We start from the raw sequence: 72,089 nt of genomic DNA on the forward strand, positions 1-72,089 counted from the left end.
TCCCAAGGACATCAAAGGTATAATAAGTTCCATTGGTCACGCTGGTTTTTATAGGAGGTTCATTAAGGACTTCTCAAAAATTTCTCGGCCTCTGACTAATTTATTAAAAAAAGATATACCATTTGTCTTTGATTATGATTGTGTAGAAGCATTTGAAATACTTAAGAAAGCATTGATCTCTGCACCTATTGTTCAGCCACCTGAATGGAATTTACCCTTTGAAATTATGTGTGATGCTAGTGATTATGCTGGAGGTGATGTTCTAGGGCAAAGAGTTGATAAGAAATTAAATGTTATTCAATATGCTAGTAAAACTCTAGACAATGCTCAAAGAAATTATTCTACTACTGAAAAAGAATTCTTAGCAGTTGTATTTGCTTGTGATAAGTTCAGACCTTATATTGTTGATTCTAAAGTAACTATTCACACTGATCATGCTACTATTAAATATCTTATGGAAAAGAAAGATGCTAAACCTAGACTTATTAGATGGGTTCTCTTGCTACAAGAATTTGATTTGCATATTGTTGATAGAATGGGAGCTGAGAACCTGAGAGTGCTAGTGATCGACTAGAGGGGGGTGAATAGGCGATTTTTATGAAAGTCTTCAAACCATGGAAGTTTCGAAGACAAACGATAGGAATAAACCTATTATCACGCAGCGGAAGGTAGACTACACTAAGCAAGCCATAGTCAAGTATTCAATGAAGTGAAGCACAATGACTAATAGCAGCTAAGCAGTATAGATCAGGTAGGAAGATAGTGTGAAGCCAATCAGAACAAGCAGTCACTCAGTGAAGACAAAAGATAATGCAATCATACAATGACTTCACCAGGACCAACTGTAAGAAAAGGGATGGGAAGGATGAAACCAGTGACTCGTTGAAGACAATGATTTGTTGGACCAGTTCCAGTTGCTGTGACAACTGTACGTCTGGTTAGGGAGGCTGAGATTCAACTCAGAAGACCACGTCTTCACCTTATTCCCCTTGAGATAAGGACACCCAGTCCTCGCCCAATCACTCTGGTAAGTCTTCAAGGTAGACTTCCAAACCTTCACAGACTTCGTTCACCGGCGATCCACAATGACTCTTGGATGCTCAGAACGCGACGCCTAACCGGCTAGAGGATTCACAGTCCTCAAGTGTAATAAGTCTTCAGATCACACAGACAGGAAGACTTAAGTGATGCCTAACACTCTTTGGCTCTGGGTGTTTAGGGCTTTATCCTCGCAAGGAATTCTCTCTCAAAGGCTTCGAGGTGGGTTGCTCTCAAACGACAAAAGCCGTGCACTAACTCTGAGCAACCAACCGTTTATGGTTGTAGGGGGTGGGCTATTTATAGCCACTAGGCAACCCAACCTAATTTGTCCGAAATGACCCTGGGTCACTAAGGAACTGACACGTGTTCCAATGGTCAGATTTCAAACACACACGGCAACTTTACTTGGGCTACAAGCAAAGCTGACTTACCCAGCTCTGGATAAGATTTGCTCTCATTGTCTTCGCTCGAAGACATAGGATTTTGGTTAAGCATCACTTCAGTCATTCTGACTGGTTCTCTTGGACCCCACTTAACAGTACGGTGGTTCCTATGACTCAACAAAGAAGAAAAAGAACGACGAAACAACTAAGTCTTCGCGCTCCATAGTCTTCACACGTTGTCTTCTCTTGTCATAGTCTTCAATGTGAATGTCTTCACATCCCACCTTTGACTTCGATGTCTTCATACATTTTTAGGGGTCATATCCGGTAGGAAAACTGAATCAATGAGGGACTTCTACCTGTGTTATCCTACAATTCTCACAAACACATTAGTCCCTCAACCAGGTTTGTCGTCAATACTCCAAAACCAACTAGGGGTGGCACTAGATGCACTTACAAACTCCCCCTTTTTGGTGATTGATGACAAACTGGTTGAAGTCTTTAGCGGGGAATAAAATATGTGAAATTGTAAAGGATAGGGTATTGTCTTCATAAGTTGCAAGGGCTCCCCCTGAAGATGTGCATATAAGTAATTTGCTTTTGGAATGCAAATGCACATGGCAGGTTTGTACTTGTGGAGATCCTCGTCAACCTATGATGACAATTCATCATGCAAGATATGATGTAACAAAGATAATGACATGCATAATGAAAAATGGATGTCTGCAAAATGATCTAAGTGCGGAATTTATCGTCACACATGCGGAATTTATCATCACATCACAGAATAGCAAATAAGTAGCAGACGACCATCGAGTTTAAGTGTTACAACTCAAAGAACCAAATGTATCGAAAACGAGAGTTGTAAGCACTTGGCAAAAGTAGCAAAAAGTAAAGCAACCACCCATATTGACCCGCCTGAAGACTATCAACTCATATGCTTCTCCCCCTTTTGTTAGTGAGGACCAAAAAGGTTTGAAGACATGGAGTGCCTACTCGTTCCCATGCGGTGCAGGCGAGGCAGCAGGGTCGTCGTTGAGATCCGGTGGTGCAGAAGAACTTGGTGCAGTGTCGACACGCGCTGAAGTTGGAGGAGGTAAAGTTGCATCATCTTGGTCATCGATGACTCTGGAATTTACGGTCGCAGCTGAGGATGAGTAGTCAGAGTCTTCAAGTGAGGGAGTCCAACGCAAGTGAGCATTTCTGGGAGGAGTTGAGTCAAACTTGAACCGTTCGGTGAAGCCATCGTCTTGCAGATCAGCTTCAGCACTGAGTAGGGTCAAACTCTTCCACGACCTCCAACAGGTTTCATGAGTGACAAAGGCATTCTTGGTGGCAAGATTGCGAATGCGGTTGACATCCACCAAGAGGCTTTGCATCTGACGCTTAAGCCAGTCGTGATGTTTGTCCTGTTTCTGATGCAGCGCGACGAGAAGCTCTCGGTCATTTAGGACACGAGATCGTCTTTGAGGCCTTTGCGCAATGGTGCTGCCAGTGGCGTCAGTTTGAGCGCGAGGGGCACGTGTGTTTCTAGCAAGGGGATAAACACGAGAAACTGCTGGAACTCCTTCAATGGGCTGGGTGAAACTTTGGTGATCAAAATTGTGAAGATAAATGGGATCCTTAGCAAGCTCTGGGTAAATAGCTTCAACTGACAGATCAACCTCGGGCAAGAATATAAGATGATTGCACGCAGACGGCTGATAGTTGAAGGCTGAGTGACACTTAATCAGACGCATGACCCATGGAGCATAGAATTTCAGCCCAAAGATGTCGGAGCCGGATGCAGCCAACTGCCTGATGAAGAAGTCTTGAGCATTGAAGCTGATGCCATTGAAAATATAGAAAACCAAAGTCTTCATTGCTCCTTCAAGCTTCGCTGCAGATGAGTGTCCTTTGACAGGCCATAGAGTCTTCCTGATGATATGGTAAATGGTGCGAGGCAGGTACTCTAGGTCTTCAACAAAGAACTCAGACGGGTATTCAGCGTCGTGAGGCAGAGGCTTCATCATGCTCGGCATTTGACTCATGTTGGGTTCTGGCTTCTGAAATATGCTTTCCAAGGCATTTTGGTGTTGTTGACAACCTGGTTCATAGTATTCACTAGGAGTGGGCAGACCTGTGAGCTCAATGATATCAAGAGCTTTAGCTTCATGATGGACATTGCATGTCATCCACTCAAGGACCCAAGTCTTTGGATCCCTGGTGTAGCCTCGAATGTGGAGAGTTGCATAGAACTGGAGCAGAAGCTCTTCATTCCAGTGCTCCTTGTCAGTGACAAACTGCAACAGTCCAGCATCTCTGAAGCAATCTAACGCTTCTTCAAGGCAGGGCAGGTCAGCTATAGCTTCAGAGTCTAGGCGCATATGTGGAAATATGCGCCCTTGATTGTATAGAATGCAGGAATAGTAGCTGCGCTGCTAATAGCTCCAGAACCGATCTGAGGAAATGCGAGGTCTGGTATAAGGATTCTTGGAGCTGTTGAAGAAGGTATTATGTCCCACGAAGCCATTGACATTGAAGACCCCAGGTGAAGTGGCAGTGCCTGGGAATCATGGAAGTCTTGGCTTTGGTTTTTGGACTTGAGGTCTGTGCTCGACGTGATACTGAAATTGTGGACCAGCAGCAGGCGGAGGAGTCAGAATGGGCCATCGGACCATAATAGGCTGACCACGATCAAATGCCAGCTCCATTGTGTGAGGTCTTGGAGGGGGAACTGGAGCATTGGCATTGTCTTCATGGGCTTCAGGGGCCACATTTGCTTCAGGTGCATGGACTTCTGGCACCGCAGTAGCTTCAGGCACCACATTAGCTTCAGCCATGACCACGTCATTGGCTTCAGTGTTGATATTGGTGGTCGCCTCAGGATTGTTCACCTCCACTTCAGGAGCTGGAGGGTCGGTCACGTTCTCCTGAGAAAAACATCTTGGTGGGATGGGGGTGTGGCAACTCTTTCTGCTTCAACTCTTGGTTCTTCTTCATCGGCTGATGCAGCCGGAATATCTTCAGCCATTTTGGCTTCAGATTTAGACACATGCACAGTGGGAGTGAATTGGGGCCTTGGTCCTTTGCGAAGCCTGCGTAATGCTGGCGACGCTTGTGGAGATGGAGTGTGGGCCACAAAGTCATCGTCATCTTGCACTGGTGAGGTAGCTTGCGGTTGGGGAGAGCTTGGGTGTCTTGTTGTTGTGGGTGATCAGCCCACGATGCATCCTAAGCAGTTGGCGTCAGAGGACGGCCAATGCTGATGAGTTCGCTGTGCGTGAGCACATGCGATGATACCAACTGGTTCTCGATCTGAGGAAGGACTTCATCATCTTCAACATTGTCGTGAGGACCAATGTCTTCAGCTGCGGTGGGGTCAACAGCTGGATTGTCTTCAGCTTCAGGAGCCTCTGTGGAAGCAGGCTCATGAACTATAAACTGGCGCTCTCGATGTTCAGACTCAGGAAGAGCCACTGAGATTGGCTCGATATTAAGGGGCTCCGTGGGAGCAGCCCGATCTCCCTTCTTGGTTTTGCGTTTCTTGGTTGGAGGAGCATCATCCGTAGTGCCCTTGGTTTTGCGTTTTCTGGCTTCAGCTTCAGCAGCCCTTGTTTTCTTCAGTTCAGAATCCACTGTGGGGACCTTAGGCTTCGAGCCTGTCATACTAGCTGGGAAGACAATTGGATGTACTTCCTACCTTGGTGCTTCAGGTTCTGCCACAGCTGGCTTCTTCTTCTTGGCCGCCATTCGGGGTCGATCCCTGGTCGCCCCAAGGCCTTGCGCTTTTCAGCCTCATTGTATCCTTGGACACATTTAGCTGCAAGATATTTCATGCGCTCACGAGAACCCTTGGCTTCTTCGCGTTTGGTTCGGAAAGCTTCCTTAAGCTCATGCATCATGGTCTGGAAGTTCTGAATGTCTTCAACATTGAGCTTGGCCATGTGCATCTTGAACTAAGCCTTTTCATAATCGATCTTATGCTTCAGTTCAACAATCTTCTGAGCTAGAGCCAGCTCAGCAGCAATGGCTCCGTGGAAGGCGACGCTCAGGCCAATCGGAAGCTGAAGATCATCAAAGCTGACATTTGGGCTGTCAAACCACTCATCAATGAATGTGTTGATGATTTCAACATCAAAGAGAGGAAGGTCATTGAAGATTTCTGCCTCTTGCTTGCTCTTGATCAACTGCTCAAGAGCATCATCGCCAAGATCGTCGTCGTTGGACAAATCAATGGCGTCATTGCGCAGAATAGCAGCAGCGGTCAGTGCTTGGCTAGTGGGTTGCAAGGGCAACTTCACTTTGGAGGGCTTGGAGATGCGTGACAAATCTTCAGACTGCACACTGTGTTCAGGAGGTGCAGTGGCCAGAGGCTTCGCTCGTAAGACTTTTGGTGCTGGGGCAGGCTTTGAAGCTTTAGGCTTCTTCAGCTTCTTTGGCTTCGGTGGTGCAGGTGCTTCGTCAGATTCAGCATCGTCTGCAGGTTGATCCACGACTGCCCCTTGAACCATAATATGAGTGATGAGACCTTCTAGGTTGTAGAAGGGCCCAACCAGATTGGGTTTAGCTTCTCGTGTGCCGTCAGCACGTGGCACAGAGGGGCTAGGGTTGAAGTCTAATCCCAATGACTTCTTGTTTTCCTTGGCGGAGTTCTGTGCAAACTGATAGTTGCGCTTGAAGAGATTGTCTTCGCGACACCATAACAGAGAGGATGGGTCGGCATTAGCAGGTTGAGGTTCACGAAGCATGCAGGGGTAAAAGCGTTGAGCAATAGCTTCGTACTTTGATTTGGGCTAAACACCTTTGTATATGATATCTCCCCAGGGGCCCTTAATGGCACTCTTCTCAGCATATTCGTCGGTGATGAATCTGTACTTGAACCATTCCTCTGCCCAATGTCTTCGAATCCATTGGATTCGGTTCTTGCGTTCTCCATAGGTCTCTTCTGGATCTGACTTGTATAGCTCATAGAGATCTGGTGGCAGGTCCTTAGCAGTGTTCCCACGACGCTGTCTGCCCCCCTTTCTTGTAGATTTTTCTGATGCCATGAAGTTTAAACTGAAAGGCTTCAAAACTGTCAAAGTCTTCTATCTACTGGTCAGACAAGAACTGGCTTCAGGAGAATTTATATGATGCTGTAAGAATTCTGCAAATGAATGCAGACTATGAGAACCAAGGGATTCTCCCACGGACATGTACCTGTGACAGCATTAAGGTGCGAGGGAAGGGGAAGAGGTCATATGCATTCTCAAAAGATTTTGAAGATAAATCAGTTTAGAAGACATTGACCTCATAGTGCGAAGACATTCACTCATAGATAGAGAGTTGGTTCCAGATTTGTACGAATCCTTGAATAAGTACAAGTGAGGAATCTAACTACTTTGTGAAGCATAAATGAACATACTAGGCATATTATGAGATGCAGTATGAAATAGATCCAACTTGTGTGAACAGAAACTGCTTGTGGTAGAAAGTGATGAATCTATAGGATCAAAGGGGCTGTAAAAAGGAGGTTTTATTTACCACACGAAGAACTGCTAGACGGAGTGGAAGGGGAGGCCGAGCAGTTCAATCGTCCGTGCCCTAACTTGGCGACGGAGGACACCTACGGCGACGGCGGAGAAGACGATGTCCGCGGCCGGCGTGAAGACGGCGTTGGTGAGGTTGCGGCAGCTAAGCGCTTCGTCGCCGGCATCGTCGAGGGCTAGCGGTGGCGCTAGGGTTTGTGCGAGAGTGGAAGAAAGGATAATGACTGTGGTGAGGCGTGTATTTATAGGGATAGGGACAGCACAGTGTTATTACACAGGTACCCCTGGCGATTCACATCTGAAGGACATGTGGCTATCATGCAACACATCGGAGGTTGTTCCATGTTCCCACGCACGCCTGGATTGTCGGGTGGGCGTTCCCACTTCTGTGGGTTTCAGGTGAAAGGATTTAGCATTGAAAATGGATTAATGTTTGTCTCTGTGTCTTCTGCTGACAAGGATGCAGAGAAGACATTTTGACAGTGTCAATAGAATGCATATGATTTGGATAGATAGACTTAGGAAAGAAGCATAGATGGGTCAGGGTCCGATCACATTCACTTAGTTCGAAAGATTCAGCAAGAAGCCATAGCTATAAGTGAATGTTGTCGAGGACAGAAACCAAATCAGTAAGTTGAAGATAAACAGGAGAACTTTTAATCAGTGAAGACAAACAAAATGCGAAGACTTTGCAAATGTAATGCCATGAGATAGACACTTCAAAGGGAAAAATGTTGGTGGTGGCGTTACCCACCGTATAGGAAATATTAGACCCAGACACGGCGCACAATTATCGTGGCGCTCCGAAGTCAACTTCCACATTAATATATTCACACTCAGAATGTAAGTCTTCATTGTTTGAAGATATACTTTACTTCGTGTGTTGCACATCTAAGTCATCAACATGCTTAAGTGTTAGGATGTGTGCCTGGTCACATGACATTTGAGGATTCCAAGATATTTAGCACACACCGTAACTTGCAAAACCTCTTCTCATCCAAGGGCTTGGTGAAGATATCTGCCAATTGCTCTTCAGTGTTGACGTGTATGATATCAATATCTTCCTTCATAACATGATCTCTGAGAAAGTGATGACGAATTTCAATGTGCTTTGTCTTCGAGTGCTGAACTGGGTTGTTGGAAATCTTGATGGCGCTTTCGTTTTCACAGTAGAGTGGCACTTTCTTTAGATGAATGCCATAGTCTTTGAGTGTTTGCTTCATCCATAGAAGCTGAGCGCAGCAAGATCCAGCAGCAATGTATTCAGATTCAGCAGTGGAGAGAGATACACAGTTCTACTTCTTTGAAGACCAACATACAAGTGATCGTCCCAGAAAATGACATGTGCCTGATGTATACTTGCGATCCACCTTGTCACCAGCATAATCAGCATCCGAGAATCCAACTAGATCAAACTCTGAGCCCTTTGGATACCATAATCCTAGTGTTGGGGTGTGAGCCAAATATCTGAGAATTCGCTTCACAGCTAAGTGATGTGATTCCTTTGGTGCCGCTTGGAACCGGGCACACATGCAAACACTAAGCATAATATCTGGCCTAGATGCACATAAATAAAGCAAGGAACCAATCATGGAGCGGTATACCTTTTGATCGAACTCTTTACCATTGTCGTCGGGACCCAGATGGTGTTTGGCTGGCATTGGCGTCGTATAGCCTTTGCAGTCTTGCATTCCAAATTTCTTCAGGTAATCTTTGAGGTATTTCTCTTGAGATATAAAAATGTCGTTGCGTTGCTGATGTATTTGAAGACCAAGGAAGAACTTCAGCTCACCCATCATGGACATCTGATATTGCTCTTGCATCATATATCCAAACTCTTCACTGTATTTCTGATTAGTGCAGCCAAAGATAATGTCATCCACATATATTTGGCACACAAACAGTTCACCGTCATATGTCTTCATGAAGAGAGTGGGATCGAGAGAACCAGGTTTGAAGCCTTTGCTCTTCAGGAAGTCTTTGAGTGTGTCATACCAATCCCGAGGGGCTTTTTTGAGGCCATACAGTGCCTTGTTGAGCTTGTACACCATGTCAGGATGTTTTGGATCTTCAAAGCTAGGCGGTTGTGCAACATACACTTCTTCTTCAATCTTGCCATTGAGAAAAGCGCTCTTCACATCCATTTGATATAGAATAATGTTATGATGATTTTCATAGGCCAGCAGTATGCGTATGGCTTCAAGCCTAGCCACCGGAGCAAATGTTTCATCGAAGTCAATCCCTTCAACTTGAGTGTATCCTTGAGCAACGAGACGAGCTTTGTTTCTGACAACTTGACCATGCTCATCTTGCTTGTTGCGATATATCCATTTAGTGCCTATTATATTGTGCTTACGAGGATCAGGACACTTACCAGTTCCCAAACATTATTAGCTCAAACTGTTGGAGCTCTTCTTGCATGGCTTGAATCCATTCAGGTTCCATGAAGGCTTCATCAACTTTCTTGGGTTCAGATATTGAGATGAATGCGAAGTGCCGCCAGAAGTTAGCTAGCTGTGTTGCCCTTGAACGAGTGAGTGGACCTGGTGCATTGATGCTATCAATTATCCTTTCAATCTGTACTTCATTTGCAACACGAGGATGGACAGGACGAAGATTTTGCTCTTGCTGATCATTGTCATCGTTAGAAGGATTGTCTTCAGGCTGAGCATTGTCTTCAGGTTGATCAGGTGCAGAGATGATAAGTTCCTCCTCAGCCTGAGCTTCAGATGGTATGATTTCTCCAGTTCCCATAAGTTTGATTGATTCACTGGATGGAACTTCATCTAGCACATTTGGCAGGTGCTCTCTTTGCGAGCCGTTAGTCTCATCGAACCGCACATCCACAGTTTCAACCACTTTATAGTGAAAGAGGTTGAAGACTCTGTAGGAGTGCGAATCCTTTCCATATCCAAGCATAAAACCTTCATGTGATTTCGGTGCAAATTTTGAAGTGTGATGTGGATCCTTCATCCAGCACCTGGCACCAAATACTCTCAAGTAACTGACATTTGGCTTCTTGCCAGTAAGGAGTTCATAGGATGTCTTGTTCAGAAGCTTGTGAAGATAAACACGATTGATGATATGGCATGCAGTATCAATGGCTTCAGGCCAGAACTTTCTTGGAGTCTTGTATTCATCAAGCATCGTCCGGTCCATCTCAATAAGTGTTCTGTTCTTGCGTTCCACAACGCCATTTTGCTGCGGCGTGTACGGAGCTGAGAATTCATGTGTGATGCCCAAAGTATCAGGATAAGTGTCTAGGCCAGTGTTCTTGAATTCAGTGCCATTGTCACTTCTGATGTGCTTGATCTTGACGCCATAGTTGTTCATGGCTCGATTGGCGAAGCGTCTGAAGACATCCTGCACTTCAGTCTTGTAGAGGATTATATGCACCCAAGTATATCTTGAACAATCATCAACAATGACAAACCCATAGAGACAAGCGGTAGTAGTAAGAGTTGAGTAATGAGTGGGACCGAAAAGATCCATGTGGAGCAGTTCGAAGGGTTGAGTCATTGTCATGATTGTCTTCGAGGGATGCTTGGCCCTCGTCATCTTTCCTGCTTCACAGGCACCGCATAAGTGATCTTTCTTGAACTTGACGCCTTCGATGCCTATGATATGCTTCTTCTTTGCAAGGGTGTGCAGGTTCCTCATGCCAGCATGCCCTAGCCTCCGATGCCAGAGCCAGCATTCAGAAGCTTTTGCTAGAAGACATACGGCAAGTTGTGGTCCTGCTGAGAAATCTACCACGTACAAATCATATTTCCGATACCCTTCAAAGACTAGAGACTTGTCAGATTCCATTAGAACAAGGCAACGATATTTTCCAAACATCACAATCATGTTCAAATCGCAAAGCATTGAGACAGACATTAAGTTGAAACCAAGGGATTCAACAAGCATGACTTTATCCATGTGTTGATCCCTTGAGATTGCAACTCTACCTAGACCCAATACCTTGCTTTTACCAGTGTCAGCAAATGTGATGTGACTTTTGTCAGATGGACGTAAGGTTGAGTCCATGAGAAGACTTCACTTGCCAGTCATGTGATTAGTACACCCACTATCAATAATCCACTTTGAATCAGCTGGTGTCGTACCCTACAGTGCAGTTAGGGGGTAGGCTTCACGAAGAGAATTGTGAAGCATAAACATTTGACGAGCAAGTGGATTATGAAAGCTTAGATCGAGGTTAGGACTGATAGGGAAAGTAGCAAGCAACTCAGGAAGAAAATACATAATAAGACCATTTGGGCATTTGATCTTGCGCCCTACAAGATGTTTAAGGTCCCCAGCAATAGCTTCAAACGAATTTGATTGTCGGCAGGAGACCTTTCCCTGCAAAAGAGAGTTATGCTTTCTTAGCCACCCACATCTTCAAGGGTGGCTTCGAAGCAATGAGTCTAAGTGCAGCATCTGAGAATTTTGGCTTTGGAGCCCTAGCAAAAAGTCTTGCACGTGGACAATAGTACTCATAAGAATAAGCAGAGTAGTTCTTGGTCTTATGAACATGGCGGTTTGATGAAACGCTCTCATATTTATAGGCCTGGGTATGGCTTCCCTGCAAAACATTTGCATTAGTGCGACTCAGGTGAGTCCTTTGTCTATATGAAGCCTTTGGACCATATGAAGCCTGTGGTCTGGGTTTGTCTTCTTCACTTGTGGTGTCATGATGACATTCACAGGAAGATTCTCCAGCAACCTTTTCGGCACCCAGACTTTCTTCACAGGTGGCCCATTCCTGCAGTTAGTACCAATATACCTGGCAAACACTTCACTGATTCTTAAACAGTTTATAGTTTGCATCAAAGGATTCATCAATAACAATGGGATTAGCACAATTGAAGCCTGACATGGTGGATGGATCCACTGAGGGTTCCTTTGCAGCAACCCATGTGGTTTTGGGGTACTGCTTAGGTTTCCAGTAAGAGCCATCAACATTCATTTTCCTCTCGAACCCAAGACCCTCTTTTCTAGGGTTTCGGTTCAGGATCTGCCTTTTGAGGACATCACATAGTGTCTGATGCCCTTTGAGACTTTTGTACATCCCTGTTTCAAGCAATGTCTTCAACTGTAACACCCTCGATGCGACTATAGCTCCCACGTGTCGAGGCACGACTTAGAGATATAATCGCATTGAAGGCATATGTCGCAAGTTAGGCAATCTTCACAACATCCCATGTAATATGATAATAAAAAGGGAGATAACATAGTTGGCTTACACTCGCCACGTCAATCAAGTGCATAAATAACATTACATCATCCAAACACTCATGGCCCGACTACGGCGCCAAAATAAAAGAGAACCCAACATGCGACACGGTCCCAATCACCCCCAACTGGGCACCACTACTGATCATCGGGAAAGGAAACATAGTAACGTTGAGAGTCTTCGTCGAACTCCCACTTGAGCTCACACGCGTCTGCTGGAGCGGAATCATCAGGCCCTGCATCTGGTGTCATAGTAATCTGTGAGCCACAGGGACTCAGCAATCTCGCACCCTCGCGATCAAGACTATTTAAGCTTATAGGTATGGCAAGGTAAATATAAGTGGAGCTGCAGCAAGCGACTAGCATATATGGTGGCTAACTTATTCGCAAAGGAGAGCGAGAAGAGGAGGCAAAGCGCGAGCGAGAAACTAGAGAGCAACCTGCGCAAACATTACTCCAACACCGTGTCCACTTCCCGGACTCCGCCGAGAAGAGGCCATCACGGTAACACACTCAGTTGATTCATTTTAATTGAATTAAGGTTCAAGTTATCTACAACCAGACATTAACAAATTCCCATCTGCCCATAACCGCGGGCACGGCTTTCGAAAGTTCAATCCCTGCAGGGGAGTCCCAACTTAGCCCATGACAAGCTCTCACGGTCAACGAAGGAATAGACCTCCTCCCAAGACGTTCCGATCAGACTCGGTATCTCGGTAATTCAAGACACTTCGACAAGTTAAAACAAGACCAGCAACACCGCCCGAATGTGCCGACAAATCCCGATAGGAGCTGCACATATCTCGTTCTCAGGGCACACTCAGATAGGTCAAGCTACGAGTAAAACCAACCCTCAAGTTTCCCCGAGGTGGCCCCGCAGGCTGCCCGGTTCGGACCAACACTCAGAGGGAGCACTGGCCTGGGGAGGGGGTTAAAATAAGATGACCCTTGGGCTCCGGAAACCCAAGGGAAAAAGAGGCTAGGTGGCGAATGGTAAAACCAAGGTTGGGCATTGCTGGAAAAGCTTTAATCAAGGCGAACTATCAAGGGGTTCCCATTATAACCCAACCGCGTAAGGAACGCAAAAACCGGGAACATAACACCGATATGACGGAAACTAGGGCGGCAAGAGTGGAACAAAACACTAGGCGAGAGGCTGAGCCTTCCACTCTTTACCAAGTATATAGATGCATTAAGGTAACATAGCAATATAATGATATCCCAACAAGTAAATAAATGTTCCAACAAGGAACGGCCTCCAATCTTCACCTGCAACTAGCAACGCTGTAAGAGGGGCTGAGCAAAGCGGTAACATAGTCAATCAACGGTTTGCTAGGACAATGGTGGGTTAGAGGTTTGACATGGCAATTTGGGAGGCTTGCAATCAAGTGGTAGGCATCATAGCAATGGCATAGCAAAAGAGCGAGCAAACTAGCATAGCAAAGATAGTAGTGATTTCGAGGGTATGATCATCTTGCCTGCACAGTTGTCAGAATTGACTGGATCCTCAAAAGCAAACTCAACGGGCTCCTCGCTAGTGAACTCGTCTCCCGGCTCTACCCAAACAAGACAAACAAGCAACAAGGATACAATCAACCATGTGCAAACTTAAACAACACAATGCAAAGATGATATGCTATGCGGGATGCGATGCGGGATGCAAAATGCAAGATATGACAGGAAATTCATGAACCTGGCCTCAACATGGAAAACCAAGTGTGCCACTGGAAAGATGAGATGAAATCGCTTGAAAACGATATAAAGAACGCCGGAATCGGAGTTACGGTTTGGAAATGGCAAGCGATTCAAAAACTACACCGGTCTGCGATTTACAGCAAGTACGCATCTAAATGCAATGAGATGAACATGCTACAGAACCCAAACATAACATCAAAATACATGGCAGGGAATCATTCAAGATGCTTAACAAAAGTCTAGCACTGAGCTACGGCCAAATCATCCATTAACAGGTTCAAACAAGCATGGCAAAAACGCAAATGGTAAAACAGATCTCAGACTTAGTGAAATTAACACTTGTCTGGAATTTCAGATCATATAGCCCTCTTCGGAGCAACAAAACAACATGCTACAGGACCTGAACATGACAAAGAAAGACATGGCATGGAGCTACGCAACAAGCTTAACAAAAATCCCTTAGTGACCTTGAGCCAAAAGGGATCACAAAATATACTAACAAGCACACGAACATAGCAAAAACATAATCAGTTTCAGACTTAGTGAAAAACTGGGACATGCTGAAACATAACTCACGAAGGCATGTTTACGAGCTCGATGCACTCACTACGGTGCAAGTCATGGCAAGACAAGCATACATCCCTTAATAAGGCACAAAATTCAAGCTATACATGGCAAGAACAATGGCATAGCATGCACGGATCAACTACAATAACATCGGCAAAATCGCAAACAAGTTGACGATCTGCCCAGATTCGCAACGAAGCAAAAGTAGAGCTCGATTGACTCAAGCTAGGGTGCTCCATAACTGCAAACAAAGCCATGGATGGATAGAGTACTACAATATTAACAAAACTCCTTTACTGATCATCCTCAAGAGAGGCACGGATCACTAGGAAACAACGTGAACATATGGCATCATGAGATAAACAACCCCAGGACTTAGTGAAATCACTAAGTCCCTGAAAATAGAATTAGCAAGTGCACCACTTTGCAAGCTTGCACAATTCACCACACACATCCTAAAAATACATGGGTTGCACCTCTGGAAAGATGACAAAACCCTCAACAAAACACATGTAGAACTCACGGGCATAGCATGCACACATTAATCATGGCAAAAATGACAAAAATGCTAAATGGAGTAGCAGATCTGACAATTAACTCAAGTAGCCCTCTTCTAACAGCATTTCGGGCACCAATATGAGCTCAAATGAAAATTATGCAATGGAATGAAATGATGTACCCTCTGAGATGAACATTTTGATCTGCTATATGCATGAATCGGAGCTACGGAGGCAAAGTTACGGGGCCTCGAACAGGAGCATATGGACTGAAAATCCTGGGACTTGGAGAAAAAAATGACCTAGGTTTCCAGATCTGGATCTCGCGCATGGGAACCGAGGCAAAATCCGGCGGCACTGTTCACGATGGCGGCGGCGGGCGCGGAAGTCGAGGACAGCGGGGACGAGGACGGCGGCCGGCGGAGGCGAGGTCGTCGGGGGCCGGGGCAGCGGAGCAGGGCCCCGCGGCGGCCGGAGCTAGGACCAGCCGGAGCTAGGGGCGACTCCGGCGGGCTCCTACGGCGGCTCGGGCGGTGCCGGACCAGGGCGGCGCGGCGGGCTGCGGCCAGTCGGTGGCGAGCGGCGCGCGGCGGGCTGCGGCCAGCCGGCGGCGAGCGGCGCGCGGCGGCTCCGGTCGCCTCGGGCGGCCGGGCGCGAAGAGGAGGGCGGCGCGGCTTCGGTAGGCGGCGGCGGGGCGATTCGGGCCGGGAGGGCCGGATGCGGGCCGCTCCGGGCCGGCGGCGGAGGGAGTGGCGCAGGCCACGTGGCAGCGTGCTAGTGGCTGGCGGCGGCGGCGCACAGGTCGGACAAGTCCGACCCGGCGCGGACGTTGTCCGGCGGCGCGAGGAGGAGCAGATCTAGGGTTTCGGGGAGGGGGTTCCGGAATTTGGAATGGGGGGTGTATATATAGGCATAGAGGGAGCTAGGAGAGTCCAAATGAGGTGCGGTTTTCGGCCACACGATCGTGATCGAACGCTCTAGGACATGGAGCAGAGTTAGGTGGGTTTTGGGCCAAATTGGAGGGGTGTTGGGCTGCAACACACACGAGGCCTTTTCGGTCCCTCGGTTAACCGTTGGAGTATCAAACGAAGTCCAAATGGTACGAAACTTGACAGGCGGTCTACCGGTAGTAAACCAAGGCCGCTTGGCAAGTCTCGGTCCAATCCGGAAATGTTTAATCCCCACACACGAAAGAAAGCTAGAAATGACCACCGGAGGAGAATGAAGCGCCGGAATGCAAGACGGACAACGGGGAAAAAGCTCGAATGCATGAGATGAACACGTATGCAAATGCAATGCACAAGATGACATGATATGAGATGCATGGCAACGACAACAACACACGGAGGCAAAAATCCGAACCCGAGGAAATAAATATAACTTAACGCTGGAAACGGCAAGAGTTGGAGTACAAAAAGGGAAAGTTACATCCGGGGTGTTACAACACTCCACCACTACGAAAGGATCTCGTCCCGAGATCTAGGACTGAAAGAACGCCGGGTACTCAGAACGGAGGTGATCCTCGTGTTCCCAGGTAGCTTCACGGTCGGAATGGTGTGACCACTTGACTTTGAGAAATTTTATTGACTTGTTGCGAGTCTTGCGTTTAGTCTCTTCAAGAATAGCAACTGGGTGCTCACGGTAAGAGAGATCTTCTTGGAGCTCAATGTCCTCGAAGTTGACGGTGCGGTCAGGAGTCTTGAAGCACTTTCGAAGCTGACAGACATGGAACACTTCATGAACATTTTCAAAGTTTGAAGGAAGCTCGAGTTGATAGGCGAGATCGCCTCTCTTGCTGACAATCTTGAAAGGTCCCACGTATCTAGGGGCAAGCTTCCCTTTGATACCGAAGCGACGAGTACCTTTCATAGGAGAGACGCGGAGGTAAACATGATCTCCGATCTCGAAAGCCAAATCACGGTGCTTACTATCATAGTAGCTCTTCTCGCGGGATTGGGCTGCTTTGAGGTTATCATGAATAAATTTGCACATTTCTTCTGCTTCTGTGATTAAGTCATTACCCAAAAGCTGACGTTCACCGGTTTCAGACCAGTTGAGAGGGGTACGGCACTTCCTGCCATACAGAATTTCAAAAGGGGCCTTGCCCGAATTTTCTTGAAAACTGTTGTTGTAGGAGAATTCAGCATAAGGAAGACAATCCTCCCACTTCATGCCGAAGGAGATTACACAAGCCCTGAGCATATCTTCAAGAATCTGGTTGACACGCTCGACTTGACCACTTGTTTGAGGATGGAAAGCTGTGCTGAAGCGGATGTTAGTGCCCATGGCCTTCTGAAAAGAATCCCAAAACTTCAAGGTAAAGATGCTGCCACGGTCTGAAGAGATCACTTGAGAAATACCGTGCAGAGAGACAATACAAGAGGTATAGAGTTCCGCCAATTGAGCTGCAGTGATCGACTCTTTGATAGGCAGAAAGTGAGCCACTTTGGTGAGTTTGTCGATGACAACAAATATAGCATCATTGCCACGCTTGGACTTTGGAAACCCAGTCACGAAGTCCATTTCAATGTGGTCAAACTTCCATTCTGGAATGGCAAGAGGTTGGAGGAGACCTGCTGGCCTTTGGTGTTCTGCCTTCACTCTTCTGCAGACATCACATTCATTCACGAATTGAGCGATCTCGCGCTTCATTCGAGTCCACCAATAAGCTTGCTTGAGGTCCTGATACATCTTCGTGCTCCCAGGGTGGATGGAGAGGAGAGAATTGTGGGCCTCGTTCATGATCACTTTACGGAGGTCACCTTTGGGTACAACAATATGATCCTCGAAGAAGAGAGTGTCCTTGTCATCAAGGCGGTAGCACCTGTACTTGGACTGGCTCTTGGCAATCCCAATCTTCACCTTTTTCACCATAGCATCAAGAAGCTGGGCTAGGCGAATCTGGTCTTCTAAGGTAGGAGAGACTTGAAGGTTGGCGAGGAACAACTTGCAGATTAAGCTTGCGGAAAGCTTCACAAAGCTCGGGTTGATAAGGCTTGAGAATCAGACTGTTGCAGTAAGCTTTCCTGCTCAAAGCGTCAGCAATCACATTAGCCTTGCCTGGAGTATACTCGATACTCGGATTATACTCTTGAATCATTTCGACCCATCGAGTTTGCCTGAGGTTGAGATTAGGCTAAGTGAAGATGTACTTGAGACTCTTGTGATCAGTGAAAATGTCCACTTTTCTTCCCAATAGAAGATGTCTCCAAGTCAAAAGAGCATGCACAACTGCCGCCAACTCGAGATCATGAGTGGGGTAGTTCTTCTCATTAGGCTTCAACTGGCGAGATGTATAAGCAACAACTTTCTTCTCTTGCATCAACACTGCGCCAAGACCTTGGAGAGAGGCATCACAAAAGACCTCGTACGGCTTGGATTCATCAGGCGGAGTCAGAACTGGAGCAGTGATCAACTTCTCTTTCAAAGTGTTGAAAGCAATATCACACTCCAGAGACCAAACGTACTTGACGTGCTTCTGAAGAAGATTATAGAGAGGCTTCGCGATCTTAGAAAAGTTTTCAACAAATCTTCGACAATAGCTTGCGAGACCGAGAAAACTGCGGAGTTGCTTCACGTTCTGAGGAGGTTCCCAATTCACAATTGCAGACACCTTCTCAGGATTCACGGCAATGCCCTTGGCAGAGATGATATGACCAAGATAAAGAACCTCATCGAGCCAAAATTCACACTTGGAGAACTTGGCGTAGAACTTGGCGCGAGGAGGAGCAGATCTAGGGTTTCGGGGAGGGGGTTCCGGAATTTGGAATGGGGGTGTATATATAGGCATAGAGGGAGCTAGGAGAGTCCAAATGAGGTGCGGTTTTAGGCCACGCGATCGTGATCGAACTCTCTAGGACATGGAGAAGAGTTAGGTGGGTTTTGGGCCAAATTGGAGGGGTGTTGGGCTGCAACACACACGAGGCCTTCTCGGTCCCTCGGTTAACCGTTGGAGTATCAAACGAAGTCCAAATGGTACGAAACTTGACAAGCGGTCTACCGGTAGTAAACCAAGGCCGCTTGGCAAGTATCGGTCCAATCCGGAAATGTTTAATCCCCACACACGAAAGAAAGCTAGAAATGACCACCGGAGGAGAACGAAGCGCCGGAATGCAAGACGGACAACGGGGAAAAAGCTCGAATGCATGAGATGAACACGTATGCAAATGCAATGCACAAGATGACATGATATGAGATGCATGGCAACGACAACAACACATGGAGGCAAAAATCCGAACCCGAGGAAATAAATATAACTTAACGCTGGAAACGGCAAGAGTTGGAGTACAAAAAGGGAAAGTTACATCCGGGGTGTTACATCAACCTAGCATTTTCATCAGCAATTGCAGTGGTATCCTTAGCAGAGGGGTTAGTTACCACATCAACAGTTGAAGATATTGCAATTGTAGCAGCAGTAGAACATCCGGCAACAGAAGTAGCGTTGTCACGCTCAATGCATTTAAGACATGGTGGTTAAAATCCTTCTTGAGCGGGACTGATCTCTTTGGCGCAAAGTGACTCGTTTTCCTTTTGAAGATCTTCATGAACCGCTCTCAATTTCTCAAGATCTTGCTTCCTTTGAAGATAATCATAGGAAAGCTTTTCATGAGTTGTTGAGAGCGTTTCATGACGACTTTCAAGTTCCTCTTACTTAACATGAAGATTTTTTATGTCTTCAATTAAGGACTGAGATCGAGTCATTTCAGCGTCTAACAGGTCATCGCTTTTGTCTAATAGTTTTTGAATATGTTCCATAGCTTTCTGTTGTTCAGTTTCAATTTTAGCAAGTGTTTTGTAGCTGGGTTTGGAACCACAATCAGAGTCATCTTCACTGGATGTTTGATAGTGAGTAGTGCGTGTGTTTACCTTGGCACCGTGTGCCATGAAGCAGTAGGTGGGAGTGGAGTAGTCCTTGTCATTTGCATCGGTGTCGGTGATGAAGTCATTGTCTTCAGAGTTGAAGATGGACTTGGCAACGTATGTTGTAGCCAGACTCGCAATGCCAGAATCGGACTCCTCCTCAGACTCCACCTCCGCCTCCTCAGAAGCGGACTCCTCCTATGAATCCATTTCCTTGCCAACAAACGCATGAGCCTTGCCAGATGAGCTCTTCTTGTGTGATGAAGACTTTGAGGAAGACTTGGAAGAAGACTTTGAGTATTTCTTCTTCTTCTTGTCGTCAGAATCATACTCCTTGCTCTTCTTTTTATTCTTGTTCTCATTGTCCCACTGCGGACACTCAGAGATGTAGTGGCCAGGTTTCTTGCACTTGTGGCATGTTCTCTTCTTGTAGTCATGAGCAGAAGCTTCATCATTCCTTGAGCTTGATCGTGAAGACTTTCTGAAGCCTTTCTTCTTGGTGAATTTTTGGAACTTCTTCACAAGCATAGCAAGCTCCTTTCCAATGTCTTCGGGATCATCAGAACTGCTGTCAGATTCTTCTTCAGATGAGGAGACAGCTTTTGCCTTCAAGGCCCAAGTTCGCCCATAGTTGGGACCATAGATGTCTCTTTTCTCAGAAAGCTGAAACTCATGTGTGTAGAGCCTCTCAAGTATGTCAGACGGATCGAGTGTCTTGAAGTCAGGACGTTCTTGAATCATCAGGGCTAGGGTGTCAAACGAGCTGTCAAGTGATCTCAGGAGTGTCTTGACGACTTCATGCTTGGTGATCTCAGTAGCGTCGAGGGCTTGAAGCTCATTTGTGATGTCAGTGAGTCGATCAAACGTGAGCTGGACATTCTCATTGTCATTTCTCTTGAAGCGGTTGAAGAGGTTGCGAAGGACACTGATTCTCTGATCTCTCTGGGTTGAGACGCCTTCGTTGACCTTGGAGAGCCAGTCCCAGACTAGCTTAGATGTTTCCAAAGCACTCACACGGCCATACTGTCCTTTGGTCAGATGACCACAGATGATGTTCTTGGCAGTGGAGTCTAGTTGAATGAACTTCTTGACATCAGCAGCGGTGACACCTTCACCAGACTTGGGAACGCCATTCTTGACGACATACCATAGGTCGACATCAATGGCTTCAAGATGCATGTGCATCTTATTCTTCCAGTAGGGATATTCAGTTCCATCGAAGACTGGGCACGCAGCGGAGACATCGATTATCCCTGCAGTCGACATAGCTAAAACTCCAGGTGGTTAAACCGAATCACACAGAACAAGGGAGTACCTTGCTCTGATACCAATTGAAAGTGCTAGTGATTGACTAGAGGGGGGTGAATAGGCGATTTTTATGGAAGTCTTCAAAACATGGAAGTTTCGAAGACAAACGATAGGAATAAACCTATTATCATGCAGCGGAAGGTAGACTACACTAAGCAAGCCATAGTCAAGTATTCAATGAAGTAAAAGCACAATGACTAATAGCAACTAGGCAGTATAGATCAGGTAGGAAGATAGTGTGAAGCCAATCAGAACAAGCAGTCACTCAGTGAAGACAAAAGATAATGCAATCATACAATGACTTCACCAGGACCAACAGTAAGTAAAGGGATGGGAAGGATGAAACCAGTGACTTGTTGAAGAAAATGATTTGTTGGACCAGTTCTAGTTGCTATGACAACTGTACGTCTGGTTAGGGAGGCTGAGATTCAACTTAGAAGACCACGTCTTCACCTTATTCCCCTTGAGCTAAGGACACCCAGTCCTCGCCCAATCACTCTGGTAAGTCTTCAAGGTAGACTTCCAAACCTTCACAGACTTCGTTCACCGGCAATCCACAATGACTCTTGGATGCTCAGAACGCGACGCCTAACCGGCTGGAGGATTCACAGTCCTCAAGTGTAATAAGTCTTTAGATCACACAGATAGGATGACTTAAGTGATGCCTAACACTCTTTGGCTCTGGGTGTTTAGGGCTTTATCGTCACAAGGAATTCTCTCTCAAAGGCTTCGAGGTGGGTTGCTCTCAAACGAAAAAAGCCGTGCACTAACTCTGAGCAGCCAACCGTTTATGGTTGTAGGGGGTGGGCTATTTATAGCCACTAGGCAACCCGACCTGATTTGTCCGAAATGACCCTGGGTCACTAAGGAACTGACACGTGTTCCAACGGTCAGATTTCAAACACACACGGCAACTTTACTTGGGCTACAAGCAAAGCTGACTTACCCAGCTCTGGATAAGATTTGCTCTCATTGTCTTCGCTCGAAGACATAGGATTTTGGTTAAGCATCACTTCAGTCATTCTGACTGGTTCTCTTGGACCCCACTTAACTGTACGGTGGTTCCTATGACTCAACAAAGAAGAAAAAGAATGATGAAACAACTAAGTCTTCGCGCTCCATAGTCTTCACACGTTGTCTTCTCTTGTCATAGTCTTCAATGTGAATGTCTTCACATCCCACCTTTGACTTCAATGTCTTCATACATTTTTAGAGGTCATATCCGGTAGGAAAACCGAATCAATGAGGGACTTCTACCTGTGTTATCCTGCAATTCTCACAAACACATTAGTCCCTCAACCAGGTTTGTCGTCAATACTCCAAAACCAACTAGGGGTGGCACTAGATGCACTTACAGAACCCCGTTGCAGACAACTTGTCTAGGTTAGAAAATGTTCTTGATGACCCACTACCTATTGATGACAGCTTTCCTGATGAGCAATTAAATGTCATAAATGCTTCTCGTGCTGCTCCATGGTATGCTGATTATGCTAATTACATTGTTGCTAAATTCATACCACCTAGTTTCACATACCAACAAAAGAAAATGTTCTTCTATGATTTGAGGCATTAATTTTGGGATGACCCACATCTTTATAAAGGAGTAGATGGTGTTACTAGACATTGTGTACCCGAGCATGAATAGGAATAGATCCTACGCAAGTGTCACTCTGAAGCTTATGGAGGACACCACGCTGGAGATAGAACTGCACATAAGGTATTGCAATCTGGTTTTTATTGGCCTACTCTCTTCAAGGATGCCCGTAAGTTTGTCTTATCTTGTGATGAATGTCAAAGAATTGGTAATATTAGTAGACGTCAAGAAATGCCTATGAACTATTCACTCGTTATTGAACCATTTGATGTTTGGGGCTTTGATTATATGGGACCTTTTCCCGCCTCTAATGGTTATACACATATTTTAGTTGATGTTGATTACGTTACTAAGTGGGTAGAAGCTATTCCAACTAGTAGTGCTGATCATAACACCTCTATTAAGATGCTTAAAGAAGTTATTTTTCCGAGGTTTGGAGTCCCTAGATATTTAATGACTGATGGTGGTTCACATTTTATTCATGGTGTTTTCCGTAAAATGCTTGCTAAGTATGATGTTAATCATAGAATTGCATCTCCTTATCACCCTCACTCTAGTGGTCAAGTAGAATTGAGTAATAGAGAGCTCAAATTAATTTTGCAAAAGACTGTCAATAGGTTCTGTTGGGGATATAGCTATTAGTTATGACTCGCTCAGGAGGGGCCGGGTCAGCCCCAATGGCGGGTTACACAAGAAGCCCAGTAAACATTCAAGATGATAGTTTATTAAATCTTATAGAAGGCCCAAGGGCCTAGAGGCGGCTTAAAGCCCGATATTGTGAACCGCCGTATGTAAGGAAAGACTTGTAAAGAAAGGCATGTAAAGGAAGTCACCGAGCCGGACATGATTATGAGCCGGCCGGGACTTTGTAGGCCACCAGGCGTCAACCTGTGTATATAAGAGGATGACCAAGTGGCGGCTTAGGGTAAGAAACAAGAGATCGATAACCAAGACGGCGAGTTAAGCCTCTTGGTGATCGAAACCCCAACAATACCAACACACTAGACGTAGGCTTTTACCTTCATCGTAAGGGGCCGAACTAGTATAAAAACTCTCGTGTCCTTTGTCCCGATTAACCCCTTTAAGATTCCTAGTTGCGATGGCCCTACGACTAAGTCCTTTCACTAGGACATCTGTCGTGACAATTCCATGACAGTTGGTGCCCACCGTGGGGCCAGCGCACGGAGGATTTGAGTTCTTGAAGGGCAACTTCGAAGGGCTCAAGGGATACGATGTGGACCGGATGACCAAGAGTTGTCGCGGTAAGCTCTACATCGACGATGAAGGCTGGGGCCCCGAGGCCGGCTCAATTGAGTACGGGTACCGGGTCCCCTTCGGCGGAATTCACGTCTTCATCAGCCGGATCGGCGAGTCAGGCCCTGAGCCGGACGTCCACACCAACCTCGTTGAAATGGCTCGGCGTGCGAGGACCACCCGTGTTCAATATGTCGTGAAGCATGCCTTCGTAGGCTGCGTCCACGGTGGTGAATACTCAGAAGGATCAGTGGAGGGCGGTGAGACGGCCATCTGTTCCGACACTGCATCATCAACGGGTGAGATGGGCTCTTTGTACCAGCTGCAGGATGGCATGCTCGGGGGCTGTTCCGATGGCAGCAGTATTCCGGACCCCCTTGAGCCGCCGAGTTGGGTCGGAGTCTTCATGGTAGGGACACAGCCCAGGCAGAACTCGACAGCAGTAGTGGCAACAGCTACTGGGTCGGCGGCAGCCGGGTCAAGAGACCCCGCGCGACCCCCCGCTCAGATTCTAATGGACCTCATGGATAAACTAACAACTCTGTTGACTATCGTGGTAGAGCCGGCGGATAAAGCCCAGCATGACGCAGAGGTGGCACACGTATGTGAAGAGATGGTGCAAGCTAAAGAAAATCTAGCCGCAGAGGAAGTCAGGATGGCAGCGGAGCGGGCGGCTTTGGACGTTCGTGCTCAACAACTTCAAGCGGAGACTTTCCGGCTCTCGGTGGATCTGAACGTGTCAAATGAGGTCATGAGGAGAAGGCATCAGAAAACTCAGTCACGTCTGCCTCTGACGCTCGATCCTAGGAACCTTTTTCATATGCCCGGAGCTGGGGGAAGCAACCCGCCGGAGGCAAACCGGATCACAACACCCGGCGCGCCGGTCCAACCACGTGTCGTGGAACCACCTCGTGTAATTGCCGCTCTGTCTCATTATGTACCAACACCGTCGGGTCACTTCTCCAACCCCTTGGAAATCCTCATCGCAGCGTCGGCTTGTTTGGCGGCTCTCTCGATTGAAGGTGACTCACCGGCGGCAGTGGAAACACGGAGGGTAAGAGAACTTCTTCAAACAGCTCCGGCACAGCAGGATGCGTACTCCTACAGTCGAGACAGGATCCATTCAACTCCTCTCCCAAGCCGGAGCCCGAGCTACAGTAGGCATATGGAATCCGCAGATATGTCAAGCAATGCTCAACGCCGCAACCAACCACACAGGTATGAGCCAGTGCAGGCTGGAGCCCTTAATTCGGCGGATCAGGAGAGGACCCGACAAGAGGCAGAACAAGCAGTTCAACTGGCATCAGATCAGGTGGCTCATCAAACTTTTCCGGCTTATCCAGCAACCTCGGTCGAGGCAAGAGTGTCCACAAGAATCGGAGGCATCCCTTTCTTGGTGCCGGCCATACGTAATGAGCGTTTGCCAAAGGACTTTAAGGGGCCTCATAAGGTGCCTAATTACACGGCTGACTTATAGCCTGGGCTTGGATTGAGAGTTATGAGATGGCTATGGAGTTGTTGGAGGTCAGTGACGCAGCAATGGCCAAGCATTTCACTATGATGTTGGATGGAACAGCTCGTACTTGGTTGAAGGGGTTGCCACCCAATTCTATCGGCTCATGGGCGGAGTTGAAGGCCCGGTTCATCCAGAACTTCAAAGACACGTGTAAGCAGCCTATGTCAATTGTGGACCTGACCAATTGTAAGCAAGATGATGGTGAGTCTACAACCCATTGGGTGTGCCTGGTCAAGGAGATAATACACTCGTCTGATAAGATGGATGCGGGCTCAGCAGTCTTGATGTTGGAGAAAATTTTCCGTTTTGAACCTCTGAAGCAGAAGTTGGGGCAGCTCAAGCATGACTGCAATGACATGGGCCAGTTGATGGCGACTCTCATCAAGTATGTTGATTCCGATAGTACCAAAGACCCGGTGTCTGATGAAGAAAAGACAGCGAAGGGAAGGAAGAATGGCAACAGTAAGGGTCACCAGCATAACTCGGCAAATCAAGGAGGTAATAAACATAAGGCTGGTGAATTTGTCGCTAACACTAATGTGCAGGGTGGAAATCAATGGCGAAGGGGCAGGCAACCCCCTCGGTCGGGCGGGTCAGGTCCCACCCTTGAGCAACTATTGAACGAACCTTGTCCAAAGCACGACACCCGGGAGAAGCCAGCCACCCACCTGTGGAAAGATTGTACAATCATGAAGGCATTTAAAAATTTGAACGCGTTTGATGGAGGTCACAACCCAGGTGGCGGTTCAGGTGGAGGCGGTTTCCATGGCCCGGGCACCGGTTCAGGTGGAGGAGGATTTCACGGTCAGGGCCATCCTGGTAACCAAGGAGGATATAATCCACAACCCGGCCAAGGTAATCAGCAGCAATAGTCCGGATATCAGAGCAACCCAAAACAGCTGAATAGTGGGCAATACCATGTGTTCACCACTAGTTTATGTAAGAGGGACCAGAAGCTTCACAAGAGGGTCATCAATGCCGTTGAGCCGGCAATTCCACGTTACTTATGTTGGTCGGAGCAGCCTATTGTGTGGAGCAGAGAGGATCACCCACCCCGGGTTGATAATCCGGGTCACTTGGCCTTGGTAGTGGCGCCTCAGGTTGGTGGATACAAATTCACTAAGGTACTCATGGATGGAGGCAGCAGCATCAACATCCTCTACTATGAGACATTCCGCCGGATGGGGTTGACTGATAAGAGTCTTAAACAATCCAACACTGTTTTTCACGGTGTGGTACCTGGCAAATCAGCATACCCAGTTGGTAAGATTGAACTGGAAGTAGCCTTTGGAGATGAGTATGACTCCAGAGCGGAAAAATTAACCTTTAAGGTGGTTAAGATCAAAAGCCCATATCATGCTCTGTTTGGACGGCCGGCTTATGCCAAGTTCATGGCTCGGCCATGTTATGTATATTTGCAGCTCAAGATGCCGGGTTATAAGGGCACCATTACAGTACATGGGAGCTGGAAAATAGCCTTGGAGTGTGAAGAAGGTGATGTTGCCTATGCTGAGTCTGTCTGTGCAACAGAGGAGTTAAAGTTTTACAAGGATCACGTTGACCCGGCAGACATGACGTCGTTAAAGAAACCAACAACAGAGTATGAGCCAGTGTTGAAGTTCAAATCAGCTGATGACACCAAGATGGTTGACTTTGTGCCTGGCGACTCATCCAAGCAGTTCATCATCAGTGCAAACTTGGATCCAAAATAGGAAAGCGCGCTCATCGAGTTCATCCGTGAGAACCGGGACATCTTTGCATGGAAACCTTCTGACATGCCAGGTGTCCCGAGGGAACTCGCTAAGCACACTCTCAATATTGATCCAAGGTTCAAACATGTTAGACAGTTTCTCCGACGGTTCAATGAAGAAAGGCGCAAGGCCATCGGAGAAGAGGTGGCCCGGCTCTTGGCGGCCGAGTTCATTGTAGAAGTCTTTCACCCAGAGTGGTTAGCCAACCCGGTGCTTGTACTCAAAAAGAACGGCACCTGGCGTATGTGTGTGGATTACACCGATTTAAACAAGGCTTGTCCGGCTGACCCTTTTGCCCTCCCCCATATTGATTAGATCATCGATGCTACGGCGGGTTGCGCGCGTTTGAGTTTCTTGGATGCTTATTCAGGTTATCATCAAATCAAGATGGCAGTCAAAGATCAGGAGAAGACGGCTTTTATCACTCCTTTTGGAGCTTTCTGCTATGTGTCTATGCCTTTTGGGCTTAAGAGTGCCCAGGCGACTTACCAACGGTGTGTGCAGAATTGTCTTCATGATCAGATTGGGCATTATGTTCATGCTTATGTGGATGATATAGTGGTAAAGTCCAGGAAAGAGGAAACCTTGGTCACAGATCTGAAAGAGACCTTCGATAACCTCCGGGTCTACAAAATGATGCTTAACCCGGCTAAGTGTGTTTTGGAGTTCCAGCCGGCAAGCTCTTGGGGTTTTTGGTGTCCAACCAAGGTATTGAAGCTAACCCGAAGAAGATTAAGGCGATCACATCCCTGGCCAAACCAACATGCATCAATGACGTTCAGCGGCTGGCGGGTCGTGTTGCTGCTTTGAGCCGGTTCATAAGCCGGTTAGGGGAGAAGGCGATGCCTTTGTATCAGCTGATGAAGAAAACGGATGATTTTGTTTGGAGCGATGCTGCAAACTCTGCTTTTGAGGATCTGAAGAAACAGCTTGCTGAGCCACCGGTCCTTGCTGCTCCAATTGAGAAAGAGACATTGTTGTTATACGTAGCTGCCAACTCACGAGTTGTTAGTGTGGCAATTGTGGTGGAGCGCAAGGAGGTTGGCAAGGAACATCCGGTTCAACGGCCGGTTTATTACGTCAGTGAGGTGTTGATTGAATCTAAACAAAGATATCCCACATTGGCAGAAGCTCGTATATGGGGTGTTCATGGCAAGTCGGAAGCTAAAACATTATTTTCAAGGTCACCCAATCACTGTGGTTAGCTCTGCTCCTTTGGGAGACATTATTCAAAATAGAGAGGCCACGGGACGAGTCGCCAAATGGGCCATTGAGCTTGGGTCTCATGGGTTGAAGTATGTACCACGTACTGCGATCAAATATCAAGCACTGGTTGACTTTATTAATGACTGTACAGAGATGCAGATGCCAGAAGAGAAACCAGACAACACATTTTGGACTATTCATTTTGATGGGTCCAGACAGTTGGAAGGCTCGGGGGCTGGCGTTGTTTTAACCTCCCCTCGAGGTGACAAATTTTGTTATGTGTTACAGCTGATGTTTCCTTACACTAACAACGCGGCAGAGTATGAAGCCTTGCTCCATGGTCTTCGAGTGGCCAAAGATATGAGTCTGAGCCGGGTCAGATGTCTTGGAGACTCAGACTTAGTGGCTCAATAGGTATCAGGCAAGTGGGATTCCAAAGACCCTCTCATGGATGCTTATCACCGTGAAGTTGATGCTGTTGCAGGACATTTTAAAGGATATCAGGTGGAGCACATTGACCGTAGGAAGAACGAAGCGGCTGATGCTCTAAGCCGGTTGGGATCTCAGCGTAAGCCGGTGCCACCTAACACCTTTTTGGATGTTTTGCATAACCCATCTGTCAAGTTACCCACGGAAGAATATCTAGCCATTCCTGACCCGGAGGCACAGTTGGTGGCGGCTCTTCATGTCATCCCAGATTGGACAGTGCCGTTCTTGGCTTATATGACCCAGGGAGAGTTGCCAGCGGATGAGACCCTGGCTCGACAGATAACCCGGCGGTCTAAGTCAATGACGATTTCTGATGGAGAACTATACCATCGCAGCATCTTTGGAGCATTTTAGTGGTGTGTTTCCCCTGAAGAAGGCCAAGAAATACTTCGTGAGATCCATGAAGGCGATTGTGGTCATCATGCCGGGTCAAAATCTCTAGTGGCCAAGGCTTTTCGTCATGGTTTTTACTGGCTGACGGCTCACGCTGATGCAGAGGATCTGGTCAGCAGATGTGATGGATGTCAAAAGTTCGCATGACGGGCACATGTGCCGTCTCAAGAACTCTGGATGATTCCAATCACTTGGCCATTTGCGGTCTGGGGGCTTGACATGGTGGAACCTTTCAAAAGGTCTAAGGATAAAAAGACACATCTTCTAGTGGCATTTGATAAATTCACAAAGTGGGTTGAGGCAGAGCCGGTGAGTAAGTGTGATGCGGCCACGGCGGTTTAGTTCATGAAAAAGGTGATCTTCCGTTTTGGTTTTCCACACAACATTATCACTGACAATGGCAGTAATCTGTCCCAAGGAGCTATGGAGGAGTTTTGTCAATGTGAGCATATTCGGCTTGATGTTTCTTCTGTAGCTCATTCTCAATCTAATGGTCAAGCTGAGAGAGCAAATCAGGAAATTTTAAAAGGTCTCAAACCCCGGCTTATGGTTCCTTTACAGCGAACGCCAGGTTGTTGGGTAGATGAATTACCCTCGGTGCTGTGGAGTATCAACACCACACCTAACAGGTCTACAGGTTACACACCTTTCTTCATCATGTATGGAGCAGAAGCAGTGTTGCCTAGTGACATCCATCATGACTCGCCCCGTGTGGTGGCTTATGTTGAAGCTAATAATGAACAAGCCAGACAGGATGCACTCGACTTGTTAGATGAAGAAACAGACTTGGCAGCGGCTCGATCAGCAATCTATCAATAGGACCTGCGCCGTTATCACAGCCACCGGGTTAAGTCCAGGACTTGTTAGGAAGGCGACCTGGTGCTCCGGCTCATCCAGGACCTGTCAGATGCACACAAGTTATCCCCACCTTGGGAAGGACCCTTTGTGGTCAGCAAGAACTTAAACAACGGGTCATATTACCTCATTGATGTTCGAGAGCACAAAGACTCACGTAAGTCGGAGGAGGAGACCCGTCGGCCGTGGAACATTTGCTCAACTTCGGCCATACTACACCTGAGCCACCGGCTCTCATCATGTACATACTTTAACATTGTATATACCATGATAGGTAATAAAGCAGGACAATCGGTCTCTTTTCTTTTCAAAGATTACGCATCTTTGTTATTTCTTATGTTCAAATGACTATTAAGGAGTTGATCATATTTGAATCAAGTCTAACCTTTTTTGGTCAGGCTTATGATCGTATTCGAATCTAGCTGTAACTATCATGGTCACTTGGGGGCTTCTTTTTCAAACATAGGTCGTATTCGAACCAAAGAGAACATAGCTGTCGTAACCCTCTTGATCGGCTCAAGGCCAAACTCACTAGGGGGCTTCTTGATTGTATCCGAATCATAGCTTAACCCCTTTTGGGTCCGACTTGGATCGTATTCGAATCAGGGTCGTTAAAAACCTCTCAAGGTCATTTGGGGGCTTCCTGTTCAAACATAGGTCGTATTCGAACCAAAGAGAACATAGCTGTCGGTACCCTCTTGATCGGCCCAACGCCAAATCCACTGGGGGCTATATGGTCTTATTCGAACCTTAGCTTAACCCCTTTGGTCCGGTTTACTGATCATATTCGAATCAGAAGCCACCAACCTTTAAACATAAGGTTACAATCGTACTTGTTACCTGTTATTTTCCTTTTAGTTTTTTGTTGTCTCAATTTCACAAATAATTAGCATGGTCTTCTTCGCCGGCACGACTATTTGACAACAAGGCCACCAAAGTATGATGATTAAATACTCAGAAGCATTGACTTCTCAAAAAGATGGAGTTATCGACTTCATTACCCGGGTTATTTAAGCCGGTGGTCTAAGGATCAAAGGTACAAGTATGGCTATTATTTATATGCAATTGCCTACTGCATTAACCAAAGGGTTAGCTTCAACCTTGTTCTCTATTTATATCTGTTTCTGTTTTCTACTATGGTAAACATATTGGCTATAAGCCGGGTGTTCTAACCCGTTCGGTACTAAGCCTCCAAGCCAGTTTTTTCCTTTTGTGTCTACAGGAACAGAGCTGAAGTATTGCAGAAACAATCGTAAAATATGATGCATATATTGCCATCAGGAAATACAGAATCACACATATTGTTTTATGCACGATGGCATAGGCAAGGCATTCGGTGTTTTCACATATAAACTATTACAAGGCTTTTATAAGCCCATGAAGATGGTTATTGCTCCTCCCTCGCCGGTTCACTGCCCTCTATTGGCTGGAAGTTGGGTTTTGACTAGCCAAAACCATTCACGGCGACAAATTCTGCTTCTTCGTCGATCAGGCCGGCCGGGTCAACTTCCGGGGCAAATGTATTTTCTCTTACAGGCGGGATTAAATCTGTCACCTTGTACGAGGGAGTTTCCATCTTCTTATTTTCAACATCAAAACCCGGCTGGTACTTGTCGATGTTGGTTTCATCTCCAAGAATAGTTGCGTGAGGCCGGACTCCGCGCACGCAAGCCATGAAGTCATCCTGCTCAAAGGGAGATCTGTATTCCTTCATGGTGGGATAGCCTCTGGCCACGTCCGCCAGGTCTAGATCTGGCACCCAAGCCTTGGAGCGGCTCAGGGCAGTCAAAGCTCCGGCTCTCGCACAGGAGCGCTTCACTTCTTGAAACCTGGCAGGTAGGATTGACAGTTTCTTCAAAATGTCGCTGAGCCGGTTGGGTCCTTGATTACCAGGAGATATGGCGGCAAGTGCCCGTTGTGCGCCAATATACAGTTGTTCCACTAAGGTATACACTGCCTTCAGTTTAATCACATGATCTTGGCTCAGGTTCTTGCTTTGTGGGCCTGCACATATTTTATAAACAAAGTCAGCTGGCGGCTTATATTCCGGATCAACAAAAAAGTACACAAGATTAAAAACAAGATTAAAAACAGATGGATTACCAAAGATGGCGGCCACCATTTGAGACACCCGGCCCTTTAAGCCGTTCAACTCTGTTGAAACCTCTTCAAGGGCTGCTTCAGCCTTTTCGGCGCGCTGTGTTAGAAGTGTTTTTCCTCTGCCTAGGTTTTCTTCTTGGCGATGAAGCTGGTCTTTAATTTCTCAGTCTCAGCGAGACTTACTTGCAATTTGGAGTTAGCAAACTTGATTTATGCCTCCTGACCCGCCAGCCAGGTCTTCGCATCAGTTAATTGCGAGTTCAGTTCAGATAATGCATTCTGCAAAAAACATACCCAGATGAGTCAAGACTTCACTTAAGGTTCAAAAGTCAAGATTCAAGTCTCAAGTACTTTACAAAGTAACAGCACTTGACACTTGGGGGCTAATGTATGCCAAAACAATTTCTTATGACTCTAAAAGACATACTTTAAGTCCCAAGTACTTTACAAAGTAACAGCACTTGGCACTTGGGGGCTAATGTACGGTATTCAGCAAGTTTCTCAAGGTTCAGCCAGATTACGAAGTTCTTTGGATACGATACAAGACTATGAGGGGGAAGACAGCGCCCTGCCGGCGCTGAATTGAGATGCCTCCAAGCTCTAAGCTAAGGTCGTTGGTGCACTCATTCTGCTGATTCAGATAAAAATATTCTCTAAATAGCTCCACGGTCGGCTCTTGTTGAAGATACACCTCACAGAGCACTTGGAAGTTACAGATCTTGGATATGGAGTTGGGCCCGAGATCTTGAGGGTGGAGTTTGAAAAAGTGGAGGACATCCCTGAAGAACTTTGAGCCGGGCGGTGAAAAGCCACGGTTCATATGGTCAGTAAAAACAATTACTTTGTCGTCTCTTGGATTGGGTCATTCTTCTTCCGGGTCAGGGGCACGGTAAGACATGACGGTTTTCCCTGGCAAAAACCCTATGGTAAAGAACTCCTTCAAACGTTCCTCGGTTACGGTTGAGGGAACCCAGTTGCAGATGGTTGGCGCTTTGGACGGCATGATGTTAAAAACAAACTGAAAGAAAGGTAACATGCCGGTTCAATTCAATGGTGAAATTAACAGTTAAATGATGATAATACAGGGGAGTAATGGCGGCTTAGTTAAGGGCTAATGTCATATAAGGAAAAGTAAGCCGGTTCAGTAAGCCACCATGACTACAGATATTTGAGAAAAGCAAACTCAGCTAAGTGTTGAGACAAACAAGTTTCCTAATTGCTTGGTATTATTCCAGATCAATTGGCTATTCAAAATGGGAAAAATTCTAGACCTAAAAAGTTTAGCACAGATGAATCTGTAAGTTCTCAAGAGGTCTTTGAACCAGAGAAAGGGATCTATGGATATTAAGAGTAGGCACAAAACCACTACCGCACAAGCATATATATCTTTTGGATCAAGAAGAGGCCTGTGGTGAAAGAACTACGACGAACTGTGATGAACTATGAAGAACACGCAGAAGCCTGGAAACCCTAATGCGGATCTGAGAAGCAAAAAGGAGAACACTTACAGTCGCGGATCTTCTGTGGAGGTCACCGTCGTTCTCTGGACCGATTCGGGTTGATGCAGCGACTAAGGTCGACGGAGACGGAGGAGGAGCGCGACGATGGTGAGGCTTGAGCAGCAGGAGGGTTGCGAGAGGAAGAAGACGGAGATAGAGAGAGAGAGAGAGAGAAGAATGAGGAAGGCCGAGGTGTGCCTATTTATAAGGGAAAATATGAACGGACGGGCACGAAAATCGAGGGAGAGCCGAATATTGCTTATCCAACTACACAGACGCCTCGATTCTCGGGAGACATTAAAGATGAAGATCCGTTGGGAGATGACATCATGAAAGTTTTTTGTGTTTTCAAGAGATGACGTCACGTCGGGTTACAGAAACTTCTGCGAGGATAAGAAGATGGATTTTGTCTAAATGTTGAAGATTGACAAAGAACAAAGTTCAAAGTCAAACTGGGGCCTAATGTTGGGGATATAGCTATTAGTTATGACCCGCCCAGGAGGGGCCGGGTCAGCCCCAATGGCGGGTTAAACAAGAAGCCCAGTAAACATTCAAGAGGATAGTTTATTAAATCTTATAGAAGGCCCAAGGGCCTGGAGGCGGCTTAAAGCCCGATATTGTGAACCACCGTATGTAAGGAAAGACTTGTAAAGAAAGGCATGTAAAGGAAGTAACCGAGCCGGACACGATTATGAGCCGAGCGGGACTCTGTAGGCCACCAGGCGTCAACCTGTGTATATAAGAGGGCGACCCGGTGGCGGCTTAGGGCAAGAAACAAGAGATCGATAACCAAGCCGGCGAGTGATACGTCTCCGTCGTATCTATAATTTTTGATTGTTCCATGCCAATATTATTCAACTTTCATATACTTTTGGCAGCTTTTTATACTATTTTTGGGACTAACATATTGATCCAGTGCCCAGTGCCAGTTCCTATTTGTTGCATCTTTTTTGTTTCGCAGAATATCCATATCAAACGGAGTCCAAACGGAATAAAAACGGACGGAGATTTTTTTCCGAATATATGTGATTTTTGGGAAGTGAAATCAACGCGAGATGATGCTCGAGGGGCCCACGAGGTAGGGGGCGCGCCCCTGACCCTCGTGGCCACCCCATAAGGCAGTTCATGCCCTTCTTTCGCCGCAAGAAAGCTAATATCCGGATAGAGATCGTGTTCAAATTTCATCCCAATCGGAGTTACGGATATCCGGGAATATAAGAAACGGTGAAAGGGTAGAATCCTAGAACACAGAAACAGAGAGAGACAGAGAGACAGATCCAAACTCGGAGGGGCTCTCACCCCTCCCATGCCATGGAGGCCAAGGACCAGAGGGGAAACCCTTCTCCCATCTAGGGAGGAGGTCAAGGAATAAGAAGAAGAAGGGGGCCCTCTCCCCCTTGCTTCTGGTGGCGCCGGAGTGCCACCGGGGGCCATCATCATCACTGTCATCTTCACCAACAACTTCACCGCCTTCACCACCAACTCTTCCTCCCTCTATGCAGCGGTGTAACCTCTCTCTTACCCGCTGTAATCTCTACTTAAACATGGTGCTCAACGCTATATATTATTTCCCAATGATGTATGGATATCCTATGATATTTGAGTAGATCCGTTTTGTCCTAATGGTTATTTGATGATCGTGATTGGTTTGAGTTGCATGTTTTATTATTGGTGCTGTCCTATGGTGATCTCCATGTCGCGCAAGCGTGAGGGATCCCCGCTGTAGGGTGTTGCAATACGTTCATGATTCGCTTATAGTGGGTTGCATGAGTGACTGAAACACAAACCCGAGTAAGTAGGTTCTTTACGTATGGGATAAATAGGATTTGATGCTTAATTGCTATGGTTGGGTTTTACCTTAATGAATCTTTAGTATTTGCGGATGCTTGCTAGAGTTCCAATCATAAGTGCATATGATCCAAGTAGAGAAAGTATGTTAGCATATGCCTCTCCCTCAAATAAAATTGCAATAATGATTACCGGTCTAGTTATCGATTGCCTAAGGGACAAATAACTTTCTCGTAACAACAAACTCTCTACTTAACCTAACTTAGTTGTGTCTTTGTCTAAACAGCCCCTACTTTTTATTTACGCTCTCTTTATTATCTTGCAAACCTATCCAACAACACCTACAAAGTACTTCTAGTTTCATACTTGTTCTAGGTAAAGCGAACGTTAAGCGTGCGTAGAGTTGTATCGGTGGTCGATAGAACTTGAGGGAATATTTGTTCTACCTTTAGCTCCTCGTTGGGTTTGACACTCTTACTTATCGAAAGAGGCTACAATTGATCCCCTATACTTGTGGGTTATGAAGACCTTTTTTCTGGCGCCATTGCCGGGGAGCAATAGCGTGGGGTGAATATTCTCCTGTGTGCTTGTTTGCTTTATCACTAAGTAATTTTTATTTGCTGTTCTTAGTTGTTCTCTATCTTTAGTTATGGATATGGAACACAAAATACCAAAAAAAATTAGCTGTACTTTCTGCTCATGGAGATGGTGAACCTCCTAAAACCCTCGATGCTGGTTATGTGAAAGATATTATGTACTACTTTAATAATCCTGAGAAAACCCCATTTAATTATGTAATGGGAGTAAAGTTGGATCAACGTGAATACTTTAGGGATTATCGCTTAACACAAAAAGGTAAACTATTATGGGATCAAATTCATATATTGAAGTGGTATGCTTGGCAATTATGCGTGAGTTATGATTATACTTGTTGCTCTAGGATGAAGGCTCCACACCTTCCCTTTTCATGCAAATTCAATGATAATAAAACCTTAGCTGCTTATGCTAATGGTATATGTGATTACTATGATGTGGAACAAATAGAAGAATTTGTTGATTTTATGGGTGCTTATGAAATTGAATCTATGTGTAAAGAGTTTGAAGATTTTGATGATGTTGTTTATAGATCTGAAAATTTAGCTATCCTCAAATATTGCTATGAGAATTATGAATACAATTCCGAAATTAATGCACTTATTGAGAAAGTCTCCGCTGTCCCAGAAGAGACTAATATTTTGCAGGAGTCTATGGAAGAAGAAATTGATGAAACTGTGAGCTCATTGGATGAAAAAGATGAGGAAGAGAGCGAAGAACAAAAGGAGGAAGAGCGGATTGATCACCCGTGCGCACCTTCTAATGAGAGTAAGTCTTCAACTCATACATTGTTTAATTCCCCTTCATGCTTACCGAAGGATGATTGCTATGATGACTGTTATGATCCCTTGGATTCTTTTGAAATATCCCTTTTTGTTGATGCTTGTGGCCAAGATGCCAATATGAATTATGCTTATGGAGATGAACTTGCTATAGTTCCTTATGTTAAACATGAAATTGTTGCTATTGCACCCGCGCATGATAGTCCTATTATCTTTTTGAATTCTCCAAACTACACTATATCGGAGAAGTTTGCACTTATTAAGGATTATATTGATGGGTTGCCTTTTACCGTTGCACATGATGATTTTGACGAATATAATATGCATGTGCTTGCTGCTCCTACTTGCAATTATTATGAGAGAGGAACTATATCTCCACCTCTCTATGTTTTCAATATGATAAAATTGCAAGAAACTATTTATACTATGCATTGGCCTTTACTATGTGTGCATGAATTGTTCTTTTATGACATGCCGATGCATAGGAAGAGAGTTAGACTTTGTTGTTACATTATATATGTTACTTTGTGCTCACTACTAAATGCTAAATCATTGTTAATTAAAATTGGCTTTGATATACCTTGGGATCCGGGTGGATTCATTACTTGAGCACTATATGCCTAGCTTAATGGCTTTAAAGAAAGCGCTGCCAGGGAGACAACCCGGAAGTTTTAGAGAGTCATTTATTTCTATTGTGTGCTTTTATAAAGTTTAGAAATAAAAATAATGTGCCAAGGTTTGCCTTTAGGATGTTTACATTTGCTTGATGGTTTGTACGGTGCAGGACAGAAACTTTGTCTGTAGTGCACGATTTTACATTTTTTTTCTGGAACATAAAATGGTTCTGATTCTTTTTGCACTGTATTCCTATACAAATTGTTTATTTTTCCTAATTTTGGCAGAATTTTTCAAGTATCAGAAGTATGGTGAATGTTCAGATTATTACAGACTGTTCTGTTTTAGACAGATTCTGTTTTTGATGCATAGTTTGCTTGTTTTGATGAAACTATCGATTTATATCAGTGGACTAAGCCATGAAAAAGTTATATTACATTAGACACAATGCAAAAACAAAATATGAATTGGTTTGCAACAGTACTTAGATTAGTGATTTGCTTTATTATACTAACGGATCTTACCGAGTTTTCTGTTGAAGTTTTGTGTGGATGAAGTGTTCGATGATTGAGAAGGTTTCGATGTGAGAAGAAGGAAGAGAGGCAAGAGCTCAAGCTTGGGGATGCCCGAGGCACCCCAAGTAAATATTCAAGGAAACTCAAGCGTCTAAGCTTGGGGATGGTGGGAAGGCATCCCCTCTTTCTTCAACAAATATCGGTATGTTTTCGGATTCGTTTCGTTCATGCGATATGTGCAATCTTGGAGCGTCTTTTGCATTTAGTTTTCATTTTTCTTTTATGCACCATGCTGGTATGAGATATTCCTTGGTTGATTTATAGAATGCTCTATGCACTTCACTTATATCTTTTGAGTATGGCTTTATAGAATGCTTCATGTGCTTCGCTTATATCATTTGAAGCTTGGATTGCATGTTTCTCTTTACATATACAACCGCCATTTGTAGAATGCTCTTTTGCTTCATTTATAACTGTTAGAGCATGGGCATATCTTTTGTATAAAGAATTGAACTCTCTTGCTTCACTTATATCTATTTAGAGAGATGACAGAAACTGGTCATTCACATGGTTAGTCATAAAATCCTACATAAACTTGTAGATCGCTGAATATGATATGTTTGATTCCTTGCAATAGTTTTGCGATATAAAGGTGGTGATATTAGAGTCATGCTAGTGGGTAGTTGTGGATTGTAGAAATACTTGTGTTGAGGTTTGTGATTCCTGTAGCATGCACGTATGGTGAACCGTTATGTAACGAAGTTGGAGCATGAGGTATTTATTGATTGTCTTCCTTATGAGTGGCGGTCGGGGACGAGCGATGGTCTTTTCCTACCAATCTATCCCCCTAGGAGCATGCGTGTAGTACTTTGTTTCGATGACTAATAGATTTTTGCAATAAGTATGTGAGTTCTTTATGACTAATGTTGAGTCCAAGGATTATACGCACTCTCACCCGTCCATCATTGCTAGCCTCTTCGGTGCCGTGCATTGCCCTTTCTCACCTCGAGAGTTGGTGCAAACTTCGCCGGTGCATCCAAACCCCGTAATACGATACGATCTATCACACATAAACCTCCTTATATCTTCCTCAAAACAGCTACCATACCTACCTATTATGGCATTTACATAGCCATTCCGAGATATATTGCCATGCAACTTCCATCATCATCATATACATGACTTGAGCATTCACTGTCATATTGCTTTGCATGATCGTAAGATAGCTAGCATGATGTTTTCATGGCTTGCCCGTCTTTTGATGTCATTGCTATGCTAGATCATTGCACATCACGGCCCACCGCCGGAGGCATTCATATAGAGTCATATATTCGTTCTAGTATCGAGTTGTAATATTGAGTTGTAATTAAATAAAAGTGTGATGATCATCATTATTAGAGCATTGCCCCAGTGAGGAAAGGATGATGGAGACCATGATTCCCCCACAAGTCGGGATGAGACTCCGGACGAAAAAATAAAAATAAAAAAAAGAGAGAGAGGCCAAAGAAAAGAGAAGGCCCAAAAAAAGAGAGAGAAAAAACAAAAAAACAAAAAATGAGAGAAAAAGAGAGAAGGGGCAATGTTACTATCCTTTTACCACACTTGTGCTTCAGAGTAGCACCATGTTCTTCATATAGAGAGTCTCTTGAGTTATCACTTTCATATACTAGTGGGAATTTTCATTATAGAACATGGCTTGTATATTCCAACGATGGGCTTCCTCAAATGCCCTAGGTCTTCATGAGCAAGCAAGTTGGATGCACACCCACTTAGTTTCAGTTGAGCTTTTATATACTTATAGCTCTAGTGCATCCGTTGCATGGCAATACCTACTCCTCACATTGATATCAATTGATGGGCATCTCCATAGCCCGTTGATTAGCCGCGTCGATGTGAGACTTTCTCCCCTTTTGTCTTCTCTACACAACCTCCACCATCATATTCTATTCCACCTATAGTGCTATGTCCATGGCTCACGCTCATGTATTGTGTGAGGGTTGAAAAAGCTGAAGCGCGTTAAAAAGTATGAACCAATTGCTCGGCTTGTCATCGGTGTTGTGCATGATGTGAATATTTTGTGTAAAGAAGATGGAGCATAGCCAGACTATATGATTTTGTAGGGATAACTTTCTTTGGCCTTGTTATTTTGAAAAGACATGATTGCTTTATTAGTAGGCTTGAAGTATTATTGTTTTTATGTCAAATGATAGACTATTGCTTTGAATCACTCGTACCTTAATATTCATGCCATGATTAGATATGTGATCAAGATTATGCTAGGTAGCATTCCACATCAAAAATTATCTTTTTTATCATTTACCTACTCGAGGACGAGCAGGAATTAAGCTTGGGGATGCTGATATGTCTCCTTAGTATCTATAATTTTTTATTGTTACATGCCAATATTATTCAACTTTCATATACTTTTGATAACTTTTTATACTATTTTTGGGACTAACATATTGATCCAGTGCCCAGTGCCAGTTCCTGTTTGTTGCATGTTTTTTTGTTTCGCAGAATATCCATATCAAACGGAGTCCAAACGGAATAAAAATGGACGGAGATTTTTTTGGAATATATGTGATTTTTGGGAAGTGAAATCAACGCGAGACGATGCTCGAGGGGCCCACGAGGTAGGGGACGCGCCCCTGACCCTCGTGGCCACCCCATAAGGCGGTTGATGCCCCTATTTCGCGGCAAGAAAGCTAATATCCGGATAGAGATCGTGTTCAAATTTCAGCCCAATCGGAGTTACGGATCTCCGGGAATATAAGAAACGGTGAAATGGTAGAATCCCAGAACGCAGAAACAGAGAGAGACAGAGAGACAGATCCAATCTCGGAGGGGCTCTCGCCCCTCCCACGCCATGGAGGCCAAGGACCAGAGGGGAAACCCTTCTCCCATCTAGGGAGGAGGTCAAGGAAGAATAAGAAGAAGGGGGCCCTCTCCCCCTTGCTTCCGATGGCGCCGGAGTGCCACCGGGGGCCATCATCATCACCGTCATCTTCACCAACAACTTCACCGCCTTCACCACCAACTCTTCCCCCCTCTATGCAGCGGTGTAACCTCTCTCTTACCCGCTGTAATCTCTACTTAAAAATGGTGCTCAACGCTATATATTATTTCCCAATGATGTATAGCTATCCTATGATGTTTGAGTAGATCCGTTTTGTCCAAATGGTTATTTGATGATCGTGATTGGTTTGAGTTGCATGTTTTATTATTGGTGCTGTCCTATGGTGCTCTCCGTGTCGCGCAAGCATGAGGGATCCCCGCTGTAGGGTGTTGCAATATGTTCATGATTCGCTTATAGTGGGTTGCGTGAGTGACTCAAACACAAACCCGAGTAAGTAGGTTGTTTACGTATGGGATAAAGAGGACTTGATGCTTTAATGCTATGGTTGGGTTTTACCTTAATGAATCTTTAGTAGTTGCGGATGCTTGCTAGAGTTCCAATCATAAGTGCATATGATCCAAGTAGAGAAAGTATGTTAGCTTATGCCTCTCCCTCAAATAAAATTGCAATAATGATTACCGGTCTAGTTATCGATTGCCTAAGGGACAAATAACTTTCTCGTAACAACAAACTCTCTACTAAACCTAACTTAGTTGTGTCTTTATCTAAACAGCCCCTACTTTTTATTTACACTCTCTTTATTATCTTGCAAACCTATCCAACAACATGTAAAAAGTACTCCTAGTTTCATACTTGTTCTAGGTAAAGTGAACGTTAAGCGTGCGTAGAGTTGTATCGGTGGTCGATAGAACTTGAGGGAATATTTGTTCTACCTTTAGCTCCTTGTTGGGTTCGACACTCTTCCTTATCGAAAGAGGCTACAATTGATCCCCTATACTTGTGGGTTATCAGCGAGTTAAGCATCTTGGTGATCAAAACCCCAGCAATACCAACACAACTAGACGTAGGCTTTTACCTTCGTCGTAAGGGGCCGAACTAGTATAAAACCTCTCATGTCCTTTGTCCCGATTAACCCCTTTAAGCTTCCCAGTTGCGATGGCCCTACGACTAAGTCCTTTCGCTAGGACATCTGCCGTGACAATTCCACGACAGGTCCAGAAAGAATTGGTCCAAGAAACTTGATGATGCATTATGGGCCTATAGAACTGTATATAAAAATCCTATGGGTATGTCTCCGTATAAAATGGTTTATGGAAAAGCATGTCACTTACCTCTCGAACTAGAACATAAGGCTTATTGGGCTATTAAAGAGCTCAACTATGATTTCAAACTTGTCGGTGAGAAGAGGTTATTTGATATCAGCTGACTTGATGAATGGAGAACCCAAGATTATGAAAATGCCAAGTTGTTTAAAGAAAAAGTTAAATGATGGCATGACAAAAGAATAGAAAAGCGTGAGTTTAATGTAGGTGATTATGTACTGATATACAACTCTCATTTAAGATTTTTTGCAGGAAAACTTCTCTCTAAATGGGAAGGCCCCTACGTTATCGAGGAGGTCTATCGTTCTGGTGCCATAAAAATCAACAACTTCGAAGGCACAAATCCGAAGGTGGTGAACGGTCAAAGAATTAAACATTATATCTCAGGTAATCCTATAAATGTTGAATCCAATGTTATTGAAACTGTAACCCCGGAGGAATACATAGGGGACACTTTCCAAAACATTTCAGACTCCAAAAAGGAATAGGTATCTGGTACGGTAAGTAAACCGACTCCAAAACAGTATTTAAGGCAATATTTCTCCGTTTTGGAATATTTAGAAAAATAGAAAAATAAGAAGCAGTCCGGGAAGGACACGAGGTCTCCATGAGGGTGGAGGGCGTGCCCTACCCTACTGGGCGCGCCCCCCTACCTCGTGCGCACCTCGTGTGCTCTTGGGACTCTGTTTTCTTGCACGATACGTATTTTGGTCGGTAAAAATTCATTATATAATCTCCTGAAGGTTTTGACTCTTGTATCACGCAAATATTCTCTATTCTTGTTTCAAGTTGTTGATGCTGCAGATTAGAGCAAGATGTCTTCTCAAGAGTCAGTTGGGGAGAGCCGGGTGTCTCATCCGGCATCGGAACCAAGGACAAACAGCGATGTTGATGATACGTCTCAAATATATCTATAATTTTTGATTGCTCCATGCTATATTATCTACTGTTTTGGACATTATTGGGCTTTATTATCCACTTTTATATTATTTTGGGACTAACCTATTAACCGGAGGCCCAGCCCAGAATTGTTGTTTTTTGCCTGTTTTAGGGTTTCGAAGAAAAGGAATATCAAATGGAGTCCAAACGGAATGAAACCTTCGGGAACGTGATTTTCTCAACGAACAAGACCCGGGAGACTTAGACCCTATGTCAAGAAAGAAAAGAGGAGGCCACGAGGTAGGGGGCGCGCCTGCCTACCCTAGGCGCGCCCTCCACCCTCGTGGACCCCCTGTTGCTCCACCGACGTACTCCTTCCTCATATATATACCTACGTACCCCCAAAAGATTAGATACGGAGCCAAAACCCTAAATCCACCGCCGCAACTTTTTGTATCCATGAGATCCCATCTTGGGGCTTGTTCCGGAGCTCTGCCGGAGGGGGCATCAATCACGGAGGGCTTCTACATCAACACCATAGCCCCTCCGATGAAGTGTGAGTAGTTTACTTCAGACCTACGGGTCCATAGTTATTAGCTAGATGGCTTCTTCTCTCTTTTTGGATCTCAATACAAAGTTCTCCCCCTCTCTTGTGGAGAACCATTCGATGTAATCTTCTTTTTGCGGTGTGTTTGTTGAGACCGATGAATTGTGGGTTTATGATCAAGTCTATCTATGAACAATATTTGAATCTTCTCTGAATTCTTTTATGTATGATTGGTTATCTTTGCAAGTCTCTTCGAATTATCAGTTTGGTTTGGCCTACTAGATTGATCTTTCTTGCAATGGGAGAAGTGCTTAGCTTTGGGTTCAATCTTGCGGTGTCCTTTCCCGGTGACAGTAGGGGCAGCAAGGCACGTATTGTATTGTTGCCATCGACGATAACAAGATGGGGTTTTCTTCATATTGCATGAGTCTATCCCTCTACATCATGTCATCTTGGTTAAGGCGTTACTCTGTTTCTAACCTAATACTCTAGATGCATGCTGGATAGCGGTCGGTGAGTGGAGTAATAGTAGTAGATGTAGGCAGGAGTCGGTCTACTTGTCTCGGACGTGATGCCTATATACATGATCATACCTAGATATTCTCATAACTATGCTCAATTATGTCAACTGCTCAACAGTAATTTGTTCACCCACCGTAGAATACTTATGCTCTTGAGAGAAGCCACTAGTGAAACCTATGGCCCCGGGTCTATCTCTATCATATTAATCTCCTACTACTTAGTTATTTCCTTTGCTATTTACTTTGCCTTTATTTTACTTTGCGTCTTTATCATAAAAATACCAAAAATATTATCTTATCATATCTATCAGATCTCACTCTCGTAAGTGGCCTTATAGGGATTGACAACCCCTATTTGCGTTGGTTGTGAGGATTTATTTGTTTTGTGCAGGTACGAGGGACTCGCGCTTAGCCTCCTACTGGATTGATACCTTGGTTATCAAAAACTGAGGGAAATACTTACGCTACTTTGCTGCATCATCCCTTCCTCTTCGGGGAAAACCAACGCAGTGCTCAAGAGGTAGCAAGAAGGATTTCTGGCGCCGTTGCCGGGGAGGTCTACGCAAAAGTCAACATACCAAGTACCCATCAAATACCCTTATCTCCCGCATTACACTACAAAAAAAAGACACATCTGTGACATTTTGGGCTGAACGAAAAAACATTCTGTCATACATATGACACTTCTATGACGATAATTGTGACAAAACCCGGTATCATCATAGATGTGGTGGGCTCCTACTTCTATGCCAAAAAATCATGATAGAAAATAGGCTTTTCGTCCTGGGCGGGCCGAAGACTCAGCTAGATGACATTCTTTGGGCCGTCCATGATGGAAAAAACCGTGGTAGAAGCGAGGAGGAGGAAAATTTCGGGGATTTCCCGGTTACGGTGGGAGGTCGGGGGCCGAGCGATGCGCGTTTCTCTCGTACACGTACGCGCGTGTGTGCGAGGCGTTGGCTCTAACTAAAGCCGAGCGAGGCGTTGGGCTCTAACTGAACCCGAGCGATTGCACTGCAGGCTACGCGTTACTGAACCCGAGCGATCGATCGATGGCTGTTAACTAAACCCGATCGAGCGATTCCTTCGCTACTGCTGCTAACTGAAGCCGATCGATTGGATGAACAGTGAGCGTTGCGGGGGGTGGATTAATAGTGAGCGGTGGCGTTGCCTCTGGATGAATAGGACCCCGTGGTGTGGTGGAGGGCTGGATGAACAGTAGACGGTGGAGGGGTGCCCGTGGAGGGATGGTTGAACAGGACCCCGTGGTGTGGAGCGCTGGATGAACAGTAGACGGTGGAGGGGTGCCCGTGGAAGGGTAGTAGAACAGTAGCTGGTGGAGTAGCGTGTAGTGGAGGCTGGATGAACAGGAGCCCGTGGAGGCTAGAGGAGGTCGACGGTGGAGATGAACAGTATCCCATGGAGTCCCGCTTTGCGGTACGCCACACCCTCCCGATGAACAGGACCCCCGTTTCGACCGTAGGAGGTCCGTTTCGTCCGTTTTGCGGTACGCCACACCCCTCCCGATGAACAGGACCCCCCTTTCGACCGTAGGAGGTCTGTTTCGTCCGTTTTGCGGTACGCCACACCCCTCCCGATCAATAGTACCCCTGTTTCGACCGTAGGAGGTCCGTTTCCTCTGTTTTGCAGTACGCCAGACCCCTCCCGATCATCAGGATCCCGTTCCGAACGTAGGAGGTCCGTTTCCTCCGTTGTGCGGTATGCCAGGCCTCGTTTCCATCGCATGTTCCATCCAAGCCCTCCCGATGAACATGACCACGCATTCCGTTCCGACCCAGCCGGTTGGCTCCCACACGTTCCGTTGCCTCCTGATGAACACGACGCATTTCGTTGCCTCCCCATGAACACGACGCATTCCGTTGCCTCCCCATGAACACGACGCATTCCGTTGCCTCCCCATGAACACGACGACGACGTTGTTTCTCCGTTCCGACCCAGCCATGTACACGAGCCCTGGCCGTACGTATGCACGAGTAGGCGTTCGAGACCCCGCCCGTATGTACACATACGTGGCTGTATTTTCTTTCTTGCACCTTGGCCGTTGTACGTATGTGTACATGCTACGTGCGCGCCTCTACTACGACACGTACGCGCCTCTACTACGACACGTGCGCGCCTCTACATCCACCAGTATATATGTACGTACACGTTCGCGACCAGAATGACAACGCTACATACACTTCGACCAGGTGGGTCCCGACTGTCAGGCACTTCCTTGCCTGTGAAGATGTAGCTGGTGGGTCCCAGCAGTCAGGGGGCGAATCGTTTTTTTTGCCCGGACGCACTTCCTTGCGTGCAAAGATGTAGCTAGTGGGTCCCAGCAGTTAGGGGGAACGTTTTTTCGCGAAATACAGTGGCTCGTCCGGTGGGTCCTAGCTGTCAGGTGGAGGAATCATTATTTTCCATGTAATAAGGAGGCACTTCCTTGCTACGACCGTGGACCCAGTTGTCAGCCTCTCCACGTACAGTCCACGTCCGATGGAAGTCGTTCCTTGACCAAGTTGACCACGCCGCGCCGAGAGCACCAGGGTGGTGGACGACGGCGAGGCCTAGGAAGGGGACGATGGGGAGCCGGGGAAGACGCGGCAGTGGAAGCCCGCGCGAAGAGGAGTACGAGGGTTCACTGGTTCGGCTGCGGTGTGAGGCTGCCGTCGCCGCAGGGCCTGGCCAGCGGTGGGAATAGTAGGGGCGGTGAGGCCTCCGCGGCAGCACAGCCGGCCACAGGAGGCAGGAGCATGCGGCACGACTGGCGCTGCTTTGGGCGGCTGGAGCAAGAAGACCAAAGGTTGAAGAAGCACTACGGCCGTTGGATGGGCATCGTACGGTCACTGGAGTTAGAATCGTTTATATTGACTAAGTTGACAAAGGCCTCCGTCCCCGTCAACTTAGTAGGCCCACAAGTCAGCCTCCCACCAAGGTGGTTCCCAGCTAGCAGGGGGTATTCATTTTTGTGTGCATAAAAAGGAGGCACTTCCGGTGGGTCCGAGCTGACGACAAGGGGAACATTTTTTCCGCGAAATACGGTGGCCCTCAGGTGGGTCCCAGCAGTCAGGGGCAAACATTTTTTTGCGAAACACTGGTGGGCGTCCGATGGGTCCCTGCTGTCAGGTGGAGGAATAATTATTTCCCACGTAATAAGGAGGCACTTCCTTGCGGCTGCCATGGACCCAGCTGTCGGCCTCTCCACGTACAGTATTCTTCCGATGGAATTCGGTCGTTGACCACATTGACCACGCCGCGCCAAGAGCACCACGGCGGTGGACGACGGCAAGGCCTAGGAAGGGGACGACGCGGAGCCGGGGAAGACGCGGCAGTGGATGCCCACGTGGAGAGGAGTACGAGGGTTCACTGGTTCGGCTGCGCTGCCGTCGCTGCAGAATAACAGGGGGTGGGTGAGTGGAGTAGAGGGATGGTCTGGCCAGCTGTGGGAGTAGTATGGGGGCGGTGAGGCCTCCGCGGCAGCACAGCCGGCCACGGGAGGCAGGAGCAGGCGGCATGACCGGCGCTGCTTTGGGCGGCTGGAGCAAGAAGACCAGAGGTTGAAGAAGCACTACGGCTGTTGGATGGACATCGTATGGTCAGTCGAGCTAGAATCGTGCATATTGACTAAGTTGACAAAGCCCTTCATCCCCGTCAACTTAGTAGGCCCACTATACTGGGTCCCAGCTAGCAGGGGGGTATTCATTTTTTGTGCGTAATAAGGAGGCACTTCCTTGCGTGCGAAGATATAGCTGGTGGGTCCGAGCTGTCAGCGGCGGTAACGTTTTTTCGTGAAATACAGAGGCCCTTTCGGGGGGTCCAAGATGTCAGGTGGAGGAATCATTATTTTGCGTGTAATAAGGAGGCATTTCCGTGCGTGCGGCCGTGGACCCAGTTGCCAGCCTCTCCACATACAGTCCACTTCAGATGCATGTAGGTCGTTGACCACGTTGACCACGCCACGCCGAGAGCACCAGGGCGGTGGACGACGGCGAGGCCTAGGAAGGGAATGACACGGAGGCAGGGAAGACTCGGCAGTTGTTTTTGTTTCCCACGCGTAGGGGAGTACGACTGTACGAGGGTTTGCTGGTTCGTCTGTCGTCGCCGGAGAATAACAGCAGGTGTGGGTGAGTAGAGGGATGGCTAGGCCAGCGATGGGAGTACGGTGGGGCGGTGGGGCCTGCGCGGCAGCATAGCCGGCCGCGGGGAGGAGGGAGCAGGCAGTCCCGCTGGCGCTTGTTTGAGCAGCTGGAGCAGGAAGGGGAGAGATTGAAGAAGCACGACGGCCGTTGGATGGACATCCAACAGTATACATGCCATTTGTGGAAAGCCTCAAATTGTTGGAAAACAGCATACAACCCATCTGCCATTATTTCAAATAATTTACAGCCCATTTGCTAATTCTTACGGGTTTTTTGGAGCCCATATTCTTTTTGCTAGCATTACAGTCCATATTGTGGCCATGGTTAAAAAATTATATGAAATTTTGCATATGTCGGTGCGGTCTAAACTGTTTTTAATCCTGAAATTTCGAGTCACATTCAGACTGATTTTAAAAATAAATGTTTATCAATATAAAATCTAATAAATTGTCCACGCATAAAAATCAATGCAATTTAAAATCTCTAAATGAAAAAAAGATATTTGAAACTAATTGCCGGTTTGATGTGTTTTAAAAATGTACAGCCCATTTCTCATTACTGATAGGCCATTTTCTCGGCCAGCCGAATGAAGCTCTCCTCGTTTTGAAAGATTTGCAGCCCAACAGGCCTGATAAAGCGACTTACTTGACAAATCAAAAAAAACTGGGCTAGCCATTTTCAGAAAGAAAAAAACTACTGGGCTGGTCTGTGGTAAACATAAAAGAAAAGGTTGTCTAGACAGGCCAGAGTGTCCCGCACAGCCCAGTTGACACCCTGCTTCCGTCTCAAAAAAATTAGATAAATGCCAGTCCAATTATGGCGATTCATAAAAATGCCACTGCAATTTCCAAATTTTGAAAAATGCCACTGCAGTTTTGCAAACTTTGAAAAATGCCACTGCAGTTTGCAAACTTTGAAAAACGCCACTCCAGACTTCGAAAAATGCCACTAGAAATGGCATGAAATGGCATTTCTCAAAGTTTGTAAATTGCAGTGGCATTTCTCGGATACACCAGATTTGGAGTGGCATTTATCAAATTAACCCAAAACAAAAATAACTGGGTGAGCTGCTGGGTCCCTGGTGTCAGCCGCTCATTGTGCAATTCTCTCGTTTATTGACTACGTTGACAATGGCATGGGACCCAGATGTCAGAAATCCACTAGGAGGAGCCATTTTTTATTGGCTTGAAATAAGGAGGCACTTGCTTGTGTACTGCCATGACCTTGGCGGGTCCCTGCTGTCATCCTCTCCACGTACAATCATCTCCTGATTATGTATGCATCAACTTGCTAGGCCCACAAGTCAGCCTCTAAACCCGTGGAGGACAAATACAACCCATTTAAAAAAATAATAGCCCATTCCATACGTTCAAACGGAAAGTTCAACATTCAGAGCAAAGTAACAGGTCTGATCCACATATAGAGTACTGAACTTCCACGTTGACAACCATCATAGCCAAGTTAACTATCTACTCCCACTAATACTCAAGTAGCGTACAAGTACTAACTTACTCTTAGCTAACTAGACGATGCCGACCGCCATCTGTGGTACACGCTAAACGCCGGCACCGACGTCGTGCGCCTCGCCTCGGACTTGCAAGAGGTGCGATAGGGCGCGTTGCTCGCGCGCGTTGGCCCTTTCCATGTCGGCGTGGTCCACCGAAGCTTCGGCTTCCAAGCGGGAAACCCACTTGATGAGTTGGTAGTAAAAATCGGTGTCGCGAACGTGTGCGTGCCCGACAGCCTCCAGGGCTATTTGTCGGGCGCCGGCCTCCACGTAGTCGGCCCAGTTACGGGCGCTCTGCTAGCGACTCAGAGCGTCGGTGCGCTGCTACTCCATGTCCCGCTGGCAGCGCAAATCGGCGATACGCTGCTCCTCCGCCAGGCGGTCGCGCTCCAAAAACTCCTGCTCCTCCGCCATGTGGCCGCGCTCCAACAACTCATCGATCTCCGCATTGCCATCTAAAGACAGATACAATGCCTCCTCCCTCCGTCTACCTTCCGGTGAAAACCCGAACACTAGTTCCAGCGGTGACCGCCTCTGGCGTCGCCTACCGCGGACGGGCGGGGGCATGGCGGACGTGGCGAGCGACGTCGGGCCGGTGGGGGCTTATGAGGATATGGCGAGTTGGGTCACGGTGGCACCGGAGAAGGCTGGGAAGCAGTACTTATAGGCGGAAGGTAGCGCGGCGGTCATCGGAATTCAATGCATAATGGCTTAGCGCGCCAGCTTGCTGTGGAAAACTAGAGAAACTGAAATTATGACTGTGTTGTCCCGTCCCGTCTGGGTCGCACGCCGGCATGGTGGTCAAACGAGTGCACTCGAATCATCTCCCTCCTTGTCAATAATGATTCCACGGATTTAAAAAAACCCACAACAATTAAAGTGTATCTTTTTTCGCATCAGTTAGCTGCCTTAATTACGGTCGGCTGCATGCAGGCACTCAGAATCGCTCGCAGGCAGTACGCAAAGCAGCATGCAACGAGTCGCAACCGAGGGCACGCATGCAGCCACTTAAATCACTGGAATTAATTAGGCCTAAACTTCTGCATGCCGTTAATTATTGCCATGCCTTGGTCTTGCTGCTTTGCTCACAGAATTAATTAGGCTTAAACTTCTTCAGAGGTAGGCATTTTTATCCATGTAGGATCGATAGTGTAGCTTGTCAGTTTCTTCAGAGGTAGGTGTTTTTATTCAAAAAACTGCCACTTCACATCTTGCGTAACAAATAAAACTGCCAGGAGCGCATTTGTAGGCTAGCTAGTGATCGATCAGTAACTTGTAAAAACTGAGCGAACAGAAATAAGTAACTATTAATGCATCTCAATGATTCACAGATCATATACAAATATGTAGCTCCAAAAGCAAATATCGGCCACTTCGGATCTTGCGTCGCAACTAAAACTAACTAGTACGATTCCCATGCATAAGATCAACATGTTAATGCATCTCAATGATTCACAGATCAGATACAAATATGTAGCTCCAAAAGCAAAGATCTAGAAAAAACATCTGTTCTTCCTACTAACATGGATGCTTCTCTTGGCCAACATTCAGTACAGATTGAAAGACAAATTTGTTTGTGAAGTCTACAATTCCTCTTGCAAACGTAAGTGGTTTCACCAACAGCTGGAACCATGAGAATGAACCACACATGATGGAGGAACATCCACTGCAATATGATTTGGTCTTCTCTCGATCACACCGCGAGACTATTTTCGGAATACAAACTTTAACTTAGGCAAAATGATGCCCACTGTATAATCATACCAAAGTAATGAAGCACCTAGTGTTGGCCAATAAATAGTACAGTACTACTTTTCTGCAGTCCATGAAGTGACTATCCAATCTTTCTGTGTCTATTTTCAAATGGCACTGCATGCAGTGACTATACTATTCTCTTGTGCAGTTCAACCAAAATTGCGGACACTTTGTTTGTTTGCCAAATAGCAACGGGAAGACATCTCTGTCTGCACAAATATCAAGCAGCTAGTAAACATATACCACACCTTGTATTTTCGGTTTAAACATGTCTCTTCCGCTTAGCATCTGTCATGTTCTGTACTGGACAATCTGATACAGTTATGTTTTGCCCTGGACAATTTCATACTGAATTGATTTGCTAGTTCAGAGCAGAAATATAGTGCCTATTCTTCATCAGACCAAGGATATCCATGTTCGCAGTGATGGAAGAGGTGAAATCGATACAACCGAAATTGAGCATCCAATCATTGAATCATGTCCTGCATCTCCAACGTAGGTCCACCCTGCCAATAAATTCACATGCAAACCACTAGTATTACTATCTAATGACAGTACAAAAAGAGTAGCAAGATGGTAGCAAACCATATACCTTCGTAATGAGCAGCTCATAGTGCCACCAATTGGATATAAAGGTTTGGAAAAAAACATGCTCCTAATGTTGAACCAGTTGGACTTTTTGTGCAGTTCCACTAAAATCGAGCATCCCTGTTTGCATAGATATTGAAAGTGTGATTACTCTAAAAGTGGCACTAGTTGAAGCATAGACTCACAAATATAAGCATTCCAATTTCTTAATGGGAAAATGTAGCAAGACTGTTTCTAACCACCTATTTGAAAGAATAAATAAAGCAACATCGGCTGATGTCAGGAAGGCATACATAGTTTTTTCTGAAAAACTGAGCCATTCTTGACCTTTCCTCTTCTTTTAAGCAAATTTTGTGCAGTTCTACTAAAATAAAATGCCATCACCGCCTTGACAATTCAGTGACATTGTACAAAAGGAAATGACTTAACATTACATCATGATGTCAGGTATGTAGTCGACAGGCATTAGAGACAAACATACAGACCTCCTCCGATAACATAATGAACATTAATTTTAACAAAGGTGTGACTAGCTTTACCGGGATAATTTGAGTGAACTCTACACCCTTTGTTCCTTAATATAGACGTTTTCGCGGTTCAATTTAAAGTACCAAAACGTCTAGTATTTAGAAAAATAGGTAGTAGTTTTCTTGAGCACATATCTGGGAAAGCTTGCCACACTTTATTTATGTCCATACGCTAATGCAACACCATTCGAATACTATAAATATACACTCATCCAGTGGCTAGTGCAACAGTAGAGTAGTTAGTTTATTACAGGGTACAGTACAATGGTTTTACTGAACAGATTTCAATAAACTCTAGCACTGGAAGGTTTCTATAAGAATTAACAATACAAAATTTAAAGGTAACAAGTTTCAGCATTGGTGTACTAGCTGTGCATGAGCATTAAACCAAATACAAAAGTTTGAAGGTAACTAGCATTATTAACTAATGACAGTATAAAAAAATTGCAAACCATGTACCTCCAAGGTAAATATCATTTTGAACTCGGGGGGACCTTAAAAATTGCTATCCCAATCTTGATAATCGATCAAACATAAAAACTTGATCGAACGAATCAAGAGAATAGCCGGAGGAGGAGGTGCCCACTCTTGACCTTTCCTCTTGTCTTCATAATTATCTGTGCAGTTTAACCAAAATAAAATGACATCAATGCCTTGGCATTTTGGTGACACTGTACAAAAAAATTAACTTATCTCATGAAAGTGAGGTATGTAATCTATAAGCATTAACAGTGCAAAAATCTGAAGGTAGTAACAAGTTTCATCGTTGGTATACTGGCTGTGCAACAGCATTAGAATGCCTTAGCTGAAAAATCTTTAATACATCCACAATCAACAGCTAACCCTGAAATAATCCAGTGACATTAAATGGCATTGCTTAAATTTATCGGTGGCATTAGACTGAGAGCGGCATTAGTTAAATGTGGCATCACTTTAGCAGTAGCATTGCTTAACTTGACTGCTGGCATTATACTAACAGCAAAAAAAAATGGTAATAAGAGCATGGGAGGCCCATTCGGACAGTGGGCGCACCAGTACGATGTACCTCCACGGACACATAGTGGTGAGGGAGGTATGGTTGCCCAGAGCAACAAATATCCAGGCAGCATATGTGGATTACGTCCCATTTTGTTCTCTTTAGCCACCTTTTTCCTATGCGAGGACAACAAACCGATCGACCTGTTCATTCTCTATTGCGTTGTCATGCCTTTCTACCCTTCTTCAACCAAGAGACACGAGACTTGTTCCTTAGCTACTGATTTTCCCCTTTTCAACCTAGATGCGGGTTCGATGCCTACTCTCTTGGACAGTACAGTCTCCCTTCCTTTCCTTATTCAACCCAGACATGGATTAGTCTGCATGAAGTAGGGTTTCCTTTAATAGTGCAAATTATGGTTTTCGTCTGCGTGGCCAGCAGAGCAGAGGATAGCAAATTGGGAAGATGGTGGAGTGGAAAAAGATCCACATGCAACAACGTGGCAGATGGGGCAATAGAACAAGGTTATGGTTCGAAAAGAGGTAGCATACCTAAGGGTCGGCGGGAAGTGGCTTTGCTCGTAGTCGTCGTCCTCCGCACACACTATGGCAGCAAGCTTGGGGACGGAGGCCATCCCGCGCGGGCGCTAGGTCTGAGAGGACGGCCGTGTCGTCAGTGCGTGACCTCGCTCGCTGACGATGAGTGCGTCAACGCTGCACGTCCTTTTCTTCCCCGGTGGATCTGTGACCACCGGTGAGGAGGGAGAGAGGGGCCATCTTTTTTAGATCTGGAGAGAGGGTGGTGGTGTGAGAAGCAAGTGGGCAGCCCTTAGCAAGAAAGCGCTCAAGCTCCAGCCTATATATCTTTTTATACTACTAGTACTAGAGGTGAAGTAGTGGTAGAGTAGTTTATATTTTCTCTGCATACAGTACCAGTTAGTCGTGCTTCAAAACTGATCGGCACGCCATTAAAAAATAATGGTCGATAACTAATGCGGCACCTCGGGCCAACGCGGCTAGATCGCATTTTGCACGAGAAATTACCCACCATGTTTCGTTGACATGTGGTCCCGTTCCAACATATCAGTGAGACGACGGTGAGTAGTAGGAGTATTTCCGAACGGACGTGTAGGCCGGGGCGCCTCTTCGTGAACCGTGGCAAACTCGCAACCGTCCATCGACTCTTCACCTTTCCCTCTTGATTTGGAACTGTTATCGCACGCTCTTCCTCTCCCTCCTCCATTTTCCTTCAGCCCTTCACCCTTTCTTCTGCCATTGTTCGATCGTCTTCTCCATGGAGGGAACAGGCCGGAAACGACCCCGTTATTCTTGCCCCGATCTGAAAGATGACGTGGTGGAGGAACTCATTGATCGGTGCGACGTCATCACCTCGGCTAGCATGGCAGGTTCGTTCAAGCCCATTCTCGACTCAACTAATAACATCATTAAAAAGAACCCAAGAGTCAAGGAGTGGTTTGATCTCCCCTATCTTCTTCGCCGTGACCCTGATGACTGGCGCCGGCACGACGGAGGCCTCGCCCTGTGCCAGTTGATGCCGCTTGATAATGATACCTATGATGTTAAGATGCCATCGCTTGAGGGCAAGGCTTGGGCGGGCGCAAATGGAGATTGGGTTGTTTACATTGGGTCCAACTGCGAGTGGGAACTTGTGAATGTGTACACTCATGACCGGGTTCCACTTCCAAAAATCTCAGCAGACTGCCCAGAGGTTGAGCACACCGGTATTGTACGCACGTTCAAATACGATCATGGTGATTTTCTTCTACGGAAGATAGCAATTTGTCGAGTTCCCAATCGCTCTTGGAATTACAACAGCTATCAAGTTGTTGCTATCTTCGACAAGCTTGTTACCGTCCTTCGTGGTTCGACTCGATGGATATTGCTCAAAAATCAGTTTCTGTACACGGATGAGTACTGTGATGCAATTCAATACGAGGGCCTTGTGTTTGCTGCCACCACTCATGGCACTGTTTTTGCATGGGATCCTCGTAGTTTCGGTACATTTGCCTTCCACCGTAATTATAATTGTTTCATCCACATGCATGCGGGTTAGCAAGTTTCCCTTTACTAATTAACCTTCTTCTTGTGTTTCCAAGGTCCTGTGAACATCCCACCACCTATACTTGAAAAAATTTATAACCAAGGGGGAGATGATGATGATGGTGATGATCACGAGCATGAGGACGAGCAGCGCCCATATACTTTGTGGCGCCTGGCAACTAATTTTGATGGATCACCTCTTCTTGTGTGTATACAGCCCACTGATGATGTTACTGCTAAGGAAGCAGGTGTAGTCTCCCATGGTCGCACTCTCCGGACCTATTCCAACACCCGTTGCATGGTATTCGGGGTGGATACTAGTGTGCTAGCGCCAACTCCTTCTCCCTAGTACAGAATTGATAGTCTTGGAGAAAACTCGCTCTTCCTTGGACAAAACTATCCGATGATGGTGAAAGGCGATCCAACTGATGTTGACACAATGTTAACAGTACCATTTATGAGAAGCAATTGTGTCTATACCTCGGTCATTTGGGTGGTTCCCTACCCTGGTACTGATATAGTAGGCCGCTTCAGCCTGGATGATTAGTCCTGCATTGGTTTCTAGATCGACAATCGATGGCCCGTCCCAGAGAATCACTTGTGGTTCAAAGCAAGCGTTTCCAACACCGAGGAATGGTTGAGTTGAAGTTCATTTTATTGCTTGTTATTTGTTGTGTGGTGAAATCTTTAGTATTTATAATGTATCCTCGTTGTCGATGTGGGTTGATGACCTGTTGTATAATAAAATGATATGCCTATGATAAACTTAGTAAATTTATGAATGGCTTTCGAGTCGCTTCTCTGAGTGAGTGGTGCGACGAGGCAAAAAAATATTTTCCGAATACATTATTGTACGTGCATTGCAACAGGTTATCAGATGAGGCCAATCAATAATAGTAGTACACTATTTGTACTAGCTTCACATGCTTCGCGCGTCGGGCGGGTGTTTTTACTGTAGCCATGTGTTAATGTGTTCGTTGTACGTAACCAGCACCTCGAAACCTCGATACTAGTACTATATAGTAGGAGTAAGTAGTAGGAGTAGTAGGGTGGCATGGGCCAGAACAAGCATTCACGTCCAGGAGTACGACACACGCCACCACCACGACATCCATCTGACACCATATTATTTCTTGGAGTCCGTACTAGAGCAATCTCTTCAACCTCGTCATTTCTCTAACTTCAGCCATCGCGCGGCGGGCGAGGTGGGGGTTTGCCGATAGTCGGTTTCCTTAACTGCAGTCCCACTTGTAAGGCCAACTCCAACGCACGATCCCAAACGGACCTCCATTTTGCACGAACTCCAATGATAATTTTGACTAGAAAAGCAAGACCAAAGAAAACAAGAACCACAAGAATACATTTTACTACTCTTGTAAGTTGGATTAGTGCCTTCTCGATGCATTCGTTGTTGATCTGCGGAGGCTCGATCTTGCGTGCTTCTTTCTTCTTCGAGTGTAAAGAAGTAGACGTTGCTTCCTCGCATCTATTCTCATGTCTAGCCTCTATTCTAGTAGGAGTATCAACAAGTGCACTAATCTCATCTCTAGCCTCTATGCTAGCTAAAAGTGATAGAACATCTACTAAATTGCGCTCTATCAATATATGGATGTACTCTTCTTCCCAATACAAAAACTTGCATCCATTCTACTCCCTCCGTTGCACAATACATGCCTTCTATTTGTGAAAATATATATGTATCTAGACATGTTTTAGTATATAGGTACATCCATTTTTGGACAAATGGAAGTCAAGTATTTTGGAACGGAGGGAGTACACAATAAAAAATTTAAGTTAGCACAACTAGTCTAATCCAAGAGCACAACCAAAGATTTGGTCGGGTTCTTCCTCCTTTTGCCGACATGTGGGACATCCAGCATCCAGGTCGTGTCATGAAAGAAAATAGAGTGGTAGTTGAAGCCACAAGATGTGCATCTTGGGTTAAACTGTAAATAGAATCTTACTACTCTTGAGTAACTCCAAAAGCGGCCACCGAAGATCTTTATTGGATTTGTTTTTCATCACCAGCACGTCGAGGTGAAAGATGTGCAGGTTCAGTGGGTCCTCTTGCGTTTTCACTGACATGTGGGGCCACATGTGAGCAAACAGACGATGGGCTCCGCGCATTCGTTGGCTGGCTGAGAAGATAGATAGATAGATAGAGGAGGGCTGAGCACAGACTGCAGGAAATTTGTTCTACGTACCTCGATATAGTGGGGTGGCATGGGCCATAACTAGCATTCACGTCTAGCAGTACGGCACACGCCACCCACACGAGTCCCATCCGACACCAATTTTCTTGGAGTCCGTGCTACAGCCATCTCTTCTCCCTCCTATTTTCTCATCCATCGCGCGGTGGGCGGGGTGGGGGTTTGCCGATAGTCCGTTTGCTCAACTGCGGTCCCACTTGTAAGTGAAAATGCAACACCGCACGCATTCCCGCTTGAGCGGCGTGCCGGACCAACCGTGTGGGGGTGCGACGCGAACACGGCAGGCTTTTCCTTTGAACTCGTAACTTGTAAAATTTGGTTCTGCTCCATGGCGCGACCGATAGATAGAAAATAACGATTTTTCCTAGAGTAATGAGAAGTTTGGTTCTGGCACCGTTCATGCATGGAGTACGTACGAAAATTATGAAGTTGATGCGGAAGGTAAGATAATTACTGTAGTATCATATACTACTACATGGATTTGACGAAAAGATAAAAATACATATGGATCCATCAACGACATCCTCACGCCCTAGTGCGCCGGGTCACCAATCGACGTGTGAGGAGCAGCGGCGTAGGCGGCGAGCTCAACGTGCTTCTGAACAGTGTCGTCCAAGGTTGCCCTGCGGTCCAAGAAGGCCAGCGTCCTATTGTCCTCCTCTTGCATGTAGTAGTCCTTGTGGACGATTTGCGCGTAGACGTGGGTGATTATGTCGATGGTGTCTTGCTGCGCCAGGCGCCGCGCGGTGAGTGCGACCTCGAGGTGGACATTCTCCGGCGCGACGGCGGGCAGTCGCAGGGCCACCAGTGCGTCGAAGAGGTTGTCACCATAGTGGCCATTGAGGGTGGCGGGCATCGCAGAGCCTGGGCGCGTCGGCTGGAGGCTTATGTCAAAGTCATTCGCAAGCTTCTTGATGATGATGAACTTGTTGAGGAAACCGACAAGGACCTCGTCGAACAAGGAGATGAAGCTGTCGTCCAAGCGGCCCCTCGCCCTGGCGGCCTCAAGCAATACTACCTGGAGACGTTCCTCGGTGCCGGGCTGCAGGCCGGCGTCGTGGACCATCTGGCACAGCCGGCTGATGCTCGCGCTCATCGCCTCCATGGGTCTAGCTTAGCTTCTAGTCAACTAATCTTGCAATTCGAGTGATCACTCTTGCCCTTGGTTAGCATGCGTAGGTGCGTAGGATTTCGTACTACTCCTCGGCCCTCTACTGCACCTGCCTTTGGCTTTATGATAGGTGGGCCAGCCACCCCCTGGGCCCATGTGTCATTCACCCAAAGGCAATTGTCGTAAGTCAATGAAGCTGCGTCCCCCTTCGTGCCGGTGCAGTATAGTCATCTCACCGGATCTCTAGTTGGGGCCAAACAAGAGAAGTTTGATGTTTACTGGTTTATTGGTCCCCTTTGCATTTTGCGCCAAGTTTTGACCTTTGATTTAACTAATAAAATGTTAATGCGTGTAAACAAAAATGTTGTGTAAGTCACCTTACGAAAACCAAATTAACCCAAAATACTTAGGCACGGTGCATTAACTCCCTCCTTCTTTCTTATTTCGTGACATATCAACCAATGAGAGATGTGGGCCGTGCATGCTTTCAATGACTTGAGACTACCAAACATGACATGAAGTGTTTAGTTCATTGCATGTAATCCTATTAGTACTCTAGTTAGCAAAAAAACATTAAGTTCTCTCGCTGATAGGAATAAAACACCATGTATTTATTTACAGAGGGAGTAGTACATTTTTTGTGACATGCATTACTAGATATTGCTAGTCAAATACTAAAATCCAGATGGACGTGGTAGTACTCCTAAATCCAGACGGTGGTGCTACTAGTACTAGTAGTAGTACTACCAATGTAGTAGTAGGAGTACTAGCACTGTACTACCCGTTGGTCAAATTATTACGTGCTGCTCCTCACAGTGAAGTGACAAGACCCTGCGTCAGAGATGACACCTGAGTATAGGCGCCGTGTTCGGCATACCATAGTCAACCTCACCGTCTACAGTCACTATCATTATGGCTGTAGAGCTGGCCTTCTTACAACTAGCCCTGTTCGACATAATTTCCCATGCGTAGATGCCCGTGCATTGCACGGAACACCAAGATTGGGGGTGGACGGCTCCGGCAGCGGCCATCGCGCTAGATTTTTCTGTGGCCTTCTAGATGTGGTGGGCAGGAGATAAGGCTGATTGTGAGAGACAAGGAGTTGTTTGTAAATAGGGAACAAGTGCGGGCATCTTTTTGCAAAAATGGAGAAGCTTAGTTTGTATGCGTCAGATCTAGATCCGACGGCTATTGGTGAAAGATGGGAGGCACAACATCATCACCAACTCAGGACCTATTTGATTCACAGGATTTTGAAAACGCAAGAATAGGACACGGCAATATTACAAGTTTCAAACTGATATTACAAATGTTAGGAGTAATGCTGCACCTACGAAGAGGGAATTACTAGGAAGTTTACGTAAGAACTTTCGTTACTTTAGGTGGATGCAGCATTATCGTACAAACTAAAATCCACCGCCCTGACAAGTCACTAATGGGAAAATAAGTTTTCGAGTCTCTGGCCACTTGATGTTTCAAAAACAAATTCAGCTTCTGCGGAGACTTTGTCATTTAGGCTTAGACGCTTGCGGTGATCAGCACGCCATTCATTGTTGCGCCAGAGAACGCCAAACCTCATTACCTTGAGGACACTTGCCTCCAGAACAAAGAACCTGGCCAATTTAATCTCAGATGTGCTGCCTCGGTAGTCGATCAAATCAATTTCTGTAAGATGGAGATCAAGGCATTCGATGAGATTGTTATAGTGCAGCACATTTTTCACTTTCGGGTCTTTTTTATCTGCAAAAGAAGAGAACATATTAGAGCAGCTGGCTGCATAAGATTGTTGTGTCATCAAGAGGTACCAATATCATTCGCTCATATGATAGGGTTGGCTGGCTAGTGATATTTTTTCACTCTCTCACTCTTTCTGTTTCCTCTCATTTAACTAGGAGCACGTGAAGAGCTTGGGCATTTGTTGCCTTCCACTATGTGGACGATGCCATATTTCGCAAAAGTATGCCACATAATATGCATCGATGTCAAATCAAAAGATTTTGGCACCGCTCTCGCGATGTGAGAGAGTTGGCACCGCTGTGCACACAAACCCACATGTATAAACAAATCAATCAAACCAACTACACCAGCCTCTCACTCTCCCAAACAAGTGTTTTTATTGCCTCCGTCCTCTCTCTCTCCCACGCAGTGTTTTTTCATTGCGTGAGTTAATTTGGCACTGGAGCAAAGTAGGTGATCCAGATTGGGGCACCAGGTGAGGAATGGAGGGGCATCGATGCCAAATGCATCACAAGTGAATTTGGCACATGTTTTGGCCTACATAACCCACTTTTGTACTCCCTTCGTCCCAAAATTCTTGTCTTAAATTTGTCTAAATACGGATGTATCTAGTTACGTTTTAGTGTTAGATACATCCATATCTAAACAAATGTAAGACAAGAATTTTGGGACGGAGGGAATACTACCTCGTATTTAGTATAAAATTTTGACCATAGATTTACCTAAGAAAATGCCAATGCATGTCACTAAAAATTACAACATTTGAAATTATGTTCAAATACGAATCCAACGATATAGTTCTTAGTGACATGCATTAACATTTTGTCAGTTAAATCTATGGTAAAATTTTGATACTACAAAATTGGAAGAGTAAACCAGGACGGAGGTAGTACTTGCTCTTAGGGTAACCATAGAGTTACTGGAGTAGTCTATGTTACTTTCCACTATGACTATCCTAGGCTACTATAGTAGTACAACATAAAAACGATGCAGGTGATCACGTGAGAAAAAATACTAAAAACATTTCTTTCGGTGCAGTGCGTAGATGCAGTTTTGAACACTACACTTGTCATCGTAATTTGGGAAAATTACGAACAAATTGAGCTATGTTGTGATTACCGTTTACTTATAGGAAAGAAGTTTCACCTCGATGAGTAGCTTCTCCGTGCACGGAAAGCATGTAAGGAATCCAACAACTTGATCCAGATTGGGGCCGATAGATTTTAGTGCTAAGATCTTCACTGTGCGCATGGACTGGGTCAAGCTTGTGGGAATCATTTTCTGGAAGACAGGCCGTAAATACATCAAGAAGAAATTAAAAAATGTGAATTTCAAGAAGACGGAGAAGAAGATGAGTGTTGTACCTAAACGATTACGGATCCAATAAAGAGTTCAGAGAATTTGGCAGACGAGTACACCAACGCTGTCAATTTCGGCGCGTTAATGACTCTGATTTTTGTTGGACCTTCTAGATCCGATACAAGCAATCTCTCAAGGAAAGATGCATTCTCAATGACCATAACATGGAATAGCTGGAGTGATCTCTTCCCAATTGATGTCTTGTTGCGGGGCCAGCAAGACACATAAATCCATCAGAGATTCGTTGAGGTGATGTGGAGGCTAATGAACCCGTGGATCTGCTCAAGACAAAGGTACTCGAGCACAGTACAGCTGCGGAGCAGGTGCTCCATAGCCTTCTTCGAGATGACAACGTCGAAGACATCGAGCTGCTTGAGTTGAGGGAGAAGAAGGGAAGGCGCGGCATTAATCTCGGGAAGATAGCAGGAGCTGAAGCTGGCGCGGCGCAGCGTTGGCGTGAGGCGGAGCGCGGATGGTGGCAGAGAGCGACATCGTCCAGCTTCAAAGCGGAGCTCCTCGAGCTGATCTAGGGAGGGGATAAGAACCACTCGTCGAACTTGGGTTGGACCTTGCAGTTGGTACTGAACATGCGGATGTCAAGGCATCTAGCTGGCCCAGGGTGCGATGAAAGGATCTTGGAGACTGCGGCCATGCGTTTGCAATCCCCGTAGCAGAGGCAGTTGTCAATGGTGAGGTTGAGGGGGACGCAGCGCCAAAGGGGGCGCCACCGCCGGGAGAGCAGGGCGGTCCGCACAGCAGATTTTGTGGGGAGGAGGCCGATGATGATGAGCAGCATGTCGTTGGGGAGGCTGCTGATGAAGTCCAGGCTCGCCGGATGCGGTTTTGGCTCGAGTCGCCTCCACTTGTTGGCTGCCTCGCCATCCATCTCAACTGGCAGCGACGCCGGTGTACACGTGTGCTGGTGTGTGTTGTGTGATGGGTGTGCGCGAGTGCATCCTTCTGTGCATGTCGCCGCGCAGTGGTGAATTGTGCGCGAGTGTGTCCTTCGCGCGCAAGAAGTTTGTCCTCAATGCGCCCTCAATTTACTAGCATGCGGGGTGCTACCCCGAGTGGTTTCAACTTTGTTTACTTCACCGCGTGTCAGATGGGCCTCTAGTTTACTTATTTTCACCCACTGCCACATGGGCCAGCACATGAAGATACAGAACACGAGCTGACAAGGCAGCATGTGGATTGGTTGACCGGTCAACTAAACAATATATGGAGCTATACGCTGACACAGTGAGCATATAATCCATCGGTATAGAGAGTTCGAGTGAGAGGGGAGGCCCGTGAGAGATAGCAGAGAGAGAGAAAGAGCTACTCCCTCCGTTCGATAATGTAGTTCCAACATTTTTTTAAGTCAAACTTTTGAAACTTTGACCAAGTTTATAAAGAAATTACTTATATCTACTATATCAAAGATAAATGATAGTATGAAGTAAGTACATGTTGTGATGAATCTAATGATCGTTCCAGATGTAAATGTTTTTCTCCACATATACCTGGTCAAACTTTTCTGAGGTTTGACTTTTCAAAACATCCATATGCTTATGGACGTGACAGAGTCCCTAACTAGAGAGAGAGAGAGAGAGAGTGAAAAAAGTGTGTGTGCATGTGTGAAAGAGACATGGACAACACACAATAAAAGTAGAGAAAAAGCGTGCGTGTCTTATGCAAACATATCACACATGCATCTTCGACAACGGAGGCAAGGTGAGGAGATAGTGTGTGGTTGTTTGGAACCGAGAGAGCAAGACCCCTAGCACGTGGCCAAGAGGGGTCTGACAAACAAGGGAGAGAGGTCGAGAGAGACGTACGGAGAAAATACAGACATGGGGATGAGAGAGTGTGTGTTTGTCATAGAGAGATCCCCTGGAGATCGTGATGGGACTACATGGGTGGGAGATCGAGTGACAAGGTGTGTGCGCGATAGAAGATGCCCCGAGAGATATCGAGATAGACGTATGGATGGAAGGAGACAATATGTGTGTTCCTGATGGCTAGTAAGAGATAATCATACTTAGGAGGGGGGAGTGCTTGCGCCTATGATGGAGTGAGGGATTATGGTACTTAGGGGGGTGCGTGTCACATGGAGAGAGAACAAGGGCGGAGAGTGTTGGATAGGTCTATATGTATAGCGCGAGCGAGACATGTGTATGTGTGAACCAGGGAGATATAAGGCCAGTTTGGCTTGCGTCCTGAGCATGTTTTGCCTGGCCTGGGGTTGTGGCCGGATTTCATGCACGCTTGTTTGGTTGCTACCCTGTGAAAAAGAAAGCCCGCCTGGCCTGGGTTCCCTTGCACTTTAATTAGCCTGGCTGAACTCCAGACACTGCAAGTAGCCTGGCCCAGGCGACCGATTTCGAACGCCTGGCCGTGCCTGGTCATGTGGCCACGAGGCTAACAGCAACATGGATGGATATTAGCATTAAATAATTGATGCATGGATTGATTGATGGGACGTTGATGCTTTGCCTGGCCCAGGCATGAACCAAACGCTTCAGCACCACACAAGCCTGGCCAGGCAGAAATATTTTACATCTCACGTCCACACCAGGCAGTACCGGCCATCAAGGCCTGAGGGTCAGGTCACGAACCAAACTGACCAATAAAGTTTGAGAGAGATTGAGGAGCCCCGATAAGGCTGAGTGGTGCGTCAGATAGCTGAGAGGGGGAAAGAGATATTCCATCCGCTCGATAATGCAGTGCATGTAAATTTTTTAGAAGTCAAACTTTGGAAACTTTGATCATGTTTACGCAAATGTTATTTATATCTACGATACCAAAGATACATCATACAAAACTACATCTCATGGTGAATCTAATGGTATATGTTTTCCATACTAGATGTAATTCTTTTTCTCCACGTACATGGTCAAACTTTGTGATGTTTGACTTTTCAATAAATCTATATGCTATGGACCGACGAGAGTGCCTCAGTTGAGACAAATCAAGTGCGTGTGAAGGAGAATGAGTAAGTGTGCAAAAAGAGTATGTGTCTGAAAGAGAAAGTGACAACAAACGATAAATTAGAGAGAGTGTGTGTTTTTTCGTTTCTTATGCAAACATATCACACATGCATCTCCGAGATGGAAAAGCGAGGCGACGAGATACACGAAGATAGCTAGTGTGTGATTGTTTGCAACGGAGAGAGACACCCCTATAGCACATGTCCAATAGAGGTCTGGCCAACAAGGAACAAAGGTCGAGAGGGACACATGGATGGCGTGGACGCATGGGGAGGGAGAGAGGGTGTGTTTGTGATAGAGAGATCCCGTCGAGATCGTGAGGGGACTATATGGGTGGGAGATCGAGGGAGTGCGTGCGCGATAGAAAGATGCCCAGAGAGAAATCGAGATAGACCATGCACATGTTTATGATGGAGACTAAGATTAGCTAGTCATATACATATAGGGGGGACTGCGTGTGCCTACAATTGAGTGAGAGACCATCATACTTGGCTAGCTGGGCATGAGATTGTGTGTGTGTGCGCGTGTGAGATGGAGAGAGAACGAGGGGGAGAGATAGAGTTTTAGATGGGCCTATCGAGTGCGAGTGATATATGCATGTGTATGTGTGACCCAGGTGGATGGAGAGTTTGAGAGAGGGGGGAAGAGCTCCGAGACGACATAGTGGTGCGTGAGAGAGTTACGGGCAAAGAGCCAAGGAATTTGTGTGTGTACGATGAGTGCACCCAAGATATCTAGCTTGGACTAGCTAGAGTATCATACATAGTGTGCGAGAGAGACCTATAGATGGTGTATATATGCATGCGAACTAGAAAGACCCCCCCCCCCACACACACACACAAAGAGAGAGAGAGAGAGAGAGAGAGAGAGAGGGAGAGATGGAGATAAAGGGAGAGGGACCGACAAGGTTTTTGTGTCGGATGCGTGCGACAGAATTGAAGATTGTTGGCGAGAGAGAGAGAGAGAGAACAGGAGTCCGGGAGAGGGGGAGGTCGTGTTTTATGCATCAAAGACTGATATAAACCATGTTTCGATATAAACTTGCATTCAAATATTTAAATTGGGGAACATGTTGTCTGCAATCCACACATGAACGGATATATGTGTATATCAAACAAGTTCATTAATTTGACTTTCAACATGTTCATGGAGTACTATAATACTGTACAACATGCTACTCGATTGAGGTGTTCAATTTTGGATTTAGTTCACTATTTTGACCTACTGAACGAGCTATTTCATTGAATCAAGATATTTCATTTTGGGTTTGATTCGCGTTTTTGAGTGGGTCAACTATTTTCATATAGTAAATCACTAGCAACGAGCATGTAAAAACACATTACTCCCGAGCATCATCTCTCCATCTAAAAAAGAAGTGGCAAGCTAATATTTCAAAATTTGATCCGAATCGACTTGGTCGACTTGGTAAGGTAGACGTGGATGCTCGTTCTCCCAAAATTTGAATGAACCGTTAAACATCCTCTCTGCTCGGTGGAATTCGCCCGAGCAAATAAATGGGAGACGCGAAATTACCGTCCTATGTGGGACACGCATCAATTGGCCCGTTGTACATCGAGGGTAGGTTCGTAACTTCATCCAAGCGCGCCTTCTCCTCGGCCGAAATGACATGTGCCAAATTATTCATAAACCATGGTCGGCAAAACACGCTCTCCTCGCCCGAAATAGCTCGCGCCCACTATTTCAAAACACGCTCTCCTCGCCCGAAATCGCTCGCGCCCACTATAGTTCAAAACACGCCCTCCTCGCCCGAAATCGCTCCCACCCACTATTTGGGGAGAAGCGAAGTTACTCTACTATCCACGACCCTCAGTACACAGACCCAAGCCGAGAAGCCTATAGGCGAGGGTAGAACTGTAACTCCCCCTCACATTTCAGACAAATGCGTCCGTAAGACATGGTTCCACTCCCCTCCCAATTCCCCCCCCATTCATACCTCGTGGGCGTCAAATCACCTTCTCCCCGGGAAGCTCCCTTCTCCCGAGCCGCGAAACCTCAGCCCCACCTCCATGGCACCCCCACTGCACCAATTTCACAGTCTCCCTCCTTCCTAATGCCGAAGACGTTGTCCATTTGTCGTCATGCACTAGGCCGTGTGCCTCTTACTCCGTGCTGCTGGTGTTGCCTCAACGATGGCCGCGTGAACCGTACTGGAGCCTATTCACCCCCACCGTTGTTCACAGCGCCAGAGCGGCTCCAACTTCGGATCCGTCCAGAGTCCTGGCGCTGCTTCCGCATAGCCGTCGACCATCGCGACATCGCTCTTTCCCTGCCGCCGGTCGCCACCGCAACTGCGCCGGCCTCACCGACTCGGCAGCTGGACCTGCCTACTTCACCATGCCGCCAGATAGGTCGCACCCTCATCTCAAATCACTTTATTTAGGCATCAGTTGTCTGAATTTTTATTCTGGGCCAATTGATTCCCAATGGGAAGCAGCACCCCTCAAGGCGGCGAAGCTCCTAGGCTGTCGGTTGGCTGGTGTCTAACGTAAGGGCGCGGGGCCGCAAGTTCGCCGCGGAAGCAGCGCTTAGATGGCTATCTTTTAGAGTTGCATGGGTTGAAGGTACTGTCGCCGTTGGATCTGGATGACGGGGAGTCTTTGTGGATTGGCCCGGGGGCGGCGTAACCACGGCAGTGTGGTGGGGCGGGGAGCGGGGTTTTGGCCGAGGCCACGGATGGTGGAGGCAGGCTGCTCTGCCGTTGGTCGCTGGCTCTTTAGGGAAGATTCCAAACAGTGTCAGCCGGGAGGCACAAGACGGCCAGCCATCCGGCGTAGATCGGACAGTACCAAAATAAAATAAAATCATGTGACCCCAATTTAGTCTTCAGTCAACAGACGTGTGACCACTCTCGTACCTTGTTGTTGATCTCTTAGTGTATTTCTTCAGATCAAAGAGATATGTCGTTCTTAACGTTATGTGTTATCTGCATCTTCAGACACACCGTCTTCCGACTCACCGCAGCTGCTCCAACAAGGGAAGCATACACCAGAAGGGAGCTATAGTCCCCACTCAACAGTTCCCTGCATCGAATGCACGTGCCCGACAAGGACAACCACAACAACTGCAGGGCCATCGACAAGTCAGCACATGATGCTCACTCTTATGGATGGCAGCCAGATAGGTTGTACCCTCATCTTACTTGTGTGCAACATTTATGGCTTTGCTATTCATCTAAGCATGGAAAATAGATCATCACATTTCACTGTATATTCATGCTGATCTCTTACGGGTCTTGTTCAGGAGTTAATGTTGTTCCATAGTTCAGCTAAGATACTTGTTCTTTAGGTAACGTTGTTCCATAGTTATCATCCATCAGCCAATGCTATCCCACAGGCTGGTGATTATAGTATTATACCACTTCTAGTATTACCTATGTTGTTCTTTAATACTTTTGTGTGCCATCTAGTTAATCTTGAGTACAAACGATACATATTCTGTAGCTTCCATCTGTGTTCTCCCTTTAGTTTATGAGACCTGTTGCTGCTAGTTAACCCCGGCCCTACTATTTATGTCGTCTCCTACACGCACTCATTACATAAATCTAACTACTAGTTGTCTTCCATGCATGTCAGATATAATTGCACACACTGATATATCCACAAGAACCTCACGGAGCAATGTAAAGGCCAATAAACTTGATGACAATGATACCCAATATGACAGAACATGTAAAGGCAGTTCTTCAGAAGACTTGCAGAAAGATGATGAATCCTCTTCACTCCACAAGGTCCTTGCTCTAACTTGGCTTGTGATATGGGTACAACATGCATATAATGTCCTGGAGTGTATCTACTCTGTTGTAATGCCATGTGCTTAGCATGCTGATCATGCATGTAAATATGTAATGCCTTTCTGTTTTTCAGTACCTATTCCATTCATGATAACATGTTTTCAAATTCAAGTACTGTCACTCTACTCTATCGCAATGCCATCTGCTTAATTTGGACATCATGCTTCTGAATATCTTATGCATTGTTATTCATCAGTATGTACTTCATCTGTCTACCATACCATGTTTTTTTACATTGAAGTGATGTTCTAGTGCTCTGTTGCAATGCCATCTTATTTTCCCAATCATACACGTGTATGTTGCCTTAGTTATTTCTGTACGTATTCCGCTAGCATACAGTTTTACATTCAACTAGTGTTTTTTTTGCTGTGTTGTCCTGTCGTATCCCTAGCTCTTACACCATACTCCCTCCGTCCGGATTACATGTTGCCGAAATGGATAAAAAAGGATGTATCTAGAACTGAAATACGCCTAGACCCATCCATTTTTTCTGGATGGAGGGAATACATGTCAATATGGTATGCCTTTCTATTCTTTAGTACCTATTCCATCTCTCTGTTGTCGCATGTTTTATAATTAAAGCACCATTCTTCTATACAAGGCATGCAAGGGGAAGACGACTATGTTAGAATCTGAAGGGTTACAAACAAGGCCTTTGCAAAAGATCCAAACACCAGGAGATAAACTCCAGTTTTTATAGATACTGCTCCAGCACAGAGAAACACAACTCCTACTGATAATAAGCAGATTCTAGTGGCCAAAGAACTAGACCGCTCCAGTCCAGCAAAAATATGTCAACTCAATTCTAAAAAGCGTGTGCGTTGTTGGGGAACGTAGCAGAATTTTAAAATTTTCTATGCATCACCAAGATCAATCTATGGAGTCATCTAGCAACGAGGGAGAGAGGAGTGCATCTACATACCCTTGTAGATCGCGCGCGGAAGCATTCAAGAGAACGGGGTTGATGGAGTCGTACTCGACGTGATCCAAATCACCGATGACCTAGTGCCGAACGGACGGCACCTCCGTGTTCAACACACGTACGGTTGGGAAGACGTCTCCTCCAACTTGATCCAGCAAGGTTGAAGGAGAGGTTGATGAAGATCCAGCAGCACGACGGCGTGGTGGTGGATGCAGCAGGATCCCGGCAGGGCTTCGCCAAGCGCAAGCGGGGAGGAGAGGTGTTACGGAGGGAGAGGGAGGCGCCAAGAGCAAGGGATGCGGCCGCCCTCCCTCCCCCCTCTTTATATAGGGGCCTTGGGGGCGCTGGCCCTAGGAGATGGATCTCCAAGGCGGCGGCCAAGGGGTGGCTTCCCCCCAAAGCCAAGTGGGGGGCGCCCCCACCCCTAGGGTTTCCCAACCCTAGGCACAGGGGAGGCCCAAGGGGGGCGCACCAGCCCACTAGGGGCTGGTTCCCCTTCCAATTCAGCCCATGGGGACCTCCGGGATAGGTGGCCCCACCTGGTGGACCCCCGGGACCCTTCCGGTGGTCCCGGTACAATACCGACGACCCCCGAAACCTTCCCGATGGCCGAAACTGGACTTCCTATATATAAATCTTTACCTCCAGACCATTCCAGAACTCCTCGTGATGTCCGGGATCTCATTCGGGACTCCGAACAACTTTAGGGTTACTGCATACTAATATCTCTACAACCCTAGCGTCACCGAACCTTAACTGTGTAGACCCTACGGGTTCGGGAGACATGCAGACATTACCGAGATGCCTCTCCAGTCAATAACCAACAGCGGGATCTGGATACCCATGTTGGCTCCCACATGCTCCACGATGATCTCATCGGATGAACCACGATGTCGAGGATTCAATCAATCCGTATACAATTCCCTTTGTCAATCGGTACGTTACTTGCCCGAGACTCGATCGTCGGTATCCCAATACCTCGTTCAATCTCGTTACCGGCAAGTCACTTTACTCGTGTCGTAATGCATGATCCCGTGATCAACCACTTGGTCACATTGAGCCCATTATGATGATGCATTACCGAGTGGGCCCAGAGATACCTCTCGGTCACATGGAGTGACAAATCCCAGTCTCGATTCGTGCCAACCCAACAGACACTTTCGGAGATACCTGTAGTGTACCTTTATAGTCACCCAGTTACGTTGTGATGTTTGGCACACCCAAGGCACTCCTGCGGTATCCGGGAGTTGCACAATCTCATGGTCTAAGGAAATGATACTTGACATTCGGAAAAGCTACAGCAAACGAACTACACGATCTTTGAGCTATGCTTAGGATTAGGTCTTGTCCATCACATCATTCTCCTAATGATGTGATCCCGTTATCAATGACATCCAATGTCCATAGTCAGGAAACCATGACTATCTTTTGATCAACGAGCTAGTCAACTAGAGGCTCACTAGGGACGTGTTGTGGTCTATGTATTCACACATGTATTACAATTTCCGGATAACACAATTATAGCATGAACAATAGACAATTATCATGAACAAAGAAATATAGTAATAACCATTTTATTATTGCCTGTAGGGCATATTTCCAACGGTCCCCCACTTGCACTAGAGTCAATAGTCTAGTTACATTGTGATGAATCAAACACCCGTGCAGTTCTGGCGTTGATCATGTTTTGCTCTAGGGAGAGGTTTAGTCAACGGATCTGCCACATTCAGGTCCGTATGTACTTTACAAATCTCTATGTCTCCATTTTGAACACTTTCACGAATGGAGTTGAAGCGACGCTTGATATGCCTGGTCTTCCTGTGAAACCTGGGCTCCTTGGCAAGGGCAATAGCTCCAGTGTTGTCACAGAAGAGAGTCATCGGGCCCGACGCATTGGGTATGACTCCTAGGTCGGTAATGAACTCCTTCACCCAGACTGCTTCTTGTGCTGCCTCTGAGGCTGCCATGTACTCTGCTTCACATGTAGATCCCGCCACAGCGCTTTGCTTGCAACTGCACCAGCTTACTGCCCCACCATTCAAAATATACACGTACCCGGTTTGTGACTTAGAGTCATCCAGATCTGTGTCGAAGCTAGCATCGACGTAACCCTTTACGACGAGCTCTTCGTCACCTCCATAAACGAGAAACATATCCTTAGTCCTTTTCAGGTACTTTAGGATATTCTTGACCGCTGTCCAGTGTTCCATGCCGGGATTACTTTGGTACCTTCCTGCCAAACTTACGGCAAGGTTTA

The sequence above is a fragment of the Triticum urartu genome, chromosome 5, assembly GCF_003073215.2.
Source record: "Triticum urartu cultivar G1812 chromosome 5, Tu2.1, whole genome shotgun sequence".
Classification (NCBI taxonomy): Eukaryota; Viridiplantae; Streptophyta; class Magnoliopsida; order Poales; family Poaceae; genus Triticum; species Triticum urartu.